Source organism: Pinus tabuliformis, chromosome 7 (assembly GCF_031772625.1).
Source record: "Pinus tabuliformis cultivar Carrire ecotype Pingquan chromosome 7, CPIR1, whole genome shotgun sequence".
NCBI classification, from domain to species: Eukaryota; Viridiplantae; Streptophyta; class Pinopsida; order Pinales; family Pinaceae; genus Pinus; species Pinus tabuliformis.
The window spans coordinates 137,240,004-137,312,092 of record NC_142293.1 but is presented as its reverse complement, the minus strand read 5'-3'; the positions used below and the strand labels follow the sequence as shown (position 1 = coordinate 137,312,092).

The 72,089-nt window shown below is 38.9% G+C and overlaps 2 pseudogenes; both read right to left on the bottom strand.

Annotated features, from left to right (window-relative positions):
* Positions 1–33,047: 33,047 nt before the first annotated feature.
* LOC149246129 (uncharacterized) lies at positions 33,048–34,142 on the bottom strand (annotated as a pseudogene).
* Positions 34,143–38,239: 4,097 nt separating this feature from the next.
* LOC149246128 (putative beta-1,4-xylosyltransferase IRX9H pseudogene) lies at positions 38,240–39,201 on the bottom strand (annotated as a pseudogene).
* Between the last annotated feature and the right edge of the window lie 32,888 nt (positions 39,202–72,089).

Here is a 72,089-nt window from a genome sequence, read left to right as displayed (position 1 = left end):
TTGACATTTATATGGCCTTGGAGAGTTAACTCTCCACTCGCCTAATCCAAGGCCCTAAAATCCTAATCTTGTTGGTGTAACTGACTGAAACAAAAAGTTCTAGTGAATTTTAGTTAGCGCTTGATTTTATTAGGCTGTTCTTTAAGTCACAAGGTAACGGAAGTGAAACTAGTGGTGTTTTTTGATGCAAAAGAAATTAATAAAAACTTAACTACATGCACATGCACTTTTTCGTTTTTCGATGAAGAGCAATTTCTATAGGGTTCAGAGGTACTTCTAATAAAACAAAATTTTCTTTTCTTTTTGTTAATTCACACTTCGCACTCACAAAAGCTAACAAAGCTATGTATGCCTAAAAGGGGATGCAAATCTATCCTAATGCAACAACTATATGTGGATGCAAGATTTAAAACTACTCTAAAAACCAAAAATGAAAGTTGCTTGCTTATCAAACTTTATCTTGCCACTTACGATGCCTAGATGGAATATGAGATGCTACCATTCATTTCGTCTAAACACTAAAAACAAGTTCTAAGACAAACATAAAGCACTTTCACTTCACTAAAAGGAAACCAAATGAAAATCAAGTTCAAGAAAGAAAAACTAAGATTTTCTTCAAAGCAACAAACAAAAAAGTTTAAAAAAAAAATAATGCTCTCAACAACACTGAAACTTGTGATTGAAGAATAGGCAATTAAACACTTTTGCGAATCGACACCACACAGCAGATGAAAACTCAACAAAAATAAATGTGTTTGCAATCGCTCTTAACAATCAAAAGCAGCAATGAAAGCTTTGGCAGTGAAAACCAAAAAGATCAAAAAGACAAATTCCAAGAAAGTGTCAATCAACAACTTTCATGAAACAAAGAAGTGGATGGTCACAAAAAGCGATTTTGTCAAGCAAACAAAAAAGTCACCAAAAGCAAGATTAACACAAAAATTGTGATCAATCTTCCTACCTTGATGAAACAGAGCAGCCAAGATTCCTAGCAAGAAATCTTGCGTGCTTTAGCAAAAAATGATGACACTTGCAATCAACAAAAAAAACAAGACCAATACTCCTTATAATCAGAGAGAATTCAGAACAAGATGCTCGCTGTAAAACAAATGACTGATACTGGAAAATGACTGTTTCAGACTGACTCAAACCACCAGACAAACCTTCAGAGACTAAAAAGATTTATAAATCTTGAAAATTACAATATATACGCGACTGTACTGAAGTACAGATTGCGTGTATACGCGACTGTATCTGAGGAAACCTGCGTATACGCGGGTTCACTCAAAGAAACAAGCGTATATACGCCTCTGTATCTAAGAAAAACAACGTATATGAAAAGCTTCAAGAAAAATAAAAAAAACAAACTGAAGAAACTGGCAAAGCTTAAAGTTCAAGAATAGACCAGACAGTAACAGCAAGCAGACAAGGCAGCTGAGCCCTGATTGGCTTGAAAAACACCCAAACTAGGAACAACAAGAGTGTTGTCCCCAGTGGAGTCGCCAATTCTGATAGAGGGAAAAGTTCCCCTAGGGCTTTTTGGGTTGAAACCCTAGCAAACTGAAAGTTATCTATTCAAAGAAACATGCATTCGTATAGCCATTATGCTATTATAAGCAAATTCTATGATAAGGCTACGTACCTTCGGTCCTACGTTTGAGAAGGCCTTTAGGGTCCAAACCCTTCTTGGAGTTCCCTTCTTCTCTTTTGTCCTGCAAAACAACCAATTCAAAGAACACAGTAGTATATGGACAAAAACTTATAAAGAAACCATCTTCATGTTATAAAGAAAGGTAGTTAGTTATGAAATCCAAACAACCTTTTACATATGAATTCTAAACATGAATATCATTAACATAAAGAAGATTCATTTTGGGAACCAAGACATGTGTTTCTTTTATTATAGACAAATAAAATACATAAAAAGGAATGTTTTCACCTGAGTCACCTTCAACAGGCTCCAAGCAAAGCTTCCTTCCGGATCCATTCCAGCCTCAAGCCTCTAACAAACTCCTTCCATGACTCTCTCCATGATGTCATAAATGGTGGATGAACATCAACACACAAGGAAACAAAGGTTTCCTGTACAAAATGGGGGAAGTGCAGAAGGCACAAGGGACTTCAGACCTGGTCAAGGGAAAAATCTCAGCATAATAACCTTTCTCTCTCTTCTCTCTTCCTTTAGGCCTTCCCTTTGAGGTCTTTTTATACCATCTCCAAAGTAGTTTTTTAGTTAGGAGTTGGTTGGGAACAGTTGTGCCACGGGCACTAACAGGTGATCAGCAGGTAAAACCCGCGATCTCCGCCCGAAAATAAGGAGTCTTATATTTTTTTAAGTGTTTTAATACATACACGCGGGTTGGCTATACACATACCCGCGTATACATGCGTTTAACTCAGGGCAATGTCGCGTATAAGGGATAAAACATTGTTTTTTAAATTTTAGGACCAGGTCTGGAAGGAGGGGTTGCCCTAGGCCATGAGTACAGCATCACAAACCATAAGCATGAGATTCGAAGCTATAACAATGATAGACTGTGGGAAAACTTTGGGTGAGAGTTTATAGATTTGGACTTAGATACAGGAATATCCAAATGTGCAAAAAGTGCAGGAAGACATTCCGAAAAAGCAACATCAACTGGAAGAGATTTAGGCAACTAGGAAGGCATTATTAATCTTACAAAAGCTCGAAAATATTAATCAGGGAAATGCCCTCCAGAATAAGATTAAGGAAGGAAGAGCAGGTTTTGACAGAGAGAACTCAACCATGGCAGGATGAGGCTCTCCAATTGTCCTAAGAATTAGATGATAATATTCAAGAGCTTCAATAGAGGGAGACAACAATGGTGCAGAAGGCTATGAAACATGTGACAAAAGCACTAATGGAGGAAGTGTGTAGCAGAGAGAAGTAGGTCAAAAAGATTTTGCAGTAGTTCAACAATGCCTACAACAGCATCACAACAAATATTAGAGGAAAAACGGTTGAGTGGCTTGGGATGAGTCACATGTGAGTGTTGGGGGCTTGTTGGGTGCAACCCAAATTAGCCTATATTTTGGCCAAGACTCCGCATTTTGTGGATCCAAGCACATAGTGGAGTAGTGGAACGTGAAGTGGACTGCATAATGGGGCAATTGGAGTATACCATGCAGTATAAGGGCTTCAAGGTTGGTCTAATCCCCTCCTTTTTGTATTAGTGTGATTTTGTAAATGGTTTTGGGCCATATATGTTTGTTTTAGGAAGTCCATGGTATTTAGACCATGGTATTGTGATGATGTAATCTTTCAATGTAATAGGATATATAGGGTGAAATAATAAAGAGAGAATCATCAAATTGGTCCAGATCAATGTTATGGATGTGTTATTGTGATCTGTAGTTTTGTAGCAAAGGAGAGGCTTTGCAACTAAGTGCGCATAGACTTGAGTCTGTAGCTGAGTGCGCAAGCTAAGAACTATTTGTTTTACAAGATTTATTATATTAAGCAAGATTTCTTGTGGATTTAGTCCCACATTGAGGTGAACCATGGTAATTTGGTGTCTTAATGTGTATATTTTCTTATTATTTCTTTTAGAGTTGCAGTTATTATAGTTTCTTTTGATTTCAGCACAATGATGGTTTATGGTTTGATATGATATGCTTAAGTGATTCATGTAATGTGGCGAAATGATTTATGAATGTTAAGAATAAAAGAACATAATAATACCTTCAAGGCTACATAAACCTGGTTCTGCATCCTCCTATAGTCACTTCAGGTGAGACTGCGATCTGCTTGCAGGTCATTGCCGAAAGGGCCATTGATTGAGGGTTTTGTTGGTGCACAATATACATCAAAACTAGGTCAACCCAAACCAAACCAAAAACTACACTTAGGTCATTGGACATTTTGTGGTAGAGAAAACAGTGATAGTGTTGCAGAAGTATTTTTATTGGTCAAACCTTCGACAGGATGTTGGAAAGTACAACAGATCCTACACTGTGTGCATCATTACTAAACCTAAAATCAAGAAGAAAGTCTTGTATACTCCTATACTTACTCCTGACTGGCCCTAGAAATCCATCTCCATGGAGTACATTCCGGGCCTTCCTTCTACGAAGCATGGCAATGACTATGTTTTTGTGGCCATCAACAGATTCTCTAAGATGACCATTTTGGTGACCTACAAAAGACTATCACAGTAGAAGCCACTACTGAGAACTTATTTGAACAAGTATGGGTACACTTTGGGATCCCACAATCCATTATCTCATATCAGGACAGTTGGTTCTTATCTACATTTTGGTCAAGCCTCTGGTCATTGTTGAATACCAAGCTGACTAAGTCCACAACCTTTCACCCTCAAACTGATAGCCAAATAGAGGTCTTCAACAGGATGATCGTGTACATCATATGTATTTACAACTTGAAGCACCCACACACATGGGATGAGATCCTCCCATATGTCCAACACAGCTACAATAGGGCTCTCCACAACTAAATTACCCATATCCGCTTTTAGGTGGGATTGTGATTTCAGCCACTATGTCCTATTGATGTGTAGAAATTTCACACCTATAGATCAAACTAATATATGCAATGTACTAAAGAATAATACTTGATCTAGTTCTACAAAACATTAAGTGGAAGCATAATCGATTTCATGAGCAACATCAAGCATAAACACATATAACTGATCAAGAGAAATAATTAACCATAACACAAGATATATCACTGGGGAAAGCACCAGTATAAAACCCCTATCTGTATTATCTGTTATCACTCAGATTTTCCTTGAAGTTGTCAGAAGAAGGAAAGGGGTCTGAGGTAACTACAAACCAACTTTTAAGTACAGAATCTAGCCAATATGTACTTAGAGAGGGCTCTCTCTTTAAGATTTAGCTTTGTTTTATAGGATATTAGGCCAGTTATGAAAGCTTGGGGGTTTTGATTGTGTTTGGTGGTGGAATTCTAGACGAGATGGATAGAACATAGTATCTCAGGCCACTGGGCTATGGAGTCAAATGAAGATGGCTTAACTAGATCAGGTTTTCTCAACAAAAGAGGGCTTCACAGGGCAAGATAGTCAAACACGAAACAAATGGTAACTTGAAAGGGTGAAATGGACTTAAAAGGGAAGAAGGGCAATTAAGAATCCTTCAACAAGTTTTAAGAGGAGGGAAATTGGGTGATCACTAATAAAAAAGCAATTAAGAATTTCTTATTAAATGACCATAATGATAAACTAATAAGAAAGGAGCAGTTAAGAATTCCCTGCCTATAATAGCTTAGAAGAAAACATTTAGAATAAAAACGATTTTAAAGACAGAATGCAATAAAGCACTTTCTGAAATATACTTTTTCATTTATTATTCAGATATGAAACACATGTGAAATATTAAACCAGAAAACAATAACACATAAGATATAGAATACTTATTTGTCCAACGTTGGACACATGAATCCTGTAAAAAGTCCTTTTCTTTATTTCTTCATCCAGCCAACCATACAAGAGTTCAAGGAATTTAGACTTCTGTGATCCATAACATTGTTTAGATAGTCTTCGGCAAAATCACATAACCAATCTTTTGTCGACGCGTTTCGAACCAGCCAGTGTGGTTCATCGTCAGGACAAGTTGAAGAACCAATCCGGCTTAGCTGATTAAATAGAGTGTGCAGAGATCCCAACGGCTATATTGCTAACGGCTAATTTTGACCTAAAGATCTTAGTCAACACTAATTTAAATTAGTGTTGACTAAGATCTTTAGGTCAAAATTAGCCGTTAGCAATATAGCCGTTGGGATCTCTGCACACTCTATTTAATCAGCTAAGCCGGATTGGTTCTTCAACTTGTCCCGACGATGAACCACACTGGCTGGTTCGAAATGCGTCGACAAAAGATTGGTTATGTGATTTTGCCGAAGACTATCTAAACATACAAGAGTTGTTCAACAACACTTTATTCCAATATAATCAGTCTACGGAAATGTCTAAGAATCCACCCTAAGTACTTCGAATGAGGAATTACTTATACAAAAATTTACAATAAAATATCTCATAGCTGAGAGAGAGATATAATCTAGGAATACTAACTATATTTTATATAAAAGTAGAGACAGATGGTCTCGAAGATAAAAGTTAGAGTGAACTGATGGCTTGTTGTCCCTGTTTTTGTGAATGAGCTGGAGTCAGGCCCTATGTTTGAGCATCTTGTTGTCTTGCCCGTAATTCTGTGTTGGCTATTTTTTCATCTTCTTACGGATACTCTTTGACCTATTCTGATACTCTTTACCTACTTTATCCTTGTTCACCTTCTTTTACCAAAATTGACTATGATAAATAGTAAAAATTTTCCTTTTTACCATGGTAAATCATAAAAATTTTGTCATATCTGTCCACCAATCTTCCCTTGGTATCCTAGTCCTTTGAAGCTTCCTGAAGATTTCATAAACCTCAGTGAACTTAACAAAATTGGACTGTACTAGAAACAAATGTTTTAATTCATGCTCAACATAAAACAGGCTCTCTAGACTGTCATAGAGAGCTTTTCCTGTCGGGAGTGCTTTGGGTGCAAATGCACTAGCTGATGAACTGGCCTGGTTATTTGCATACTGACCTAATTTTTCAATATAATCCTCATGCCTCATAAATTTATCATTAATAACTAAAGGACTGGGAAGTCATTTGCTCTTTAAAATGCCAAACTTTTCCATAAATTCATCAATGTCCTCCTGCATGTTCTGACATTTTCTTTCTAAGTTTTGCATCAGAGACCTTTTGGTCAATACCTTCTTGATTTCTAGGATAGTTCCATTCCTATCCTTAATGTTCATCTATTCCAACTGTTACATATTTCTGTTGTTCGAAAAGTTTATTAGCTTGATAGTTTCCTCGGGCTTCCCTCCTAGTTCTTCCTTAGTTTTCTGAATCTCTTGAAGAGCCACTTTCACCAGGTCAATCTGTTCAAAAATTATTTGTATGGATGACCAAACATCATTGATTGATTGAGTGATGTTGGTCCACATAATTTTCCTAATATCTTTTAAAGTTTTTCCGAAAGTGAGATCCTTTTCCAATGTTTTTACCTGTTGAGCCAAGCCTTTATTCTTCCTCACTTCCTCAGCAAAATTAATCTTTGAAACATCATAATTATGCTCTAAAGTGACAAATTTCTCCTTTACCTTTTGTAATTCAGAGACTTGGAGTTTCATCTCCTCCATGGATTTGATTAACTCCTCAGTACTTAGACCTAAAGTTCCTGCGTATGTTGTACTTGTGCTTGTACCTGTAATTGTCTCTGTGTGGCCAAAGGGACATTTGCTGCAAGAGCTATTGCAAGTGTGGATGGGACTGCCGTGGAGACCACTAGTACCACATTTTGAGGTGGAGAGGTCGACTCACTCTATCTTCTCTTTAGTGATTTTTCTAATTCATGGTCAGTCTCCTTCAACTGTTCATTTAGCTTGAGGACTAAGTCCATAAGCTCTTCTTCGGACTTCTTTTTAATATCTTCGGCAGTTTTTGAATGTCTAAGGGGAGGCAACTTTAACTGCTTTCTCAAGGCAGCTATGTCTTCATCTTTCTTCTTTATTAAGGCCTCTGCAGCTTTTACATATTTTGGGTTATGACCCAATCCAATAACCAACTCCTCCAGTGATTTGATTCTGTTGTCCTTAGCATGTGAGGAGGCTCTTTCTAGTTGCAACTGAGCAGTGGTATTATTCAATGAATTTTCTAGTCTGTGTGCCATCATGGCCTTGCTTGTCAAAGTTGAATATACCATTTCCCTTGTCTGCTTATGTAATTCAATCTGATCTAGGGGGTGAATGTCCTTGGCCATGACCTCAAAATCAGTTTTGAAATAGTCTACAATTGACTGAGGCTATTGTACTTTGGGCTAGGAAAAACTCATCTACATTTTGCCTTCGTTGATGCCATAGGTTGACATCAACCTATTTTGATTGGTAGGAGCCATCTTCAAAATATTGATTGTAGACTTGGACCCTTAATAGTTCATTTTAGCCTTTATTTCTTTGAATTTCTCTTTAATGTCTAGGGACCTGTTAGCTAAAGGCCTGAAGGATGATACTTCAGCACTTTGTTGTCTTACCAGCTCCTGTCTTTGTGAGCTAGAAGATGTCCCGCCTGCTAGGAAAGTATGTTGAATGTCTGCACCTTCTTTCCTCTGAATCTCTGTAGTTTCTTCAAAAGATTCCTCTTCTCAATGAGGATTTAGCCTGTTCCTCTTAGCACCAGGTTGATCTGAAGGATCACTGGCAGGGGTAGCTACTTCCTTCTCTCTCGTTAGGCTCTTTTCCTCATTCATAGGAGTCTGCAAAATTGGGGGGTCTCCCATGTTAACTTGAGTCAGGTGGGTGATCTGATAATCACCCTACGGGTGACCTCAGTTAAAGATTTATTAAATGAAGGTATTACAGACTCATGTTCTAGGGTGTATCTATGTTATTTAGGCAACGGATCGACCAGATTGCAAATACACAGACACTTGAAATGGAAAACAGCATAGAAACACAGTAAGCAAATACAAGAACACAAGAAATTAATAAGGAGTTCACCCTATCCTCCAGGGCTACATCTCCAGTCCAGCTCTTAGTGGTTACCTTATTTTATTATGTCTTGAAGCAAAGAATTTCAATGAAGGAGCTCAATATGAGTCTCCTGAAATGGATTGGCTTGGCAGGGTGGTTCTTGGATTCCCCAAGCCACTAGAGTACACAAACTCTTTTCCTTGCCAGCTCTTTGACCTATCCGGTCTGACAGATCCTCTCAAGGATGGCTTGAATCTTTCAAGCTCTATGGTGCTTGACACTGCCTTTGGTCAGCTCGGTCCTTATGTCTTCTTTATGCTTTTTACTTCACTGGTTCTTCTCTTCTCTATCTTCTATATTTTGGTGTTCCTCTCCGGGTGTGTTTTTTGTTCTCTATTCATGGATTTAAAGCCATTTGAGCTCATGGCTGTTCGATTCCTCTTCCACTCCATCGGATTGCCTGCTATAGCTGCGCTTGGAGTGCCCTATCTCAGCATCATCATCAAACTCACAGGGAATGGCCACTTTTCCTCCTGCGAACTATGCCAGATTGCCTCGTCAATTCGTTTCTACAGTTACGTCGTGGAATGAGTCTTCCGCCACCTTGGTGGTCAATTTGGACTTCAAAGTCTTTCATATCACAGCTTAATCCCCCATCAATTCCATCTTCTCCATCAGGTACAATCTTAGCCGCTAGATCTGGAGCCTCCAGATCTAACGCCATCCACTTGTTTCGCGCTATTGACTTGCTCGATCGTCATTGCGCGATGAGCAACGATTTTCTCTCTCCTGCACTTGCCACGCATCAAGCGTTGAGTGGAATCACTCGGTTTTCGCCGATTGCTTACTGCCCATGGATGTCGTTGATGAATACCACCAGTTTTTGGAGCGCGGGACTCGCCTTTGCCTTTAGCCTTTCTCCCCATGGTTTTCCCAGCTCTCATACGACCGGGTGCTCGGGGCTTCTCCATTTTGAGGGTTTTCGCCCAGCAATGAGTGATTAGCGCTAATCGCGCAGCAAAAACTCCCTCTGTTTCCCGATCCAGGCCTCCCAGGGGGATAATTTCACCTCCCGCATCATCTCCATGGGCCTCGGTCAGCGCGCTTTGACTAAGGTCCTCGTCGTTCCATGCTGGCTGCCAACTACCACTAGTTTAGAGGTGTTTTTGATCACTGTTCTAAATTCTTTGAAGTCTGTCCCAACTTGGTACAACCATGGTTCTTTTGATTATTCTTTATGGATCCAATTCAGATCACGACCTTCCCACTGAAAAGCTTTTGGACCACCAAAAGTTGGTTTTCAAGCATCGACTAAGTGAGGGTACTACTGTCTCACTTGTCCAATCTCAATCCATTTTGCACTGCTCGGCTTCAAACCTTTGAGTCCAATTCTGAGGAACTCAACATCTTCTCTACGTGTTGTCCTCACCTTCCTATCCAACATTGTGTCTTCCTACAATTCATTAAGATATTCAAGTAGCAGGTCATCAATAGAAGGCAATTGACTCTACTCTTCAGGACCCTCAATTAGAGAAGGTTAAAACAATCTCAAGTAATCTGCAATTATGACTGAGTAGATGTGCATGTAAGTTGGTAGATCAAGGTGAAAAGCATTTTCACCAATCTTCTCAAGTATTTTGAAGGGTCCATACTTGATAGACTTTAGTTTTTTACCTTCACCTTGCATCCTGTCCTTGCTGATATACAGCCAGACCTGGTCACCAACTTGAAAACTATGCTCCATCCGATGCTTTTCATGCCTAGCCTTGTATCTAGCTTGGCTCTTTTCTAGCTATTCCTGTACTTCCTGGTGGATATCCTGGATCTGTTCAATGAACCTAGTTTCCTTGTCCACATCACTGTGTCCATCAACTGTGGTATCTTTACCAAATACAAAATCCAAAGGAGACCTTGATGTGAAACCAAAGCAGGTCTCAAAATGAGATCTCTGTGTAGAAGAGTGTTTTACTCTATTGTAAGCATGTTGCACATAACACAAATGTTCATCCCAAAGCTTAGGATGTTTGCTGCAATATCCTCTGAGTAACTGGATCACTGTCCTGTTAACTACTTTTGTCTGGCCAGCAGTTTGTGGATTAAAAGTTGTACTTTTCTTCAGTTTGGTGTCCATTAGTTCCCACAGACTTGACCAAAACCTCCCCACGAATCAGGTGTCTTGATCAAATATAATGGAAGTGGGTAACCCAAAATGAACCCATACATGTTCAAAGAACAGTTTTGCAGTGTGTTCAGTTGTAATCTGTTTATTACAAGGTATCAAAACACACATTTTGCTGAACCTATCCACAACCACATACAGATAATCATGACCTTTTCTAGACTTAGGCAGTCCCCCAACAAAATCCATGGAAACACTTTCCCAAGGGTGAGAAGGAACTAGTAATGGATTGTACAAGCCTATTTTTCTATTTCTGGGCTTGCTTTTAGCACACATAGTACACCCTCTTACATATCTAGAAACTGTGTCACTCATTTTCGGCCAATAAAAAAATCTTTGCAGCTGTGCAACTATATACTTACCCCGAAGTGACCCAATATTAGAGAAGTGTGTGTTTCTCTAAGTATCTTTACTCTCTCAGTTTGTGGAATGCAGAGTTTCCCACAATGATATAAGAGTCTGTCCTTTACATGATAATCCAATTCTTCTCCTCTTTTTCCTCGACTCAAAGTTGCATATATACATCTTTAAATTCTATATCTTGAGTTTATTGTTCAATGTAGCTTTCATGTCGTACAGAATTATGCTTAAATATAGTAGATGCATTTATAATGGGTCTAGATAACATGTCTGCAACCTTGTTATGTATGCCCTTTTTATATCTGATGACTAAATGAAACTGTTATAGAAAACCCATCCACCTGTAATGTCTTGATTGCTACAACTTATTTTGGGAGTGTAAATATTGAAGTGGTTGATGATCAGTATGTATTACTGTATCTTTGCCCATTAAGTAATGTTTCCACTTTTTCACACTATAAACTAACACATACAATTCTTTATCATATGTAGGATAGTTGACTAATGCAGAATTAAAAGTCTCAGAATGATAACATATTGGTTTACCGTGCTATGTCAACACTACTCCCATGGCATAGTCACTGGAATCTGTTTGGATCTCAAATGGTCTTTGTAGATCAGGAAGTGCTAGTACAGGTGCTGTACTAATCTTTTCTTTCAAGGTGTTGAAGGCTTTCTGATGTTTGCCTCCCCGCTGAAACACCTTGCTCAATCCTGTCAAACCATGTAACAGAGCTGAGATTGAGGAAAATTTAGAAATGAACTTCATCCAATCTTGTGCTGCTCCTAAGAAGCTTCTCACTTCTGTAGCAGACTTGGGTTTAGGCCAGTTTACAATGACTAACACTTTAGAGGGATCTATTTTCAATTCACCACCCCTACTATATGACCCAAATAATTTAGAGATGTTTTGCCAAATTCACATTTTGATAGTTTAACATAAAGTTTTTCTCTTTTCAAAACATCTAACATCTGCTTAACATGCTTTAAGTGTTCTTCCCACGTTTTACTAAAAATCAGAATGTCATCTAGATATACAATAAAAAAATCATCAAGAAAAGTTCTGAGTACATCATTCACTAATCTCATGAAATTAGCAGGGGCATTGGTCAAGCCAAAAGGCATAACCAGCCACTCATACATTCCCTGCTTTGTTTTGAAAGAAGTCTTCCATGCATCTTGCTCTGCAACTCTGACGTGATGGTATCCACTATGCAAGTCCAGCTTGGTGAAATAAACAGCTTCCTTCAATTGATTTAAAAGATCATCTATGCGAGGAAGGGGATAACAATTTTTGATTGTTATCTTATTCAGTGCTCGGTAGTCAATGCAAATTCTCCACGAGCCATCTTTCTTTCTCACCAAAACGATTGGTGACCCACATGGTGATGTGCTAGGCCTGATGAACCCCTTCTTGAGCAACTCCTGCACCTGCTTTTTGATTTCAGCATTCTCTAAAGCAAACAACCTGTACATTCCAATGTTAGGCAATGGAACATCTTGTTGCAAAACAATATTATGTACTATTTCCTTTTTGGGTGGCAGACCTTTAGGTTCCTGAAATAGGTTTTATCGGGAAATCTAGTGTCTATGCAGAGCTGCTAGTCCCACTAAGGCTGGTAGCTACCTTAGAAACAAACAAACTAAAACCACTTTTATTTTCCTTTATGAGAAGTAGATAAGAGGGGAATAAAGGAGACCAACCTCTGTCTTGCGCTTGGTTCCTTGCTCGATTCCTCTCCCTTCTGATAGATCTTTGCCACTCGCTTCCTCATCTACCCAGCTTCAAAGAGCACCTGTAGGATCAAAGCAGCATAACACTATCCAAGAACATAGATCTACTATCATAAACAATATAGGACCAGATATATATTGACCACAGAAATGCATATATCATCAATCATACAAGAACGTGGAGGAAAACTTGAATAGCTTTATTAATAATCAATAATAGCAAAGAGGATTACAACCAATTTTTCTGACCCATAAGCTTAGATCACCCAACACTATGATGTTACACCAAGAAACCAGTAGCACTTCCTTACAAGATACAAAATTCCAGCCTCTGGATCTCTGGGATGAGGGATCCATATATAGATGTTTGCAAGGGGGGTGAGTTAGCTTTTGAGATTTTGTTAGTTTCCTCTCTCTGATAGTTCTTGATTCCACTTGGAGATTGATGATCTCTTACTCATCCCTGGGCGAATGCAGAGAGGCAAGTGTCACAGGAGAAGTTTCTGGAAGATTCCATGATCCTCCACCTTGAAAATTGACCCTACCATTTGTCCACTCTCACCTATCGCACCCCATAGAAGGGATTTTCAGTATGCATCACACCTCCCGTGTGTATTTAGGTGGGATGCAGTGCACTTTGACCATGGAGTAGGTGAGATGGTCCAATTTTGACCAGTTTTGAGTAGTTTTTCATGGAGAACTTTTGGGAGATGCTGTAATCAGTTGACCTTGTTATTTTAGGGGTTGGAACAACACTTTTAGGGACTTAAGAGCCCTTGTCTTATGGACATTTATGATTTGGGTTGCAGTGCCCAAAAATGTCTATAACAGTTGCCCCCTAAAGCATGAGGTCGTTAATCTTTTTTGATGTCGGGTGAAATGCTTTATCATGAGGATCTGAAGTTTTTTCGAGCTGGAAGGCGACCTGTAATAAGATACAATACAATAAATTATCTTCATAATATTTTCATGATCTAGCTGAGACGGGCATTCCCATGCTTAGCTTTATAAATTCATTTTCATGTACATAAGACAGACAATCGTCTGTGTGCAGACTGATGATTCTGGTAGAGCCATCATCCCTTAGGTTGGATGATTATCTGTGCAGCAATGATGTACATTTGATGTCTTTATTTTCCTGAATATATATCGCAGCCCGGATGGATGAAACTAGATCCGGGGCCTTCAATCTCATTCGATCTTCACTCAAAGTACAAGTCGATCCATGTGAGAGATGTTCTGGAGTCGAACATGGAAAGACATCGCCTGATTACCAGCCAATGATGTAAGTTGTTAACAGGCGCGAGAGGAATCACCGATAATGATGATGACCCTCAAAGTACTACAGTACAATTCACGTGGTGTGAATAAGGGACTTGGCTTCGAACACCACGCAAAATCTTTTGATCGAAGGCCATTGATGTAAACCTGTCGCCGGAAGTGAGAAACTTGCCATTGAGGCATGCAAGCTTCAAAGTACTGAAAGGGTTGTTCCTAGATTGACTTCTTGGATAATGAGCTGATGTCGACAAGAAGCAATCTGTCATAGGAGGGCCTTAGTGAATCCCACATCATGACATGGAACAGAGCAAATGATTTTAATGGAGGTGAAAACGATCATATGATATAAGGTTCAGGGTGGCGGTCATGAAAGGATGGAGTGTAAATGTATTGCAGTGGATGAGACACAGGTGGATTCTCTGAGCGACTTCTCTTGAACATATCGGCGACACTGACATGATGGGTTGGTAGCATTAACCCCAAATATGGATGGTGTGATGGACCCATGGTGATATGACCAATGAACGGAACAACCCAACCTGACTCGGATGCGGAGTGAAAGTGTCATGTTTAAGAGCAACTTGCTACCAATAAAGTTTCTTCAAGTTTTCTTCCCAATTTCTCCCCAGTCATTGCTGACTAGTACCTCTTTATTTTTGTCAAGCTTGAGGAGGATAACATATGATTGTTCTATAATTTTCCCTTCGGGAAAACCCATCGCTTTGTTTTAACGAGCCTAGCGATAGTGAAACTCGTTCTTGTTTGTATGGACAAGTTTGTCGGTATTGAGTTTTAACGAGTTTAACGACAAAGATAACTTGGTCCTTTTCAATTTTAGAGAGTCTAAAAAAGGGACATAAAGAAAACTCCAATAATCCTTTTTCATTATATAATCCCTTGAGTCCGAAAAAGTATAAAACAATACAAAAGGGATGAATTTCTGGTACTTTTAACGAGCCGAACAAAACAAGTGCTCGATCTTTTTGTGTAATAATCCCTCAAGTCCAAAAGTATTAAAATCTAAAGGAGGGATAGCACTTCCGGTCACTTTAACGAGCTAGAGAGGCCAATTGCTCGGCAATATTTTCATATTTTACGAGTCAGATGAAAAGAGCTTAAAGGAGACTCGTTTTTTGAGGAACGAGTGATAAATTCAGGTAGCAGATGATTCTAGGTAAGGTTTGGAATTTTCCAATCACGGCAGTGTCACAAGGATGGCTAACAGGATCAATCTTCGCAGTTGTTCCTCAAAAACGGGTAAACAATCAAATCGAGGTGAATGATCGGCCAATACAGGGTGGAGGTGATGATGAGAACATGACCAAGGCTTCAAAGGCTGATGATAATACATTCACAATGGTTATTTACCACATTGAATCATGCGTAGTAACGATTAAGGTACAACTCGTTACGAGGTTGCACCAGCGGAATCCCGTCATAATCCATTAACTCGTAGGCTCCTTTTGCTAACACACGCTTAACAATATAGGGGCCCATCCACAAAGACTTGAACTTACCTGCCCCCAATTTATCGGATTCCTGGTCGTAAAGTAAGACCAAGTCACCTTTTGAGAAGACACGGGGTTTGACATTCTTGTCGAACTGTGCCTTGACTCGTTTCTTATGGGCTTCATTAGCCAAAGCGGCATCACGACGGGTTTCATCCAATTGGATTAGTTCCAAGAAACAAGCCTCCTCTTCTGAAGTTCCGGGGAGAAGGTCGACTATGAGTTTGAGGGACGAGATTTCACATTGAATTGGGAAGATTGCTTCTAGGCCATACACCAGTTGAAAAGGTGTAAACCCGGTTGCATTCCTTACCGATGTTCGGTATGCCCACAAGGCTAAGTATAGGATCAGGTGCCAACTCCTTTTGTGGACTCCAATCATCCTTTGCAGCATCCGCTTTAGGAGTTTGTTGATTGCTTCAACTTGTCCATTGGCCTGCAGGTAACATGGAGTGGAGCTGTCATGGGACAACCCCAATTTGGCAGCCAATTCGACCATCATGTGATTGCGAAAATGCGATCCATGATCTGTGACTATAGCCTGTGGAACACCGAATCTGGCGACTACATGATTGAAAAAGAAAAGGGTAGCTGTTTCACCAGTGTTATCTAATGTAGGCATCGCCTCGGCCCATTTCGTAAAATAGTCTACTGCGACTATGATATAGCCATGCCCCCCAGTCGAGGTGGGGTTACATGTCATGAAATCAATGCCCATTTGGCGAATGGCCCAACAACAACTATCGGTTGCAGGGGTGCGGGTGGTTTTCTAGTTTTGCTATCGAAAATTTGACATGCATGGAAACTTCTGATTGTAGTTATGCAATCTTTGAACATTGTTGGCGAGAAGTATCTTGCTCATAAAAAATTTTGCGTCGTAGCATAACCAGATTGATGCCCCCCACACGTGCCTGAATGGCAATCATTCAGGACTTTTTCGACCTCCTCATGGGTGAGGCACCTCCTCAGAACTGTATCGACACCACGACGGTAAAGTGTATCACTAAGGATCATGTAGTCTTTTGATTGGTATCGAATACGTTTTTGTTCTGAGCGAGAGGTATTAGACCTATATTTTTGGGTTTGGAGATAGATGATTATATCTCCATACCATGGATTGCTTGAAGATATCAGAAACAAAGATTCATCCACGATGGTTTCTTCGGATGTTTCATCGTTGGACGACGATGGGAGATCGCATAGTAATTCTACGGAAGCCAGGGATTTCTTTGATTTGGATTTTACGAATTCCAGATCAAACTCTCGAAGAATTGCTATCCATTTTGAATATTTTCCCCCCAGCAACTATCGCGGCAATATATAAGTCATGGGGTTGCAATCTGACAAAATGGTAGTTTTTCGAAAGAGGACATAATGTCGAAATCACTGTATCGCTTGAACAGCTGCGAGAGCCAGATTTTCAACATAGGAATACTTGCTTTCTGTATCATTTAAGTTTCTACTCAAATAATATATGGGATGTTCAATTCCATTGTCTTCTTGAACTAAAACCATTGCGATGGTTGTATCTGCTGCAGCCAGATACAGTTAAAGCCTTTTTGATAATCAAGAGCGTACATTAATGATGCTTTCATTAGGGATTCTTTTAAAGCATCAAAGGAAGCTTGCGCGACCTGATCCCAGATGAAGGGTACTTCTTTTTTCAATAGACGTGTATAACCTTTAGCAAGTTCGGCATAATTTGGAATGAACCTCCTCAGAAAGTTTGTTTTCCCTTGGAGTTTCTGAATCTGAAGCAAATTTGAAGGTGGAGGCAAATTGATGATTGCCTGAACCTTACATGGGTCGAGACGGATCCCGTCCTTCGAGACTACAAAGCCATGCAAATGACCAGAACTGACACAGAACACACATTTGTGTGGATTGAGTCGTACCTTATAGTGTCGACAACGTAGAAATATCGCTCTCAAATGCTGCGGATGATCGGTCCGGTTTCGCGAATGAGCCGGAAGGTCGTCAAGATATGTTTGAACGATGTTTTTGATGTCATGGAAGGCATAATTCATTTCCCTCTCAAATCTTGCCCCTGCGTTCTTTAAACCAAAGGGTAATTTTCAATATGCAAATGTGCCCCACGGACAAATAAATGCAGTCTTTGACTGGTCCTGTGGGCGGATATTTATTTGATTATACCCGCAGAATCCATCCATAAATGAAATATTTCACATCCAGTGCATTCATCAATTATCTGGTCAATAAAGGGTGTAGGGTAGTTGTCTTTTGGACAAGCTTGATTTACATTCCTATAATCGATGCACACTCTAATCGTTCCTTCTTTTTTCATCACAGGAACAATGTTTGATACCCAATCGGTTAGAGGAACTGGGTAAATAAAACCAGCATGGAGAAGTTTTTCAACTTCTGCTTTGATGGAAGCGGCTTTCTTGGGGTGCACCTGCCATAGCCGTTGTCGTACTGGTTTGACATCTGGAAACATCTTTATTTCATGTTCACCTATACTCGAGTCAATGCCTAGCATTTCATCATATGACCAAGCAAAGACATCTCTGAATTCACGAAAAAGAGCGTTATATATTTCCAGTTCTGAAGGAGAACAAAATTTGCGAACATAAATATTCTCTACAACATCCATTTTGGTCGAGATATTTATGGCGATAGTCTCTTCAATATTGGACAAGTTTCGCTCGGAATCCACCGTGTTTACAGTATTTGATAGGAAATCAAAAACTAAAGGATGATGAAGGTCATCAGGAGTATCTTCTTGACAATTCGGAAGATGGGAACAATGGTGGTAATTTTCCCATGGCGCCCCATCAATTATCATTGACTGAACAATTCCTTCGTCGGTGTAATGCACTTGCGACCAAGGATCTGAAGGGGTGCCATATTTCTTAGACCTATCTATCCAAACGCTTGATGAGCGCTGATTTGGGTTTGCCTCCCATGCCTGTTGGCATTATGATTCTAGTATGGCTCTATGTTACAGATGTTGTACTTGATGGCAACACCCTCAAGTGGAAAAACTCTGATCAGGCTCTCAAAATGATAAAAATTAAGAGGTACGCATGTGCTCAGTGAAAAGCATGCGTACCCGCAGGTACGCCATGCAGGATCTGCGGCCATACACGCAGGTCACCCGTTCAGAAGGTGCGGACCCCCAGTTCACTTACTTCAAGGCAGAGAAGTGCGCTCACGTGGGGTTTCTTATGTTTGGCCCGTGGTATTTAGCCTACCATTCTTGATTTTATGGTTTTGGCCCGTGGTATAGGATCTAATTTTGCCCCGGTTTGGATCCCTTGTATTGGTTATTGATGGTTTTGTCCCATGGTGTGAATAAGGGCTTGACTATAAATAGGGAAGGAGATCTCTTGGCTAATGTATCTTTACAAATTGAATATCTTAAGATCTGAAATATTGGGTTATCGCTTTAAAAGCTTGATCTATATAAAAGTGAGGTTGAAAGTGAATCTATGAAGTGTGATCTCTCGGGCGCACGATCAAATCTGGGCATTTGACTATCTGTGGCACACTGGGGGGACTGCCATTTCGGCCCTAATCAGAGGTACGCAGGTGATTAATAGTGCAGGTGCGTGGGTACGCAGAGCAGAAGAAGGTGCAGTGCGTAGGTACGTAGAGCAGAAGAAGGCGCAGTGCGTGGGTACGTAGAGCAGAAGAAGGCACAGTGCGTGGGTACGCAGCACGATAAAAGGTTCAGGTGCGGAGGCACAGGAAAGATACGCGGCGTGACAGAAGCCGCAGGTGCGGAGCTACAGTGGAGGTACGCGGCGCGATAGAAGCCACAGGTGCGTAGCTACAGTATATGTACGCGACGCGACAGAAGGTGCAGGTGCGTAGATACGCAGTGCAGCAGAAGGCTCTCTGCGGGTATACGCAGGGGAGCAGAAGGTGAAGTGCGGAGCCACGCAGGCCAGATAAAGAAAAACTGTGGACCTGTCTTAAAAACATTTGTTGATTATCTTTTATCTATTGCTGCAGAGTTCTGGGTTGATATTTTTGGTACTGCCTTTCTGTTTACAGCATTCTGAGAAGTTGTGTGACTCTTGGTTGATTGTATAAGGAGTTTGGGTAAATTGCATGTACTTGATGATTATTTGATATTCTTGGATCCAGTTTGAAAATTTATGAAAAGTGGTCCTTGAATGAAAAATAAGTAGGGGGTTGTAGCTCCCTTCCAGGAGAGACTGGAAAACGAGAGAGAGTTGTAGCTCTCTGCAGGTTGCAGCCTGTGTATTGGTAAAGGACTGCACCAGTACAAAATCATTGTAAAAGGAGTTTCTAATTGAAAGAAGATAGAGACATATTGCAGCAGGTGGTTTTCACCCACATTGGGTTTCCACCTTACATCTGGTGTTCTTTGGTGTGACTATCTATTTTTCTTGTTCATGCTCATTGTTTTATGGTACTGACATACAAGAATAATTCAAAGTATAAATAAGGAAGATTTATTAAAAAGAACTAGATAATACTGATTCACCCCCCCTCTCAGTATTATTTCCAACAATTGGTATCAGAGCAGGTCCTTCAGAGAAGCTTGATCGCTTGAAGGAAGATCATTCATCATGAGCAATTACGAGAGGGAAGCATCAATCAGGCCACCAATTTTTGATGGGACAAACTTCAATTATTGGAAGGTAAGAGTTACTGCCTATCTTCAATCTCTTGGTACAGAAGTTTGGGATATCATAGATACAGGCTACACTTTTCCTTCAGCTACTCCTATAGATTCGGCTGAGAAGAAGAAATATGAAACAAATGCTAAAGCAGTCAATACTCTGTTGGGATGCTTATCTCAAACAGAATTTGTAAAGGTTATGCAATACAAATCTGCAAAGGAAATATGGGACAAGATTGTCTTGAGCTACGAAGGAGATGAACAGGTAAAGCGTGCTAAACTTCAAACCCTCAGGATTCAGTATGAGAATCTCAGAATGTATAATGATGAAAGTGTGGCTAGCTATTTTCTTCGGGTAGATGAGATTGTTAATTGCATGAAAAACTTGGGTGAAGAGATAAAAGAGGCTATTGTGGTTGAAAAAGTTTTAAGATCATTGTCCCCCAAGTTTGAATCTAAAGTGTTTGCAATAGAAGAAAAGGAAAATCTACGAATTCTTACTATGTCTCAGCTACACGGAATTCTAACTGCTTATGAAATGAGAAAGGGAGGTCCATCAGACAGGAGAGAAGCTGCTTTCAAGGCTTCAGGCAAAGGAGACTACTATGAAGCAAGTCACGTGCCAGAAGAAGAAGAAGAATCAAATTTTGTTAGAAATCTTCAACGGGGTACTGGAAGGTTCAGAGGTAAGTTACCTTTTAAATGTTTTGCTTGTGGAAGAGTAGGTCATTATGCTGCGAAATGTCCGCATAAGGATAAGATTGAGAAAGGAAAGGAACCTGCTAGATGGAACAAGAAACAGAATGCAAATAAGAAAAGCTACTACACTCATGAAGATAGTGATGGTCTATCAAATAGTGATGAAGATGAACGAGGTAATGTATATAAACTTTTAATGGCATTTGAAGATTCTGAATGCAGGAGAAGGTTTCAGCAGACAAAGGAACAAGCCTCAAGCACCAAAACATGGAGAATAAAGGAACCACAAACAGAAAGATGTGGGATAGCATTTTATGCAGAGGGACAGGAAAATCTATGGTACATTGATAGTGGATGTTCGAAGCATATGACAGGTGATAAAGAAAAACTTGAATCATATTCTGCTTTAGAAAAGGGAAAGAAAGTTTCTTTTGGAAATGATACTCCTGCAGCTATAAAAGGAAAAGGTACTGCTCAGTTAAAAGAAAAGGTCAAAGCTGGAAATGTTTTGTATGTTGATGGATTGAAGCATAATCTTCTGAGTGTCAGCTAGATGTGTGATCAAGGAACCGAGGTGATATTTAGATCAAATGGATGTCTTGTTTGTGATCTTGATACAGGTAAAACGGTGATCAAAGGTGAAAGAACTCCAAATAATCTATACATATTTGAAGAAGGACAACAACAATGCTATCTAAGCAAGGATGATGAACACTGGTTATGGCACCGGAGGTTGGGGCATCTAAGCTTTTCACAAATAAGGAAAGCATGCAAATATCATGCAGTTCGCGATCTTCCAGATATCAAAATTCCAGACAACACCATATGAAAATCATGTCAATTTGGAAAGAAAACCAGAACTAACTTTCCAGAGAAGGAAGGATCAGCTAGCATGCCTCTTGAGCTTGTACATACAGATGTATGTGGACCATTCAGGAAAAGGACACCTCGAGGAGAAGAATACTTGATATTATTCATTGACGATTTCTCCAGGTTTGTTTGGTTAGGACTTATGGAGCACAAAGATGAAGCATTCGAAAAATTCAAATCCTTTAAAGCCTTGGTTGAAAATGAATCAGGATAGAAAATTAAGTGTCTCAGATCCGACAGAGGTGGGGAGTTTACCTCAAATGAATTTTTCGATTTCTATGAAGAACATGGGATAAGAAGAGAATTCTCTACAGCTAGAACTCCTCAGCAAAATGGAGTAGTGGAAAGAATGAACACAACAGTCCAACAAATGGCTCGTGCTATGCTTGATGAGTCTCGAACTCCCGCAACTTTCTGGGGTGAAGCTGCATATGCTGCGGTTGTTATTCTCAACAAAACAAATGTCCGGGTGAACAGCACTCAAACTCCTCATGAGCTTTGGTATGGTGAGACTCCTTCGGTAAAGCACTTCAAAATCTTTGGGAGCAAATGCTATATTAAGAATACTGATGAGCAACTTGGCAAACTTGAACCTAGAGCAGATGAAGGCATTCTTCTTGGTTATTCTCCACACAGCAAAGCATACAAGTGCTACAATAAAAGACTTGGAAGAATTGTTGACAACATTGATGTAGTGGTTGATGAGAAGGGATACATTCCTAGGCAAGTAAATCATGAAGATATCGAAGAAGATGAAGAATACCCTCAAAGACAGAATGATGAAGAAGAAGAACCTCAAGAAGAACCAGAGGAGCAGATAAGGATAGAAGAGAAGACTCCATCCAGATATGTTCAGAAGAATCATCTAGAATCTCAGATTTTGGGGCAGAAAGAAGCAGGTGTACAAACAAGAAAAACAATTGCAGAAGCTTCAAGCTATTTGGCATTACTCTCTTCCATTGAACCACAAAATGTGAAAGAGGCATGCAAAGATGAATGTTGGGTCAAAGCAATGGATGAATAACTTGAGCAGATTGAAAAGAACAACACTTGGGAGTTGGTTCCTAGACCAAAGGATAAGAATGTTATAGGGACAAAATGGGTCTTCAAAAATAAATTGAATGAAAATGGAGAAGTAATTAGAAACAAGGCCAGACTTGTTTGTAAAGGGTATGCGCAACAAGAAGGAATAGATTTTGAAGAAACTTTTGCTCCTGTTGCAAGATTTGAGGCCATCCGAATGTTCCTTGCTCTCTCAAGCTTTCAAAACTTCAAAGTATTTCAAATGGACGTGAAATCAGCCTTTCTGAATGGAGACTTGGAAGAAGAAGTATACATTGAGCAGCCAGATGGTTTCATTCTTGGAAATGATCCAAATCTTGTATGCAGATTGAAAAAGGCTCTCTATGGTCTCAAACAAGCTCCAAGGGCTTGGTACTATCGTTTGGACAAATATCTTCTTCAACAAGGTTTTTCAAAAGGATCAGCAGATAGCAATCTTTATATAAAAGTTGAAAATGACAAATTGCTAATACTTGTTGTGTATGTAGATGACATTATCTTTGGCAACAATGAAGAAGCCATGAGTCAAAAACTTTGCCTTGGTAATGCAGAAAGAATTCGAAATGTCCTTTCTGGGAGAACTAACATACTTTCTTGGTTTGCAAATCCAGCAAAAAGAAGGAGGGGTCTTTTTGTCTCAAACCAAGTATCTCAAGCAGATTTTGAAGAAATATGGCATGGAAGATGCAAAACCAGTATGTACACCCATGGTCACAGAATGTAGCCTCAGTGCAAATGATGAATCAGCAGCAGTGCATCAACCAACCTACAGATCTATGATTGGAAGTCTACTTTATTTGACAGGTACCCGACCAGACATAATGCATGCAGTAGGAATAGTTGGAAGATTTCAGGCAAATCCAAAGGAAACTCATCTTCAGGCAATAAAGAGAATCTTCAAATATCTTCAAGGAACTCAAAACTATGGCTTATGGTATCCTAGAGATACAAATCTCACACTTCATGCTTATACAGATGCAGATTGGGCCAGAAGCGTGGATGACAGGAATAGCACAAGTGGTGGTGCATTCTTTATGGGTTCCAGATTAGTATCTTGGTTCAGCAAGAAACAGAGTTCGATTGCTTTGTCTACAGTTGAAGCAGAATATGTTGCTGCTGCATCTTGCTGCACTCAACTCCTTTGGATGATGCAGACCTTGCAAGATTTTCAAATCACTTGTATTCCACCCATCTCCATCCTATGTGATAATACAAGTGCAATCAGCATTTCAAAGAACCGAGTCATGCATTCAAAGACCAAGCACATACCAATCAAGTATCACTTTCTCCGGGAACAAGTACTTGAACAAAAGGTCAAGTTGGAATATGTTCCTTCTAAGGAACAAGTTGCTGATATACTCACCAAACCATTGCCCAGGGAGACTTTTGAATACCTCAGGCAAAAGCTGGGGGTTGTTGATGCATTATCATATTGTTGAATCTCTTCTGATTGTTGGTTGTACGCAAGGCTCATCTGGGGTATATGCGTACATGTGCTGGGTTGCGGACTAGCCGAAGATCGAATGGCACAGGTTCAGGGGAAGCATATAATGCATTTTTGGCATTATGGAGGAAGTACAGAAGGAGATCATGGATGCTGGTCTGAATATTGCTGCAATATGCCTCTATCTCTTTCATGGTCATTTATGGTGTTTAGTGGATTATGGTTCTTCCTTGCAGATCTGGTTTACAGTTAGGGGGGGCATGTTCTCAGGGGGAGCATAACCCTTTGCCCTTGATGTCAAAGGGGGAGAATAACGTTGAGGATCTTGAGGTTGCCATCAAGTCCAAAGGGGGAGATTGTTGGCATTATGATTCTGGTATGGCTCTATGTTACAGATGTTGTACTTGATGGCAACACCCTCAAGTGGCAAAACTCTGATCAGGCTCTCAAAATGATAAAAATTAAGAGGTACGCATGTGCTCAGTGAAAAGCGTGCGTACCCGCAGGTACGCCGTGCAGGATCTGCAGCCATACATGCAGGTCACCCGTTCAGAAGGTGCGGACCCCCAGTTCACTTACTTCAAGGCAAAGAAGCGCGCTCACGTCGGGTTTCTTATGTTTGGCCCATGGTATTTAGCCCGCCATTCTTGATTCTATGGTTTTGGCCCGTGGTATAGGATCTAATTTTGCCCCGGTTTGGATCCCTTGTATTGGTTATTGATGGTTTTCTCCCATGGTGTGAATAAGGGCTTGACTATAAATAGGGAAGGAGATCTCTTGGCTAATGTATCTTTACAAATTGAATATCTTAAGATCTGAAATATTGGGTTATCGCTTTAAAAGCTTGATCTATATAAAAGTGAGGTTGAAAGTGAATCTATGAAGTGTGATCTCTCGGGCGCACGATCAGATCTGGGCATCTGACTATCTGTGGCACACTGGGGGGACTACCATTTTGGCCCTAATCAGAGGTACGTAGGTGATTAACAGTGCAGGTGCGTGGGTACGCAGAGCAGAAGAAGGCGCAATGCGTAGGTACGCAGAGCAGAAGAAGGCGCAGTGCATGGGTACGTAGAGCAGAAGAAGGCGCAGTGCGTGGGTACGCAGCGCGATAAAAGGTTCAGGTGCAGAGGCACAGGAAAGATACGCGGCGTGATAGAAGCCGCAGGTGTGGAGCTACAGTGGAGGTACGCGGCACGATAGAAGCCGCAGGTGCGTAGCTACAGTATATGTACGCGGCGCGACAGAAGGTGCAGTGCATAGATACGCAGTGTAGCAGAAGGCTCTCTGCGGGTATACGCAGGGGAGCAGAAGGTGAAGTGCGAAGCCACGCAGGCCAGATAAAGAAAAACTACGGACCTGTCTTAAAAACATTTGTTCATTATCTTTTATCTATTGCTGCAGAGTTCTGGGTTGATATTTCTGGTACTACCTTTCTATTTACAGCATTCTGAGAAGTTGTGTGACTCTTGGTTGATTGTATAAGGAGTTTGGGTAAATTGCATGTACTTGATGATTATTTGATATTCTTGGATCCAGTTTGAAAATTTATGAAAAGTGGTCCTTGAAAGAAAAAGAAGTAGGGGGTTGTAGCTCCCTTCCAGGAGAGACTGGAAAACGAGAGAGAGTTGTAGCTCTCTGCAGGTTGCAGCCTGCATATTGGTAAAGGACTGCACCAGTACAAAATCATTGTAAAAGGAGTTTCTAATTGAAAGAAGATAGAGACATATTGCAGCAGGTGGCTTTCACCCACATTGGGTTTCCACCTTACATCTGGTGTTCTTTGGTGTGACTATCTATTTTTCTTGTTCATGCTCATTGTTTTATGGTACTGACATACAAGAATAATTCAAAGTATAAATAAGGAAAATTTATTAAAAAGAACTAGATAATACTGATTCACCCCCCCTCTCAGTATTATTTCCAACAATGCCAAAAACATTGATTGCTACAATATTTCTATTGAACTTGGAGGCAATACCTGCAGATGATCCATGTTAATATCGTTTTCTGAGATCTTTTGAATCGAAGATATCATATTGCAGGTTCCTACCATCGCCGCTTCCGCCAGATTGATTGGAGGCAGAAGAGTAAAGGTTCCCATTAATATAAGGTCTTTTGGTAGGCCTACTCTGATATTTTGAAGCGAATGGGGGCTTCCATGGATCATCAGAATGCTTCCCGTAACTTGGGAACTATTGGGGAGAAATGTTTGTTGGTCGACGATTCTAATTCCTCCTTGAAAAGGAAATGCAATCTTCCTAAAGTAGGTCGACACAACCGTAGCCATAACATATATCCAGGGCCTTCCCAATAGGATGTTGTAATCGAGGTTTCTGTCAATTACTTCAACATCTATTTCTACTGTTTTCCCCCCAGTTCAACTTGCAAGTTACTTAGAATCCCATATGGGGTATATGTTCGTCCATCAAATGCTTCTAATGTCGTCGAAGATCGCGACAAGGTTGGAGATGCTAAAGTTTTCCAACAACTCATTGACATAATACATGTAGATGCCCCCTCATCAATAATTGTTTGATGAACAGTTTTGTTGAGGGCTTTCACTTGAATGAGGAAAGCTAGTTGAGCTGGTAACTGAGGATCATATCCTTTGTGATTAAAGGACACAAGATTAGAATCCTTTGGGTCAATCCCACCTATTGCTGATAATAAAGCCTGCTTTTGGGAGGGGCAATTTTGTAGTACCTCAAGTGTTGACATAGAGGGTGGTGATTGGGCGAGATCTTCCACTATATTATAATGTTGTGTTGCTCTGGCATGAGGATTAAATGTCGACTTGTGTACTACTCCCTTTGGCGGTTTTATTGTTAGCTCTGGAATGATGGGTGGCGCAACTTCTGTCGAAGTTGTTGTCGAACTACTAGGTTGATCTTTATCCTTGTTGTTCAACAGCTGTGGATTCTCGTAATCTTTATTCCTTGTCATTATCAAAGCATCATTTTTCTGTTTTGAAACCGACAACATCAGCACTTGGGACGAGGAAGCATTGTCACTAGCAACCAGATTTGTTCCTAGATTTGGAAATGGATCAGTCAATACCGCCGAGGTTTTTGAATTCTTGAAGAATTTTCTAAGCTCAGCTTTATATGGACAATCTCTTGTCCAATGATCCTCATCACATATAAGACATGGACGATTTGGTTTCTTATCTCCAAAAGGGTTTGCAGAAGATTTTTCAGGTGATGATTCCTCCTATTTCTTCTTCTTCCCTTTGTTTTTCTTCTTGCCTCCTCATTGCTTGGTTTCTTTGCCTTTATCAGTTGAGATGGAATTTACTTTTGAGGCGAGAAGTTCTTCTTTCGCATTTTGACTAGAAATCTTACGGGCCTTTTTAGATGTAGCCTTTGTTGATTTCATGTCTGTTGTACCAATCACGCCATCGCCGACATGAGAGTCATTGTTCGATTTAGGAGGAGGAGGAACGGAAAATTCCGGTTTGGGAGTGTCAGGGATTTTATCATATAGCGTGCCACACTGAGTATAAATAAAGTCTAAATACTGCGCACGAGCAATAACTTTCTCTTCAGTGACGACTCCTCCTTTTGCCACATCTTCTGTAATGGAAGGTAATAATGACTTAATAAACCATTCAGCTAAAAGCTGATCAGGAACATACATTTTTACCATTCTACGATGACGTTGCCACTCATGAATATGATCAGATATGTGAGTGGCCGTTGTTTGCTTGAGATTGGTAAGAAGTTTTGTTCCCATTTCATACCTTATGGGTAGCTGAAAATGGGTTAAAAAGGTTGTGGCTAGGGCACTAAAGTTTTCAAACAAAGCTCTAGGTAATTCGATATACCATTTTGTTGCCAGACCAGTTAACATCCTATGAAAAAGGCAAAGCCTGATCGAATCATCATTTAGGCTGTTTGATGAACACCACAGATGAAATGTCATCACATGATTCAAAGGGTCTTCACTCGGATTTCCATTAAATTTAGAAATATCTGACGGAATTTTATGCAGAATTGTTGGCCACCAAGGAGCGTAAGCAATTGGATCGTTCATTAGCCGATTTGGATCTGGTAACTCTAAAGTTGCCACTAAGGGTAATTGTTGATTCAGGTTTGGCGAAGCATACCCAGGAAAGGATGGAATTGCCTGAGCAGTTGGTCTTTGCATACCAGCATAATGCATTTGATGCTGGTAACTTTGGTAAGGTTGATGGGCATAAACATTGTAGAATGGTTGATTTTGACCATTTTGAATATACGGCTGCCCATTATTCGCAAAGATTTGTTGCTCAGATCCTTGGTATACTTGTTGGAATTGCGGTTGTTGGTATTGCACCAACCATGGTTGTGAAGCCATGTGTTGTTGTCCAATACTGGCCGTTTGACCAAGATGAGGGGTAATTGTACCCATTTGGGCCTGTGTCATTCCACTAGTTGGCGATTGTGGTTGAGTCGCAGGGACAAGAGGTTGTTGCATTACAACCTAAGAAACCTGATGTTGGCATACAACAGGAAACACTTGTACTTGCGACATCGTCACAATAGCCGGCGTAGTTGGTATATTTGACATAAGTAAACATTGTTGCATCAAATATTCAACTCTTGGTTGTTGAGGTAGTATTGGTACCCAACCGCTAGATGTATTTCCAGCATAACCTAAATTTTGTTGTGAACTCTCGTATGGTTGTCCTCCTGGAGGAGACAATGAAAGGGTATATTTCCTCCCATACGACGGTAATCTGGTACTCAAAAGAATTGTTTGTCCTTGAGGACCGGACTGCCCAAATTGACACCCTGAAGGATCAATTTGCTGAGACTCAACATAAGAGTTCCTGGATATTATTCCGGATGAAAAAACGGGAACGGACCATACTGTCGAAATAGCCCCTGAGTGGGCCCCATCTAGCGATTGAGAGCTAGTTGGGACAGATGGTATGGCGGTGAACATTGTTGGAGTGACAACAGGAAGTTCTGTTGTTGCTGTGTCGGATGACACAGTCCTAGATGTCGACGGTTGTTCAGACATTTCTAGTCTATCCAAAAGATTCCCTAGCGATTCTACAGGAGCTTCCGATAATGGTAGAATAATTTATGATGAAGAAGGATATAGAGTGAACCCGACTCCAAACTGTGATGGAGTACTAGATGGAGGATCCTCCACAATCTCTTCTATAGCAATCAGACCAGGTGGAAGAGGTAGACTGCCAGGTCCGTAAAATATTTCTGGTGGCGAAGAAGGTATAGAATCTGCAGCGACAGAGTTTGGGGAATAACACCTTCCGAATCAGTTGTAGATGGAGGTGGTTCAGTAATACAGGTGTTTACCTTCACACTAGGATCAGTTCTACAATCCTTTGGTGGCTAAGGAACTTCTTTCATAAAGGAAGGGATCCCAGAAATGGTTGGAGTAACCGAAGTTTCCGATGGTGTTGGAACACTTGTTTTAACTTTACCAGGGGATTTGGAACCGGTTAAACGAGTTCACTTTGTCCGTAACAGTTTTGATTCTGGAGACAAAGACGGTTGACTTGTAAGTCTCTGCGAACGATGAGGTTTCAATTAACTTTCTTCCACGATTGCGGATTACTCGATCAACTAAAAATCAAGGGGAAATATGTTTCCGAATTAAATGAATTTTAGACACTTTGACACAACTGTTTTTTCAATTTTTAAGAGTCGAGAAAAAACAAAAGATGACTCTAGTTGCCTTCGATTTTTAATGAGCCTGAAGTGACCAGTGCTCAGATGGACCTTTTCCTTTAACGAGTCAAAAAAGGAATGAAAGAGACTGCTCTGGAAATCTAGACATAGGGATTACCAAACCAGTCGCAAAACTGCAAAATACTTTTTACGGTACGGCAGTCAATCTTCCCAAATGTTGTGTTCAGTGCATTGCGATTGATAGGGTGGCAGACACGGCTTCCTATGGATAAAGGATAAAGCCTATTGTGTTCTCCCAATATATACTCGATGATACGTGGGAGCACAAGTCCGTACTGGCACTTATCGTTTCAAAGTGGAGGAATCACCCAACCAACAATGAAAACAACAGTTACCAGGCTTTACAATGCCAGAACACGTCTCTAGCCTAGACTTCTAAATGTTGCGCGTTAGGTTCCAAAGCGTTTTTAGATTCATTAAATTTATTTTACAGTTGATCTTGCTTAAGAAATTTGCCTTTCAGGTTCACCGTGTGATGTAGATGTACAATTCCTAAAATGCAATCTAAGATGATAAACAATCGTTTAATCTTCTTTTTTGCAATGAAAATCCTAGCTACTAAGGAAAGAGAGACAATATTCTTTCAACATAGAGGAGAGAGCACACACTATATGCACTGTCCTAAATCAAACCAACAAACAGTCTAAATGCAAATGCACATGCATGCATTTTTTTCAGCCTTCTTAATGTGTGAATGATAAAAAGAAAGCTAAGCGCAAATCTGAATTATTTTTCAAAGCGACATTACTAACAAGTTTCTTTTCAAGACAAAATGAAGGAAATGACGACACTTTGTGATTTGGAATTGAAAACTTGCTTTAGACACTTAAAAAACTACTAATTCAAATCAAATACAAGAGTAACAGTGTAATCGACTATCAAGAACAATCGGATTCTCTTCTATGACTGAAAACGACACTTGCGACACTTCCAAATCAAGAAACGACAGTTCAATTACGCTACTTCTTTGTAAAAGAGAACTGAAAATGGATCACAATACATAAAAAAATTTACAGTTCATTGCATAATGGAGGCAGAATAATAGCAAGGAAGGGGGTTTCAACAGAGGTATACTGACTACAGATAGCAAAACTCCTGTGTTATCTCAAAATCAGACCCTGATGGGCTGCTAGTCAGGTTGACTCTAAGTAACTATTTCAAACCTACTTTAGGCTGAGGCTTAGCCTCCTCAACCTGATAGGGCTCTCTCTAGATGAGTTAATGATTTTGATTAAGATAAGATGGCTAACTCTTTGTGAAATAACTGTGACAAATATGGATGCTGGAAGAACATTAAACAAGTTTCCATTGGGCCTATGGAGTCAACAACACCTCAATAAACAATGATCTTGACTTTACATAGAAGTCAGGGCATTCAACATTTGAATATTCAGAACATAACTCATATGGAACCACAGTTTATAAATGCACACAGGAAATCAGAGCACAATCAGTGAATTCTGAGTGATTATACATCTATACAACTGTAAAAATTAAGGAAAGGACAAGATCACACATTCTAAACATAGAAATCCTTCATGAATCCTGAGAAGTAAAGCCAAATTATATTACTAAAACTGTGTCTTCACATAAGCCAAATACAATGCTCTTTCATAAAGTTTTCCAACCCCCTTTACATTGCTGTTTCAGCTATATATAGAATTCTTATTCTAACTGTTCGAGATTCCTCCTCCAGCATGAGGGGAATTCGAAAACTACTTCTATTGACACCTATTAACCTTTAACTAACTAATAAATACAACTGACTGTTGACTGGAGTTTTTAGAGATCTAAATCAAGTAGGATTCTAACACCGTGTTATGCTAATAATAGCCTTGATTACAATGGTTCTTGTTCTTTGACATCTGGTTCCCTTCTGGCGGTGGCTGTGATGGATGTTTGTGGCTGCTTGCTGGCCTTTAATGTCGTATACTTTTACCTCTGCTGAAAAACAGGAAATTGTCCCTGTTTTTATGCCTTTGTTTTCCTCAAAGATATTCGGAAGTAATTGGCCATGTTCATTTTCTTGAATTAGTAATGAGTGCCACATACTTCGTGTGTTGTAAGCCTTTCCATGTACATGTGTGCTGACTGGCATTGAATTCTGCTTCAATGAAAGCTTTGCGGCTTCTACCATTATTTCCAATATTTGTTCAAGTTTAGCAAGGTTTCCCTCATGAACCACAGGGAGATATCTTAATAGTCCATCATATAATAGAATGGGTCTTGTAATTTCAAAATGACTCTGAAATTCAATGTCAATGATCAGGCGTTCAGTGGCTCTGTCATCACCTTCCAGTATAACATCTATGTACTCATATTCACCCCCTGGAACTTTATCAGTTCCCTTCCACTCTGACTTACAAACTGCAGAGTTGTATCCAATAGATCTCAAATGCTTCACAATTGAATTGAGCAAACCAATTCCAGATTATTGATGTGAACAATTTATTGAAAATACCTGGGGCACTTCATCAGTTGAAAGTTGCACCATACTAATTGCTAAGCCTAACCTATTTTATATCAGAAATACTGGTGTATTTAATAAGGATTGTGCAGGCCACTAAACCAAATGAATTTCAGGTTAAATACCAACTGCACTCTTATCAAAATTGCACTAAGGTCGCTTCTTCAAGCTCAGCCACAAAACCCGTCTTAGATAGCTTCCCTAACACATTATTGCCAAAGTCACTCCCACATTTTATCAATTGCAATTCGCTCACCAGTACTGAATCTTGCCAAGTACCTTTCAGCAGTATCTTAACAGAAGTTGTTTACTGTTGAATATGTCACAGCTTTGATGGAAACCTTTATTAAGATTCATGCAATAGTCTCTCGACCTCTTCCGGTGTGTGATCCTTGCACAATTTATCCATGAGGGTGTTATATGGAATCATATCAGGGACATGACCACTACCTATCATCTGTTTAAATAAGTTAATTGCCTCACTGGAAAAACCCGCTTTGCAGAGTCCATCCATCAATGTGCTGTATGTAATAACATCAGCGCTCAAACCCCATTTTGGTATCTCATAGAGGATTTGTTGAGCTTCGTCCATTCTGTGATGCTTACAGAGTCCATTTATTAGTGTTCTTGATACAAATAGCCTTGCAAATCCCTTCCCTTGAGCAATGAAAATCAATTTTATTGGATAGAATGAGAGCTTGTATCATAGAGAGCAAATCCTTCTCGAATGGCGTCATCGAAGTCTTTTGTTTTTTTTCATTTGTGTGCCATCCAATAACTTGGCTCCTATTGCAAACTGGACCTTCTAGGATTGCCTTACTTTTGCTATGTTGTAGCATGCCAACTGGCCAGGTACCGAAGTGCCTAATTTTTCTCAACTGCTCAAACAACTACAGTGTGTACACATTATCATTATCTGCGAAATTTACAATGCCGTCAAGCTGATGTTGCTCTATGTGGGCAAAAGCAGTGTTCCGTTGATGAATGCCACGATCTTTAATATCAGTGACATTCTTCTCACAAACAAGGTGCCTGCACATTACCCCTGTTTTCCTCAACAATTCTGCTGTTTCCATGGTCTGAGCGGTCATCTCAACAACAATCCAAAGAAGAGGTGGTGGAACAAGCCTTAGAGTATGAGCCAAACGATTCAAGTAAAAAACCTAAAAGGCACGGTTATATGTTGGAGTCACAACAACAAGAAGTTTGCAAGGCACAAAATCTTAAGACCTTAACCGGAGATAACCCAACCAAGGGATCCATCTTCTCACCACGAACAACTAATACTTCAGCTTCTTTCTCCTGCTGATCCTTTAATCCCAAATTCTTTGTTCTATCTGTCCTTATAGTTTCAATCGTTCTTCCTCTGTTTCCAACTTGACTGAAATCTTGCTCAGCATTTGTCGGTGTCGATTTTAGCTCAACTGCAGTTTTGTCTTGGATCTCTCTGATGAGCGCAAAGCTTTTGATGGGTAAACTGCAATTAAAAAGGCACGAACCGATGTCATCACAACAAAAATAGGCAGAACGCTGATTGAAGAGATAACAGAAGATGCCTGTGGTGCAGCTGAAGAGGAATAACTCAATGGAGACGAAAATTTGTGCGAAGGCGATGAAGCAGGAACAGAAAAAACATTTCCATTTGGGATGGATCGATCATGGATCGAAGGAGACAGTGTTCTCCGAAATTGCGCCATCGACCACTAAACTATTCAAACCAACTTCTTTTCTGATGCTTCCAGCATATGCCTCTTGTGCTTCTTTTAAACCATTCAGGTTGTTCATCAAGTTTACGCAAACTTGCTTTGCCTTTCTTTCTTTGGGCATCAACCGTCTTTCAGCTGGGCGTAAAATCTCAGAAAACAGAATATCCAGTACCAAGACACCTAACGACCTAATGATGAGGATAAGCGGTCGGATATGATAGACAAAGTATATAGGCTGACAACTGTTGATGGATTTTGCTGGATATGACAGCTGTGAAATATTTGCTATGGATTCAAACAAATCCCCAATTTCGTAGCGCAGCCAGTGCAAAATATGAATTATGCGCTACGAAATCACCTAAAAGATGTTGCGCTGCGAAACTGATAAAGGGATTTATGCGCTGCGGAAACACTTCAAAATTATTACATGAGCTACGAAATAACCTAAAGAGCTTTGTGACACATAGTAACTTTTGAACAAAACTGACACATGGCTATGAGACGGGGATGAATGAGAATGACCGGTGATGAATGAGAATACATAGTTGACTCAAGACTCTAAAAACAAAAATCAAACTTAGACTAGCACCGAATTTTTTACCATCAAACTAATGTGAGCGGTTTTGAAATTAGAATTCTTAAGTGATAACAGTGGCTCCACTTGGGATAGTGTGCTCCTGTAGTACACTAAGAATTCGCAGGTCCAGTGCCTTATCCATTTATGACAAACAGAGATTTGCTTGACAAGCATCCCCTTCAAGATTCTGGGGCGTTCACTTCGGGCTTAAGTTTGATGATGACTGTAGGAGAAGGAAATCTACATCTACTGAAACAAAAATGCTCAGTCAACCTTGAGCTTATTTGCATTTTCCTACCTACCTACCCTATCAATTCACACTTCTTTCAGCTCAATCAATGTGAAATTTCCAATGAAGCCAATCATTTGTCTTATCTGACGTTTGATTTCTTTGACTGTATCGGAGTTCAGAGCCAATATGATATTGTGATGACCACTGCCACTGAAATTGCCTCTGATCTTCATAGAAAAACTGAAACACTGGAAAGTAAAACTCTTCCATATATTTGGCTATAGGATCCTAGAATACATGATCAGCTTGATGATTCTTGTAACTTTCTGGTTGTGCAAACTCATCTTCAACAACAGTGTTCAGTTCCTCAATCGTGAAAGAGAAAGGAAGCAACACTCTCTCCTTGTGTTCTGCCATAGAAAGCTTCTGAAAATAATGATCATGATTATGAAGACTATATGCCTGAATTTGACCTTGTAAACCTTCAATGTCTTTCTCAATGTCATTAGCAACTTCATTCAAAAATTTCATCTTATCCTCTGCCTTACACTCAAATGATTTTAGATACGAGGACAAGGACAAAGAAAAATTTTCATCTGTTTCTCCATTACTATGATCATTATTCCATTGTTTGAAACCTTGAATTGAAGGAGATTTTGCCACCAACTCTGATCTATCTATCCATTCCTCCAAAAACATAAACCAAAAGTCTTCAAATGACTTAATGGATTTGGCAGGAAAGCTTTCAATCCACTGTTTGCATTTCCCTTGAAATGAATCATAGAACAACATAATGCAAACATCTTCATTTTTAACTCTAAGAAGCTCGATAAAATCACAGAACTCAGATAGATGCTTCAAAGTTAAACTCAAATCTTCTCCGTTGAATTTTGGACCATTCCTTAGAAAATATGCATCCTTGGGAAAATGATTTGGGAAACCATGAATTCCTAAAAAAATTATGCATGCATACCTTGAAATAAGAATGGTAGCATCTGGGTCCTTCATAACTCCAGTGGAATCACCATGAATGTATGAATTTCGAATTCTTCAACAATGGAGTCGCCAAGGTAGATTTGCAGCCTCAAAAACCTTCTGAGCTCCTGCTACCTTCAGAAGTTCAGCTTCATGATTTCGGGAATGAATAATCTTCAGACTCCCGGCAGACGCACCAAAATGTTATCTCAAAATCAGACCCTGATGGGCTGCTAGTCAGGTTGACTCTAAGTAACTATTTCAAACCTACTTTAGGCTGAGGCTTAGCCTCCTCAACCTGAGAGGGCTCTCTCTAGATGAGTTAATGATTTTGATTAAGATAAGATGGCTAACTCTTTGTGAAATAACTGTGACAAATATGGATGCTGGAAAAACATTAAACAAGTTTCCATTGGGCCTATGGAGTCAACAACACCTCAATAAACAATGATCTTGACTTTACATAGAAGTCAGGGCATTCAACATTTGAATATTCAGAACATAACTCATATGGAACCACAGTTTATAAATGCACACAGGAAATCAGAGCACAATCAGTGAATTCTGAGTGATTATACATCTATACAACTGTAAAAATTAAGGAAAGGACAAGATCACACATTCTAAACATAGAAATCCTTCATGAATCCTGAGAAGTAAAGCCAAATTATATTACTGAAACTGTGTCTTGACATAAGCCAAATACAATGCTCTGTCATAAAGTTTTCCAACCCCCTTTACATTGCTGTTTCAGCTATATATAGAATTCTTATTCTAACTGTTCGAGATTCCTCCTCCAGCATGAGGGGAATTCGAAAACTACTTCTATTGACACCTATTAACCTTTAACTAACTAATAAATACAACTGACTGTTGACTGGAGTTTTTAGAGATCTAAATCAAGTAGGATTCTAACACCGTGTTATGCTAATAATAGCCTTGATTACAATGGTTCTTGTTCTTTGACATCTGGTTCCCTTCTGGTGGTGGCTATGATGGATGTTTGTGGCTGCTTGCTGGCCTTTAATGTCGTATCCTTTTACCTCTGCTGAAAAACAGGAAACTGTCCCTGTTTTTATGCCTTTGTTTTCCTCAAAGATATTCGGAAGTAATTGGCCATGTTCATTTTCTTGAATTAGTAATGAGTGCCACATACTTCGTGTGTTGTAAGCCTTTCCGTGTACATGTGTGCTGACTGGCATTGAATTCTGCTTCAATGAAAGCTTTGCGGCTTCTACCATTATTTCCAATATTTGTTCAAGTTTAGCAAGGTTGCCCTCATGAACCACAGGGAGATATCTTAATAGTCCATCATATAATAGAATGGGTCTTGTAATTTCAAAATGACTCTGAAAGTCAATGTCAATGATCAGGCGTTCAATGGCTCTGTCATCACCTTCCAGTATAACATCTATGTACTCATATTCACCCCCTGGAACTTTATCAGTTCCCTTCCACTCTGACTTACAAACTGCAGAGTTGTATCCAATAGATCTCAGATGCTTCACAATTGACTTGAGAAAACCAATTCCAGATTATTGATGTGAACAATTTATTGAAAATACCTGGGGCACTTCATCATTTGAAAGTTGCACCATACTAATTGCTAAGCCTAACCTATTTTATATCAGAAATACTGGTGCATTTAATAAGGATTGTGCAGGCCACTAAACCAAATGAATTTCAGGTTAAATACCAACTGCACTCTTATCAAAATTGCACTAAGGTCACTTCTTCAAGCTCAGCCACAAAACCCGTCTTAGATAGCTTCCCTGACACATTATTGCCAAAGTCACTCCCACATTTTATCAATTGCAATTCGCTCACCAGTACTGAATCTTGCCATGTACCTTTCAGCAGTATCTTAACAGAAGTTGTTTACTGTTGAATATGTCACAGCTTTGATGGAAACCTTTATTAAGATTCATGCAATAGTCTCTCGACCTCTTCCGGTGTGTGATCCTTGCACAATTTATCCATGAGGGTGTTATATGGAATCATATCAGGGACATGACCACTACCTATCATCTGTTTAAATAAGTTAATTGCCTCACTGGAAAAACCCGCTTTGCAGAGTCCATCCATCAATGTGCTGTATGTAATAACATCAAGGCTCAAACCCCACTTTGGTATCTCATAGAGGATTTGTTGAGCTTCGTCCATTCTGTGATGCTTACAGAGTCCATTTATTAGTGTTGTTGATACAAATAGCCTTGCAAATCCCTTCCCTTGAGCAATGAAAATCAATTTTATTGGATAGAATGAGAGCTTGTATCATAGAGAGCAAATCCTTCTCGAATGGTGTCACCAAAGTCTTTTGTTTTTTTCATTTGTGTGCCATCCAATAACTTGGCTCCTATTGCAAACTGGACCTTCTAGGATTGCCTTACTTTTGCTATGTTGTAGCATGCCAACTGGCCAGGTACCGAAGCGCCTAATTTTTCTCAACTGCTCAAACAACTCCAGTGTGTACACATTATCATTATCTGCGAAATTTACAATGCCGTCAAGCTAATGTTGCTCTATGTGGGCAAAAGCAGTGTTCCGTTGATGAATGCCACGATCTTTAATATCAGTGACATTCTTCTCACAAACAAGGTGCCTGCACATTACCCCTGTTTTCCTCAACAATTCTGCTGTTTCCATGGTCTGAGCGGTCATCTCAACAACAATCCAAAGAAGAGGTGGTGGAACAAGCCTTAGAGTATGAGCCAAACGATTCAAGTAAAAAGCCTGAAAGGCACGGTTATATGTTGGAGTCACAACAATAAGAAGTTTGCGAGGCACAAAATCTAAGATCTTAACCGGAGATAACCCAACCAAGGGATCCATCTTCTCACCACGAACACCTAATACTTCAGCTTCTTTCTCCTGCTGATCCTTTAATCCCAAATTCTTTGTTCTATCTGTCCTTATAGTTTCAATCGTTCTTCCTCTGTTTCCAACTTGACTGAAATCTTGCTCAGCATTTGTCGGTGTCGATTTTAGCTCAACTGCAGTTTTGTCTTGGATCTCTCTGATGAGCGCAAAGCTTTTGATGGGTAAACTGCAATTAAAAAGGCACGAACCGATGTCATCACAACCGAAATAGGCAGAACGCTGATTGAAGAGATAACAGAAGACGCCTGTGGTGCAGCTGAAGAGGAATAACTCAATGGAGACGAAAATTTGTGCGAAGGCGATGAAGCAGGAACAGAAAAAACATTTCCATTTGGGATGGATCGATCATGGATCGAAGGAGACATTGTTCTCCGAAATTGCGCCATCGACCACTAAACTATTCAAACCAACTTCTTTTCTGATGCTTCCAGCATATGCCTCGTGTGCTTCTTTTAAACCATTTAGGTTGTTCATCAAGTTTACGCAAACTTGCTTTGCCTTTCTTTCTTTGGGCATCAACCGTCTTTCAGCTGGGCGTAAAATCTCAGAAAACAGAATATCCAGTACCAAGACACCTAATGACCTAATGATGAGGATAAGCGGTCAGATATGATAGAAAAAGTATATAGGCTGACAACTGTTGATGGATTTTGCTGGATATGACAGCTGTGAAATATTTTCTATGGATTCAAACAAATCCCCAATTTCGTAGTGCAGCCAGTGCAAAATATGAATTATGCGCTACGAAATCACCTAAAAGATGTTGCGCTGCGAAACTGATAAAGGGATTTATGCGCTGCAGAAACACTTCAAAATTATTACATGAGCTACGAAATAACCTAAAGAGCTTTGTGACACATAGTAACTTTTGAACAAAACTGACACATGGCTATGAGACGGGGATGAATGAGAATGACCGGTGATGAATGAGAATACATAGTTGACTCAAGACACTAAAAACAAAAATCAAACTTAGACTAGCACCGAATTTTTTACCATCAAACTAATGTGAGCGGTTTTGAAATTAGAATTCTTAAGTGATAACATCCTGAACAGAGCTGAAAAGAGTGAACACAGAAACCAAAATCTAAGAGTAGAAGAGGTCTGTCTGATCAGCGCACCTGTAACACAAGGAAAGTGAGATGCAGTGCACCTACTACACATGGGAAGTTTGATGCATCCAGCTTCCAAAGAAGAGACAGTGCGATGGTCCAGTGACGAGACTTCAACTGGGTTCCAGGTCACAGTTTGCAGCTCAGTTCAGGGATTTAGGCCGAGCAAGTGGTAATCAGTAAATAAATCATAGGGATAGATCTAAGGAGGTTACTAGAGCCACCACAAGGGCAATTAGAGAGCTTGTAAATCGATTATTCAATTCATAAACAAAACCTGGAGATAGAATGAAGCAGCATTGATCTACTTTGCACTTGCATAGCAAATGCAGTTCGAAGGCTAGCTGGCTTGACTTCAGGCTTCATCTGTAAGTTTATAAAGCAAACAAATGTAGACAAACAAACAATCTATTTGCTCCCCAGTGGAGTCGCCATTTTGTTATCACGAAATCTAGTGTCTACGTAGCGCTGCTAGTCCCACTAATGTTGGTAGCTACCTTAGAAACAAACAAACTAAAACCACTTTCATTTTCCTTTATGAGAAATAGATAAGAGGGGAATAAAGGAGACCAACCTATGTCTTGCGCTTGGTTCCTTGCTTGATTCCTCTCCCTTCTGATAGATCTTTGCCACTCGCTTCCCCATCTACCCAGCTTCAAAGAGCACCTGTAGGATCAAAGCAGCATAACACTATCCAAGAACATAGATCTACTATCATAAACAATATAGGACCAGATATATATTGACCACACAAATGCATATATCATCAATCATACAAGAATGTGGAGGAAAACTTGAATAGCTTTATTAATAATCAAGAATAGCAAAGAGGATTACAACCAATTGTTCTGACCGAGCATCATCCTCTCAGCAAGAAAGCCCTTCTTCACCTCATGAAAAGCTTATATCACCCAACACTATGATGTTACACCAAGAAACCAGTAGCACTTCCTCACAAGATACAAAATTCCAACCTCTGGCTCTGGGATGAGGGATCCATATATAGATGTTTGCAAGGGGGTGAGTCAGCTTTTGAGATTTCATTAGTGTCCTCTCTCTGATAGTTCTTGATTCCACTTGGAGATTGATGATCTCTTACTCATCCCTGGGCGAATGCAGAGAGGCAAGTGTCACAAGAGAAGTTTCTGGAAGATTCGATGATCCTCCACCTTGCAGATTGACCCTGCCATTTGTCCACTCTCACCCATCGCACCCCATAGAAGGGCTTTTCAGTATGCATCATACCTCCTGTGTGTATTTAGGTGGGATGCAGTGCACTTTGATCATGGAGCAGGTGAGATGGTCCAATTTTGACCAGTTCTGAGTAGTTTTTCATGGAGAACTTTTGGGAGATGCTATAATCAGTTGACCTTGTTCTTTTAGGGGTTGGAACAACACTTTTAGGGACTTAAGAGCCCTTGTCTTATGGACATTTATGATTGGGGTTGTAGTGCCCAAAAATGTCTATAACAACAAGACATCATACTCTGAAACAATTTTTTCTATATCAGCTTGCTGCTTAGCATTACAACCCTCAAATACAGTGGTTTGATTAGGTTTCTTTTCCTTTACAACCATTAGTAAGAATTGTTTGCATGAATTTATCATTCTTTTCATCTACCCTAAGTTTATGAGAGTATAATTATTCTTGAGCTTATGAGCTCTTACAAAGTATTCGATTCCATCTTTGACAAGTAGATACTTTTTCTCAGCTCTATAGAAAATAACCTTTCTATCATACAAGTAAGGACTCCCTAAAACAATTCCACATATATCCAAAGGAATTATGTCTAACTCAACCTCGTCCCTTGTAGTTGTGCTTTATCATTCAACCATCCTAATGGGTATGGTTTCTTGTGAGGTGTAGTTGCTAATCCCAATTTCTTTACAATTGCTTCAGAAATCAAATTTTCTTGTGAGCCACTATCAAACAAAGTATCAATCTTTTGATGTTTGGAAACAACTCGAATATGGAACAGCTCATGTCTTTTTCTCTCATGTTCTTCATCAATAATAGATTGAGCAGAATTACTAGTAGATGCTTTAGAATCCTTACCTTTTATAGTTGTGGCTGCAATGATTGTTTTATCTCCCGAGTCTGACCCCAAATATTTCTGAATAGCTGCAGCAGTCTTCTTCTTCTTTCCCTCGGACTTCTTAGGTCTCAGCCCTAGATGCAGAATCCAACAATGCTCATCGTCATGCCCATTCTTTTTACAGTGAGTGCATGAAGCTTTGCTTTTCTATGCTGTGTTAGCATTCCTTGCTTTCCACTTCTGCTTTCTTTTCTCCTTTCTCTTGTTTGTAGTGGGTTGGGATGGTCCCCCAACTTCTAGATTTCCATTCTTTCCTCTAGCTTCTAGATGAGTAGCTTGTATAGATACCTCATCTATACTAGTGGGATTAAACATGAGGATGGTATGCCTCATGTAGCTGTGAAGACCACCAATGTACTTTAAAAGAGTCTCTAGTGAGTCTAATGAGATCCCTAGAATCAATGCTCTCTTTCTCAATTCTTGAGTGTACCCTTGCACACTTTGCCCTTTCAACTGCCGAAGAGTTTGCCAACTCATCATGGCTTGTTGCATGTAGGCCAATGGATAAAACTGCTTCTTGATTGTAGAAACAAAGTCACTCCAGATAGAGATATTCTTACCATGTCTTTTCATGTCAGCTTGGGTTCTTCCTTCCTACCAAACCAAGGTAGTACCTCCTAGGCGTAGGCTTTCCAGCTGAATTTTGCTCTTGTTTGAGTCGATGTTCTGCACTCTGCAATACACATCAATTTGTCTAATCCAATTGTCCAAATTTTCAGGATTTAGCTCTCCATCATATATAGGCAAGTCAAATTTAACATCTAGCTTGATCAAAGATGCTTTCTTATTATGCACAGGGCTATTAGGAAGTGTGAGGAAGCTTTCCTCTTTCCCTTTTCCTTTTGAGTGGTCATGGGAATGCGACTCATCTTCTTCTCTGTCTTGTTTATAACCTGATGAATCTTCATCTTTATGCTTTCTAAAGTCCCTATACATTTCTTCTACCATAGAATTTATAGCTAGGAAACTTTCTAAGAATTGAGGGTCTGGCCCCATAGAACCTTCCTATGACATTGTCTTCCGAGGATAGACTCTCCCAATCTCAGGATTAGTTTTGACCAACTCTCCTTCTCCTAATTTGAACGTTGATCTAGTGAGCATTCAACAGCTAAACCAACACAAGCTTTTCTAACCTTACAACCTAAAGCTCTGATACCACTTGATCTGATAATCACCCTATGGGTGACCTCAGTTAAAGATTTATTAAATGAAGGTATTACAGACTCATATGCTGGGGTGTGTCTATGTCATTTAGGCAACGAATTGATCGAATTGCGAATACATAGACACTTGAAATGGAAAACAGTAGAGAAACACAGCAAGCAAATATAAGAACACAAGAAATTAATAAGGAGTTCACCCTATCCTCCAAGGCTACATCTCCGGTCCAGTTCTCAGTGGTGACCTTATTTTATTGTGTCTTGAAGCAAAGAATTACAATGAAGTAGCTCAATATGAGTCTCCTGAAACATATTGGCTTGGTAGGGTGGTTCTTGGATTCCCCAAGACACAAGAGTACACAGACTCTTTTCCTTGCCAGCTCTTTGACCTCTCTGGTCTGACAGATCTTCTCAAGGATGGATTGAATCTGTCAAGCTCTCTGGTGCTCGACGCTACCTTTGGTCAACTCGGCCCTTCTGTCTTCTTTCTGATTTTTGCTTCACTAGTTCTTCTCTTCTCTGTCTTCTGTCTTTCGGTGTTCCTCTCCAGGTGTGTTTTCTGTTCTCTATTCATGGCTTTCAAGCCATTCGAGCTCATGGCTATTTGATTCCTATTCCACTCCGTCCAATCGCCTACTACAGTTGCACTTAGAGTTCCCTGTCTCAGCATCATCATCAAACTCACAGGGAGCGGCCACTTGTCCTCCTGCAAACTGCGCCAGCTTGCCTCGTCGGTTTATTTCTTCAGTTACGTCGTAGAATGAGTCTTATGCCACCTTGGCGGTCAATTCTAACTTCAAATTCTTTTATATCGCAGCTTAATCCCCCATCAATTCCATCTTCTCCATCGGGGGAGATCTCAGCCATTAGATCTGGAGCCCCCAGATCCAATGCCATCCACTCGTTTCGCGCGATTGACTTGCTCGATCGTTAGCATGCGATGAGCGGCGGTTTTCTCTTTCCTCCGCTTGCCACGCATTGGGCGCTGAGTGGAATCGCTCTATTTTCACCGACTGCTTAGTGCCCATGGATGCCTCCGATCAATACCACTAGTTTTTGGAGTGCGGGTCCTGCCTTTGCCTTTAGCCTTTCTCCCCACAGTTTTCCTGGCTCTCATGCAACCGAGCGCTCAGGGCTTCTCCATTTTGAGGATTTTTTCCCAGCGATGCACAATATCACGCATTAAAAGCTCCTTGTGTTTCTAGATCCGGGCCTCCCAGGGACTAATTTCACCTCCCGCTTAGTCTCCATGGGCCTCGGTCGGCATGCTTTGATCGAGGTCCTCGTCGTTCCACGCTGGCTGCCAACTGCCACTGGTTTAGATGTGTTTTTGTTCGTTGTTCTAATTCTTTGAAGTCTATCCCAACCTGGTACAACCATGGTTCTTCTGATTATTCTTTATGGATCTAATTCAGATCAGTGGGTCTGTGTTTGAGCTTATTCTTGAGAGGTTTCAGGCTGCTTTGACATGCTTGATTGCCCTGATACTGGAGTGTTGGTTTCTTGTTCTCTTCCCTGTGATGGTTCTCCAAGTGGTGCACTAGTCTCTTGTGAGTGCCTTTGAGAGGTATCAACTATTGAGGCACTAGTATCTGATGTTGGCTTGTGAAATGTCTCAACTAACACCTGTTGAAAAGAATCCAGGTCAAATGTCTTTTCTAGATCTTTCATTACATTTTCTACATTGACCTGATCACTATCCATTTCTACAAGAGTCCCTTCCCTCCATTCATCCATGTTAGCATATTTCTCAATTTCTGGGATTCTGTGATGAAAATATGGTGATAGTCTATTTTTCATTCTCCTATCACAGATGAAACTGTGGGGGTCATATGGAGTCCAACCAAAGCTTTTGCGTAATCTCATGTGGCTTTCTAGGATTTTTTCTACTGCTTTGCCTGCTTCTCTATTGTTGCAGACAAATGGGCCTAGGTGATCCTTGATTCTCAGTTGTGCTTTCTTCTTATCCTTGGTAAAATGAACCTGATCTGAGTTGATCAATTTTCTATAATATTCCAAAGCAAACAGTGTCATTGGAACATATCTTAGTAGCTTGAATGGGGGAAGCTCACAACCATATACCCTGATATCTGTGTGATTCTGGTATAAGTACCAGTCGCCTACTCTGTACTGTTTTGATAGCTGAAGGATACTTTTTATTTCATCACTAATCCTAGGAGGAGGATTTCCTATCAGCAAGGTGGTTGCTGGGTGGACAAACTGGCCAATGAACTCATTATAAGCAAAATATTTGTGGAAGATAGAAGTCCAAAAAATGACTGACCTTGGATTACTTTTTGTATCAAGTTTCTTGACAGAAAACGGGAACTTGTCAGACTGATAGTAGAGGATGAGGTGATATATGAATGTGGAATACTTGAAAACCTTTTCATTTTCCAGTCTCAATAACTGGTCATGGATTTTCTCAGCAATAAATGAAGCATAATTATACTTGACAGCAGGGAGTTGACCAGGGGTAAATATGGACATCAACACTAAGCTCAACTCATCTACATACTAACTAGTTTTGAATCCCATGACTGCAGCTATCTTATCAACTATGATTTTTCCTGTATTTGTAAAGAAAACTAACATATAAGGAGGGGGGTCTTTAGGTTGATGCTATTTTAATATGAAAGTCTGGCAGAGGCGACTGAGTTCAGATTGGGATAAATTAGTTGATTTCTCAAGCAAATCTCCAAGGGAAATGGGGGTGAGGATTTGATTAGGATGAAATTGCAGCATCTCATTGATTGAGTCTGCAGCTATTGTGAAGAGGACTATTTGATTGGGAGACATCACTACTCTGAAGTTGGATTCATAATTTGCATGGCACTGATGGATTATGTCAGGGAAAACGTGCACAAAAGGGATAAAGTACATTGGGAGATTGGATTCCCACAGTTCTATGGCATCATAGCCATTCAAGTGATTATCTCGGCATTGGAAAAACACTTTTAGATGGTCTTTATCAGTGGTTAGGTCTTTTATTTGAAAATCCTTATCGGCCAGGGGCAGATAGTCTAAATCATGGTGAGGGGTGGTAATGGGTGCAATATTTAGGGCTACCGGGGTTTCCATTCTGGTTCTTGTGGATTCAGATAGGAAACTCGGGTTTTTTAAGTGAAATTGATGAAACAGAGGGTCTAGGGAACTTGAATTTCAAGTGTGGTAACTGAATTATGGTGAATTGGGATTCTTTTCAATTAATTTGCAGCGAAAGCAAGTATTCATAGGGTTTCTTGATGGGAATTTGGTAAATACCTACTTTTAGGGACGGGCAACAGAATGCAGGTGCACTAGGTGTGAATGGAGGACTCTGAGCAGCATTGACTCCAAATTTTGAAGTTGGTTGGCGACTACGAGCAGACACTAGTTGACCTCATCGTTAAGTTTGCATGGATGTATGTGTTCACAGAATAGAACGACAAAATAATTTTTTTTGTTTTATATACCAAGTCAAGGATTTGGCGGGTTTTGGGATTCGGATAGGTGGCATCAGTGAGAAAATTATCTGATGTTTTTTTGTTTAGTGGGAGGTGGTAACTGGTTTTTATCACTCCGCTCATGGAGGGGGGGGAAGTATTTGGGCTTAACCGAGCGATTCCATAGGATGAGCGATGCGTGGCGAGGGCCCTGTTCACAAACATGCTTCATGATCACGTGCTAACGTTTGGTCGCGGAGGGCCATGCGATATGCACGAAATCTGTTGGATGTGGGAGCTTGATCGAACAGCTATCGGGGAGGTGATGGTGATGGGAGTTTAATAAGGGAAAGCCCAATGCAATTAAAGATTTTTTAATCATATCGAGAGCAACGGGATTGGTCAGGAAAGTTATTAATTAACCGTGGGGGTTAATTAATCCTTATTTAATATGGCAGGGTTCAAGGTTCTTAATTAGTTACATATTAACTAGTTAATCCCCATTAATGATGTATTATAGTTATACTTAATCAAGGGGCGGGATATATAAGTATTTGGGATTTTTACACAATTAAAATAATACAGGAGCGGGTGAATTTTTATAGGGGAATTACTTAATAACATAAATTATTAGTTAATATGACATTGAACAGAAAAGGTGCTAAGTCTAAAACATTTTCATGCATATATTTGAAACTTAGGCCAAGTGAAAAATGAGGGTTTTTGTGGAAATATTTTAATTTCCCTAAGTAAAATACAATTTTACTTAGGAAAAACTTTATGAAGGGAATGAATGAATTATAAAGGGGTATGATGATTGATGAATGGACTTAAGTACTTAGGCATTTATAAATTATTGGGCCGAGGGTCCAGTCCCTCCAAAAGTCAGAGAAATGCTCTGAGCCCCTCTAATTTGATAGATACCTTGGCACCTAGGGGAAATTAGTGAAAATTTAGGGGAAATGAGTAGGGGAGTTAATTATTTTGACTTTGCTTGCTTGATGTGCCTTCCATGTGATACATGCCATTTGCCTTATGATGAAAGTAAAAAGATTTGCACATTTTAGACATATCATTCATCACATATTATTTCTGCAACCATCATCTACTTACCCTACCTACTTAACCTAGCATTTTTACTTCTTTATTAGGGTGCACTTAGACTGGCAAACCCTTATCAAACTTTCTTTTCTTTTACATGGTAATGCCTATCTAAGTCTACACTTATTACATCCAAGGGCTTAGATTAAACTGTTGAGCTCCTTTTTCACTCTACCTATCTACTTATCTGCCAAGATTAAACTGTTTGGTCAAATCTCTATTCTATATTTCTACAACATGAAATTAAAATATGAACTAGCCAAGTTTACACTGTTTGAGTATTCATGAATTGTGGCATAGGTGACAAACTGCACACAATTGTTTATTATACAAAAGTGAAAAAGTAGTGGCATTTAGACTTGCAGACTTTCCTGGTATTTTCTTTTTGGTGGGGTTCATTTTTTTCATTTTTTGACCATCTTTTTATTTATTTTCACCCTTTGATTTTTCTTTTAGGGCATACCCTCTTTACATTTTTAAATTTTTTATTTTTTTTATTTTTTACAAATATGGAAAAGCTTTGCAACAAGTAAAGGTATGAACATATTACATAGCTCATCAAATCAATCTTGATATATGACACCTATTGGTATAGGGGCATAACAGTGGCTCCACTTGGGGATGGCTTTTCCCTGGTGGAAAGTCAAGAACAGTAGATCAAAGGCCTCTGAATGACTTTGACTATGCTCTACAATCTTCTTTTGCTTGTTGCTTTATTGTATGCATGAAAGTGATACTTCTGAAGCTTAGGGCCTTTCCTTTGGGCTTCAACTCCAAAAGGTTACCGTCCAATCAAAACTATGACATTACAAAGGATATAATATGTACATGAAGAACATGGTAACATTAGTAAGTAGGATCAAAGTAATGCTTCAACATCTGACCATTCATTGGTCCTTCTTCTGCTTCTATACCTTTTAACTCTTTAAGAAAATATGCATTATTTCCCTTGAAAGCATAGATGATGTATGGTCCTTTCCATAGGAAGTCAAACTTCCCATGTTTCCCCTTATCTTCTCTTCTGGAATCCCATCATAACACTTTGTCTCCAAGGTAGAAATCTTCTACCTTGGTTCTTCTGTCAAATATATTTTTAAGCTTCTCTTGCAACACTTAGGATCTTTGGTACACCTCCTCTCTGGTCTGTTGTAAATTGATGGTCTAGTTTGTCCTTCTTTGAATATCATTAGGTTCTACTTGAGCTTCTTGGAGTATTTTCATGACAGGAACTCCTAATGATGAAGTAAAAATAGCTTCCATGCCATATACTAACTCATAAGGATTGGTTCCAATGGATTTTTTAGTTGTAAGCCTATCAACCCATAATGCATTTATCAGTTTCTTGTTCCAAGTTTTCTTGTTTTCTTCTAACAATTTTTTTATGATGTTAATGAGACTCTTGTTGGAAGATTCAACCAGTCCATTCCCTTGCGGGTAGTAGGTTGTGGAATGGCCCAGTGTAATGTGATACTTGTTACAGAAACTGATCATTTTCTTTGATTTGAAAGCTGCTGCATTATCAGTAATGATTTTAGTGGGGCAACCAAACCTTGACAATATATTGGTTTCTAGGAAACCTATAATCACTATGTCATTGGCCTGTCTAGAGGGGATACCCTTTATCCATTTAGTAAAATAGTCAGTGGCAGTGAGTATCCATTTGTGTTGGCCAGAAGAGGGTGAATGGATTTCTCCAATGAAGTCAAGACCCCATTGTTGAAAAGGTTTCTCGGTGGAAATAGGTTTTAGGGGTAAAGGTAACAACTTTCTCTTGCCTTCAAAAATTTGACATTTATGGCAAGAAGCCACAAATTTCTTCACATCTACAAACAATGTTGGCCAATAGCATCCATCCCTTAGGATTTTATCTGAAATTGACTTCCAATAGAGATGTCCACCACAGTCTCCTGCATGAAATTCTTGGAGAGCCTTGTCAGCTTCATCTTTTAATAAACAATTCAATAAAATTCCTTCATGATTTTTCCAAAAAAGAGTATTATCTAAGAAACAAAACATTGAGGCTTTCATTTTTAAAAACCTATTCTTTATTCTGGATAACCTTGGAGGAGTCTGCAAGTTTTGTAAGACATAAATTACATCAGCATACCAAGGTGAGTCTGAAAAGGCCTGGTTGATTTGTGGAGTCGCCATCTCCTACTCATTATCTAGTTCATTTATGTCCAGGGCTTGACAATTAGTTTCTGCCGTGAGTTTGGCCAATCCTTGCCCTTTTATCAGTTTTGTAGGTTTTATCTTTATATCATACTCTAATATGGTAGCAATCCACTTACCTCTTTTGCCCTCAATTCCATCCTGGGTTAGGATGTCTTTGACAACTGCATTAGGCACATAAGCTATCACATGAGAGTATAATATGTAGACTCTGAAGTCTTTAATGGCTTTTACCAATGAAAAAGCTTGTTTCTCCATTATTTTGTATTTTAATGATGCATCTCTGAGTGCTTTACTAAAAAAGGCTATAGGTTTCTCACATCGTTGATCATCCTTTTGTAATAAAACAGTTACTATAGTGTGTTCTAATGCAAAAGAAAAAATGATGAAGTCCCTATCAAATTGTTAGCTGGTGAGCACTGGTGTTTTGGTTAAGGCCATTTTGATTTCTTCAAATGATTGCTTGGCCTTTACTGTCCATTTGATACTTGAATCCTTTTTGAGCATGTTATTTAGTAATCTAATGAGTTCTACTAAGTTAGATATGAATCTTCTTAAAAATTTTATCTTCCCTAGGAAAGCTTGAAGTTCTTTAATACTTGTTGGATGATGTATCTGTAGAATAGCTTCGATTCTGGAAGGGTCAATTCGAATGCCATCCTTGAATATGATATGACTTAAAAGTTTACCCTCCTCTAGACCGAACAAGGACTTCTTTGGATTCAAAGAAATACCATATTTTCTGCATTTTAAAAGACTTGCCTAAGATGGTCCAAGTGCTGCTGATCTGATTTAGAAAAAACAGTTAGATCATCTAGATATATAATAAGAAAATCATGAATTTCTTTGGCAAATGCAATTTCCATTGCCCTTTGGAAGGTTTCTCCAGCATTTTTTAGTCCAAATGGCATTTTGATGTACATAAATGTGCCCCTTGGTGTTGTAAATGCAGTTTTCTCTTGGTCATTAGGATGAACCAAGATCTAGTTATATCCTAAAAACCCATCTAAAAGTGAAATTCTAGAAGAACACACTACCCTTTGAAAAATATGATCCATATTGGGTAAAGGGTAGTTATCTTCAACAGAGACTTTATTCACATTTCTCAGATCAACACATAACCTTATTTCCCCAGTTTTCTTCCTAGTAGGTACCAAGTTAGACACCCACTCTAAAAATCTAATAGGGGCAATAATCCCTGCTTCATACATCCATTTAATTTCTTTTTCAAACAATGGCAATAATACAGGGTTGTTTCTTCTGAGTTTTTGTTTAAAGGGCTTTTGATTTTCTTTTAGAGGTATAGTGTGTTGAATAATGGAGGTATCATGACTTCAAATCTTCATAACTCCAGGCAAAGACATCTTCGAATTCTCTCATGAGTTCAACATACTTTAACTTCTGGTCAAGAGGTAAAGATTTTGATAGTTTTATCCTTTTTGGATTATCCTGAGTTCCTAAGTTGTACTCTTCAATATCTACTTTTAATGGTTCCATTTTAGGTTTCTTAGAAATGTCATTGGAATCAAACAGATCTTCTAGAGGAGTTAATCCTTTGGGTAGGTGATTGTCCTTTTGGTTGATAACCTCTGTTTCATCATCAATTATTTCATCTAGGTCCATTTGTTTCAGGTCTTGAACTTCTTTTTGTGTGAATTTTGTGGGATGAAGCATATTAATTGAACTTTCCTTTAAAATGTTTGTTTCTACCTCATCTATCTGATTAGAATTAATAACTGTATCAACATCTATGTAATTGTTAGAAAACTCTTCATTTAAAGTTAAAATGTTATTGATCTACTCATCACTATCAAAAACATTACCAGGCTGTGGGCTTGCAAGTTGTGTTTGCTAGGGATTATAGCAAGTCGAGTTTTCAAAAAAGTGTTGAGAATTTCTATGATTGTTCCTCTGTAATATCCTAATCTAGGATCCCTAGTTAAGTATTTTCCTTTGATCTCTTTAATTATTAATTCTGAATCTCCTAGGAAAGACACCTTAATTGCTCCTAATATTTTGACAAGTTTAAGACCCAGCAAGAAAGCTTCATACTCTGCCATATTATTGGTGCACTTAAAATTTAATCTGTAGGCATGGCCTTCAGCATGATCGTTTTCTAAATTGTACACCCAAACTCCTGCTCCTGCCCCTAATTTATTGACTAAGCCATCAAATTCTAAATGCCAAATAATTTCATGCTCATAATTGGTGTCAAGGGTGGTAGGAATTTGTTTAACAATGGGATTTGGTTTTTCATTCTCATCTGGTTTTTCTTTCGTATCTGATATTTCCTAAATCTGAACACTTAATTTTTCTTTTTTAATTTCTTTTGGTTCTATTGCTAAAAATTCTAAGGTATTGGAAGGATTGGTTTCTGCATTATAAATAGTGAATGAGTCCATATCATAGTGTACTATGTAGATGGAGAAATTTTGTGGTTTTTCCTAACTACTTACTACATATTTCATCAATGTTTCTCTGTATAATTTCTTTGGTTGGCCGAAAATCAAGATAGTAGCATATGACATATCTAATTGAAGAGATCCCTGAAGTTTAGCACCCCAGGATCTAGACAATAACATGCCATATTTTGGTGGTATATCTACTACCACTATATCCATTAAGATTGTTTTCGTAGGGTATTGAACCAATGAGACACACAAGTCTTTTATCAATCCTAAACATCTCACCTGACTAGAATCAAAAGAAAAGAGATCTTTGTATGGTCTAGTGATGTGTAGCTCTAGCTTTTCCATTACAGATTTGGGCATGAGATTATGAGATGCCCCAGAGTCAAACATGGCATTGTGAAGAATCTTATCATGTATGTTTAAGCTCACATAGAAAGGAGGAATTCCTCATTCCAATGATTTTCCATTCACTTCTGGACCAAAAGTTAATTTGGGCTGGTCATCAAAAACATTAACTGAGTCTTCAATTCCAGTAATTTTCAGTGATCTATTGATTTGAGTTCGGTAGGCATCATGTTTAGCTAATTCAGATAATGGAACAACAATTTTTAGCTTACCTACTTCAGTTTCCAAATTAAAGGGTTTTTCTACTTGGACTTTTGGATTTTGAACGACAATATTCTCTCCGTTTTCTATATTTTCTGTGTTTTTCTCCTTTTCAGGAGTGGAATCATTGTTTGTTGGTTCTCCTAAATCAACTTCTGGAGGTTCTTCCACATTTCCCTTGGAAGGAAGAGAAGTGGAGGGTTTTTTATTATTTGGTTGATTATGAGAGACATCTTCAATTATGCGGTTAGAAGGATTAGTGTTTAATCTAGAAAGAATATGTACAAGTGTGGTGACTTTCTTAACTTTTATGGGTTGTTTTGGAACCTTATGCTTGTTTGTTTCAGGAACACCAATTCTCCTACTTCTTAGGTTGTATTGCTTATGCACTTCAAAGATGGATGTGTCATATCCTTCCCTAAAGTCGAATGATTCATTGGACTGAGTTTGAAACTGTTTAAAGATGTGGGCCTCTTGATCTTCTTGGGTCAAGAAAACTTCTCTTTCATTACTAAGTCCCATCAAATTTATTTGAGTATCTTCTACTGGATCTTCAGAGTTGGAAAATTCTGCATAATTCTCTTGGAAATGGGGTCTAATGTTTTGGTTTGGACCAGTCTTCCCAGTGTTCTGGTTTTGATTTTTTTCTGAAATTAGGATTTCTCCCTGTGTTGGTTGGTTGACCATCCCAAGGAGCTTTCCTTTCAATTGTTTCCACTCTGTCTCCTAGTCTATCCATCCCTTTAATTATGGCATCTAGCTTTTTTTCAAAGTGTGAGGCTTCTTCCTTTAATGGTATTCTCCTTTCACTCCTAGCCTTGGATCTTTTAGACATCTGGTTGGCTTCAATAGTGACAGCTGTGCTTTGCATATCTTCCAAAGTACGCGGGCTCGTTCTCTCAGTTGGAAAACCATGTTAGAATCAAATCCATCTAGGAATTTGATTAAGGCTAAATCAGTTTGGGGTCTAAGGTTTTGAAGGATGGCTTTATAGACATTTTTGAATCTAGTGCAGTAATCCTACACAGTTTCTTGTGTCCCTGTCTTTAGGTTTTCATACTCAGATAGAATCTGAAGAGGATCCTTCTTTTTCTCCCATCAGTTCAGGATTGTCTATAGAGAGTTTCTAGGCTGTCTATACTATTTGTTGCTAAACCTTTGAACCAAGTTCTGACTTCCCTAGTTAAACTCTGAACGAATATTCTCATTTTCACATCATCAACATCTATTTCATAAATTTCAAAGTAATCAGTCATCTTCTTGGTGTGTTGTTGGGTTGTATAGGTACCAGTACCATCAAACTGAGTGATCTTACTTTGGTAATCCTAGGGCATGGCACCTAAGTTTCCTGGTAGTACCAGGGGGGTATACCTATTTTCCATTGTTGTAGGTAATGTTGAAACAATGGCTGGGGTTGGAATAACAGTGGGTGTTTGGGTTGTGGATGGAGGGCTAGAAGGGGTGGTCTGATGTGGAGTGGTTTGAGGTTGAGATGTATGAGGAAATAGTGATGAGCTTGCAGAGGCAGAAGTAATTACAGAGGGATTAGGTGTTCCTTCAATGGTAAGATCAGATTGTAGTGAGTTCTGTAAATGTCTATCAATTGACAAATTGACAGCTTGAAGTTGTAATTCTTCGATGAACACTGGGTCTGGGATTCGGTCAATTAATTCAGAATCAGATGAAGTTATAAACAAAGAGGTCTCAAATTATTCATCAAAGGGTTGGTCTTCAAGGTAAATCCACCTAACAGGACAGGATGATGATCTGAAGGTGGGTTGAGGACTAACAGAGCTTCCTTGACTTTCTTGTCTCCTAAAAATTCTGGGGATCAAATTGGGGTTCTCAAACACTTGTGGTGGATTGGGATCAGGATTAGCTCTAGTGTAACGAGTCCTTTCTAAAGCCAGGTTTTTAGGTTTTGTTTTTAGTTTTTCTTAACTGATATCAAAACAACTTCTATTATTTCTTTAAGATGCTTTAGATTTATGGTTTTAAACTTTCTTAAAGATTTGTTATGATTGAGGATTTGGTCTCCCCAGTGGAGTTTCCACTATGTTATCACTTAGATTTTCCTTGAAGTTGTCAAAAGAAGGAAAGGGGTCCAGGGTAACCACAAACCAACTTTTAAGTACAGAATCTATCCAATTTGTACTCAGAGAGGGCTCTCTCTTTATGATTTAGTTTTTTTTTGTAGGATATTAGGCAAGTTATGAAAGCTTGGGGATTTTGATTGTGTTTGGTGGTGGAATTCTGGAGCAGATGGATAAAACAGAGTATCTCAAGCCATTGGGGTATGGAGTCAACTGAAGATGGCTTAATTGGATTAGGTTTTTTCAACAAAAGAGGGCTTCACAGGGCAAGATAGTCAAACACGAGACAAATGGTAACTTGAAAGTGTGAAATGGACATAAAAGGGAAGAAGGTCAATTAAGAATCCTTCAACAAGTTTTAAGAGGAGGGAAATTGGGTGATCACTAATAAAAATCAATTAAGAATTTCTTATTAAATGACCACAATGATAAACTAAGAAGCAAGGAGCAGTTAAAAATTCCTTGCCTATGATAGCTTAGAAGAAAACATTTAGAATAAAAACGATTTTAAAGACAGAATGCAGTAAAGCACTTTCTGAAATATAATTTTTCATTTGTTATTCAGATATGAAACACATGTGAAATATTAAACCAAAAAACAGTAACACATAAGATATAGAATACTTATTTTTCCAACGTTTGACACATGAATCCTATAAAAAGTCCTTTGCTTTATTTCTTCATCCAGCCAGCCATACAAGAGTTGTTCAACAACACTTTATTCCAAAATAATAAGTCTACATAAATGTCTAAGAATCCACCCTAAGTACTTCGAATGAGGAAGTACTTATACAAAATTTTACAATAAAATATCTCATAACTGAGAGAGATATAATCTAGGAAGACTAACTATATTTTACATAAAAGTAGAGACAGATGGTCTCGAAGAAAGAAGCTAGAGTGAACTGATGGCTTGTTATCCCTGTTTTTGTGAATGAGCTAGAGTCAGGCCCTATGTTTGAGAATCTTGCTATCTTGCCCGTAATTCTATGTTGGCTGTTTGTTTTTCATATTCTTACTGATACTCTTTGACCTGTTCTGATACTATTTACCTGCTTTATCCTTTTTCACCTTCTTTTACCAAAATTGACTATGGTAAATACTGAAAATTTACTTTTTTACCAAGGTAAATCATAAATTTTATGTCATATTTGTCCACCAATCTTCCCTTGGTATCCTGGACCTTTGAAGCTTCCTAAATATTTCATCAACCTCAGTGTATTTAACAAAATTGGGCTGTACTGGAAACAAATGTTTTAATTCATGCTCAACATAAAACAGTTTCTCTAGACTGTCATAGAGAACTCTGCCTGTAGGGAGTGCCTTGGGTGCAGATGCACTCGCTAATGAACTAGCTTGGTTATTTGCATACTGACCCAATTTTTCAATATAATCCTCATGCCTCATCAATTTATCATTAATAACTAAAGGACTGGGAAGTCCTTTGCTTTGTAAAATGCCAAACTTTTCCATAAATTCATCAATGTCCTCCTGCATGTTCTGACATTTTCTTTCTAAGCTTTGCATCGGAGACCTTTTGGTCAATACCTTCTTGATTTCTAGGATAGTTCTAGTCCTATCCTCAATGTTTAGCTGTTCCAACTGGTACTTATTTCTGTTGTTCAAAAATTTTATTAGCCTGATAGCTTCCTCGGGCTTCCCTCCTAACTCTTCCTTAGTTTTCTGAATCTCTTGAAGAGCCACTTTCACCAGGTCAATCTGTTCAAAAATGATTTGTATGGATGACCAAACATCATTTATTGATTGAGTGATGTTGGTCCATAGAATTTTCCTAATATCTGTTAAAGGCTTTTCAAAAGTGAGATCCTTTTCCAATGTTTTTACCTACTGAGCCAAGCCTTTATTCTTCCTCACTTCCTCAGCAAAATTAATCTTTGAAACATCATACTTCTGCTCTAAAGTGACAAATTTCTCCTTTACCTTCTGCAATTCAGAGACTTGGATTTTCATCTCCTCCATGGATTTGATTAACTCCTCAGTACATAGACTTGAAGTTCCTGCCTGTGCTGTACTTGTGCTTGTACCTGTAATTGTCTCTATTGTGGCCAAAGGGACATTTGGTGCAAGAGTTGTTGCAAGTGTGGATGGGACTGTCATGGAGACCACTGGTACCACATTTTGTGGCGGAGAGGTCGACTCACTCTGTCTGCTCTTTAGTGATTTTTCTAATTCTTGCTCAGTCTCCTTCAAATGTTCATTTAGCTTAAGGACTAAGTCCATAAGCTATTCTTCAGACTTCTTTTGAATAACTTCGGCAGTTTGTGGGTGTCTTAGTGAGACAACTTCAACTACTTTCTCAAGGCAACTATGTCTTCATCTTTCTTCTTTATTAAGGCCTCTGCAGCTTTCACATCTTTTGGGTTATGACCCAATCCAATAACCAACTCCTCTAGTGATTTGATTCTGTTGTTATTAGCCTGTGAGGAGGCTCTTTCTAGCAGCAACTGAGTAGTGGTATTATTCAATGAATTTTCTAGTCTATGTTCCATCATGGCCTTGCTTGTCAAAGTTGAATATACCATTTCCCCTATCTTCTCATGTAATCCAATCTGATCTAGGGGGTGAATGTCCTAAGCCATGACCTCAAAATCAGTTTTGAGGTAGTCTGCAACTGACTGAAGCTGTTGTACTTTGGGCTTAAAAAAACTCATCTGCATTTTGCTTCCTTGATGTCATAGGCTGACATCAACCTATTCTGACTGGTAGGAGGCATCTTCAAATATTGATTGTAGACTTGGACCCTTAACGGTTCATTTCTAGCCTTTATTTCTTTGAATTTTTCTTTAATATCTAGGGACTTATTAGCTGAAGGCTTGAAGGATGGTACTTCAGAACTTTGTTGTCTTTCCAGCTCCTGCCTTTGTGAGCTAGAAGGTGTCCCACCTGTTGGGAAAGTGTGCTGACTCTCTGTAGTTTCTTCAAAAAATTCCTCTTCTGAATGAGGATTTAGCCTGTGCCTCTTAGCACCAAGCTGATCTGAAGGACCACTGGCAAGGGTAACTACTTCCCTATCTCTCTTTAAGCTATTTTCCTCATTCAGAGTATTATGTAAAATTGGAGGGTCTCCCCTGTTAACTTGAGTCGGCTGGGTCTGTGTTTGAGCCTCTTCTTGAGAGGTTTTAGGCTGCTTTGACATGCTTGATTGCCCTGATACTAGAGTGTTGGTTTCTTGTTCTCTTCCCTATGATGGTTTTGTAAGTGGTGCACTAGTCTCCTATGAGTGCCTTTGAGAGGTATCAACTGTTGAGGCACTAGTCTCTGATGCTGGCTTGTGAGAAGTCTCAACTAGCACCTGTTCAAAAGAATCTAGGTCAAGTATATTTTCCAGATCTTTCATTACATTTTCTACATTGACCTGATCACTATCCATTTCTACAAGATTCCTTTCCATACATTCATCCACGTTAGCATATTGCTCAATTTTTGGGATTCTGTGATGAAAATATGTTGATAGTCTATTTTTCATTCTCCTATCACAGATGAAACTGTGGGGGTCATATGGAGTCCAACCAAAGCTTTTGCTTAATCTCATGTGGTTTTCTAGGATTTTTTCTGCTGCTTTGCCTGCTTCTCTATTGTTGCAGACAAATGGGCCTAGGTGATCCTTGATTCTCAATTGTGCTTTCTTCTTGGCCTTGGTAAAATGAACCTGATCTGAGTTGATCATTTGTCTATAATATTCCAAAGCAAATAGTCTCATTGGAACATATCTTGGTAGCTTGAATGGGAGAAGCTCACAACCATATACCATGATCTCTGTGTGATTCTGGTATAAGTACCAGTCACCTACTCTATACTTTTTTGATAGCTCAAGGATCCTTTTGATTTCATCACTAATCCTAGGAGGAGGATTTCCAGTCAGCAAGGTGGTTGCTGGGTGGACAAACTGGTCAATGAACTCATTATAAGCAAAAGATTCATGGAAGATAGAAGTCCAAAAAATAACTGACCTTGGATTACTTTTTGTATTAAGTTTCTTGACAGAAAATGGGAACTTGTCAGACTGATAATAGAGGATGAGGTGATATATGAATGTGGAATACTTGAAAACCTTTTAATTTTCCAGTCTCATGAACTGGTCATAGATTTTCTCAGCAATAAATGAGGCATAATTATACCTGATAGCAGGGAGTTGACTAGGGGTAAAGATGGACATCAACACTAAGGTCAACTCATCTAGATACTCACTAGTGTTGAGTCCAATGACTGCAGCTATGATATCAACTATGATTTTTCTTGTATCTGTGAAGAAAGCTGACATATAAGGAGGGGGATCTTTAGGTTGATGTTCTTTTAGTATGAAAGTCTGGCAAAGGCAACTGAGTTCAGATTGGGATAACTTATTTTATTTCTCAAGAAAATCTCCAAGGGAAATGGGGGTAAGGTTTTGACTAGGATGAAATTGCAGCATCTCATTGATTGAGTCTGCAGTTATTGTGAAGAGGGATGTTTGATTGGGAGACATCATTGCTCTGAGGTTGGGGTGATAATTTGCATGGCACTAACGGATTATGTAAGAGAAAACATGCACAGAAGGGAGAAAGTACATTGGGAGATTGGATTCCCACAGTCCTATGGCATCATAGCCATTCAAGTGATTATCTCGGCGTTGGAAAAACACTTTCAGATGGTCTTTATCAGTGGCTAGGTCTTTTATTTGAAAATCCTTATCTATCAGGGGCAGATAGTCTAAATCATAGTGAGGGGTGGTAATGAGTGCAATATTTAGGGCTACTGGGGTTTCCATTCTAGTTCTTGTGGATTCAGAGAGGAAACTAGGGTTTTTTAAGTGAAATTGATGAAACAAAGGATCTGGGGAACTTGAATTTCAAGTGTGGTAACTGAATTATGGTGAATTGGGATTCTTTTCAATTAATTTGCAACGAAAGAAAGTATTTAGAGGGTTTCTTGACGAGAATTTGGTAAATACCTTCTTTTAGGGATGGGCAAAGGAATGCAGGTGCATTGGGTGTGAATGGAGGACTTTGAGCGGCGTCGACTACAAATTTTGAAGTTGGTTGGTGGCTGGGAGTACGAGCTGGTTGACCTTGCCGTTAAGTTTGCATGGATGTATGCGTTCACAGAATAGAACGAAAAAATGATTTCTTTTGTTTTATATACAAAGTCAAGGATTTGGCGAGTTTTGGGATTTGAAAAGGTGGCGTCAACGGGCGAATGATCTGATGTTTTATTGTTTAGTGGGAGGCGGTAAGTGGTTTTTATCGCACTGCTCATGGAGGGGAGGCGATATTTGGGTTTAATAGAGTGATTCCATACAATGAGCGACGCGTGGCGAGGGCACTGTTCACAAAACCACTTTGTGATCACATGCTAACGTTCGACTGCAGAGGGTCGTGCGATATGCACGATAGCTGTTGGATGTGGGGGGATTGATCGGATGGCTATCTAGGAGGTGATGGTGATGAGAGTTTAATAAGGGTGGGCCCAATGCAATTAAAGATTTTCTAATCATATCGAGAGCAACGGGATTGGTCAGGAAAGTTATTAATTAACTGTGGGGGTTAATTAATCCTTATTTAATATGGCGGGGGTCAGGGTTCTTAATTAGTTATAGATTAACTAATTAATCCCCATTAATGATGTATTATGGTTATATTTAACTGAGGGGCAGGATATATAAGTATTTGGGATTTTTACATAGTTAAAATAATACGGGAGTAGGTGAATTTTTATAAGGGAATTACTTAATAACATAAATTAGTAGTTAATATGAAATTGAACAGAAAAAGCGCTAAGTCTAAAACATTTTCATGTGTGTATTTGAAACTTAGGCTAAGTGAATAATGAGGGTTTTTGTGAAAATATTTTAATTTCCCTAAGTAAAATAGGATTTTACTTAGGGAAAACTTTATGAAGGGGATGAATGACTTATAAAGGGATATGATGATTGATAAATGGGCTTAAGTAATTAGGCATTTATAAATTATTGGGCTGAGGGTCCGGTCCCTCCAGAAGTCAGAGAAATGCTCTGAGCCCCTCTAATTTGATAGATACCTTGGCACTTAGGGGAAATTAGTGAAAATTTAGGGGAAATGAGTAGGGGAGTTAATTATTTTGACTTTGCTTGCTTGATGTGCCTTCCATGTGATACATGCCATTTTCCTTATGATGAAAGTAAAAATATTTGCACATTTTAGACATATCATTCATCACATATTATTTCTGCAACCATCATCTACTTACCCTACCTACTTAACCTAGCATTTTTACTTCTTTATTAGGGTGCACTTAGACTGGCAAACCCTTATCAAAATTTCTTTTCTTTTACATGGTAATGCCTATCTAAGTCTACACTTATTACATCCAAGGGCTCAGATAAACTGTTGAGCTCCTTTTTCACTCTACCTATCTACTTATCTGCCAAGATTACACTATTTGGTTAGATCTTGTTGGAGATAATATTGAGAGGGGGGGGGGGGGGGGGGGTGAATCAGTATTATCAAGTCAAGTAATTTTTAATTTTCAAACTTAGATATACGCTACTTCAGATATGGAAACCAGCGTATACACGTAACTATGTCTACAACAACTAGCGTATAACCTGTAAACATAAGATTTAATTAATCCATTTGATCTTTAATCAGTGCATTAGAACTTCATTAACCATAAGAACAGTAAACAGGTGCAGTAAACAGAACATATCATCACACATATGAACACAAGATATAAGGTGGAAACCCAATGTGGGTGAAAACCACCTGCTACAATGCTTCTCTATCTTCTTGTTAATAAGACACTTCTTTTTACAATATTTCTATACTGGTGTAGTCTTATACCAGTACACAGGCTTCTACCTGCAGAAGGCTACAACCTTCTCTTGTTCTCCAGCTTCTCCTGGAAGGAATCTACAACCCCCTTAGCTCTTGTACTAGTTGATGTACTAGTACATAAGTGCTGACCTACAGAAGGCTACAACCTTCTCTTTTCTTCCAGGGACCACGTTTCATAAATGTTCAAATTGGATCCATAAATAGAATCAATCAAACATCAAATGTATCTGCATCAACCAATCCCCTTTGCACCTACTAAAACTGAATCAAATAATCATTAGGCAAAGGTACTCAATACCTTACCTGGGTCCAAATATCTGGGTTCAACACTTTGGATGAGATACCATGGTCCAAATACCAAGGACCAAATACCATGGACTAAAAAATGTACACGCTTTTCCATGCATGAAAGTGCATACACACGCATACACGACTTTTGATTGGCGATCCCGCATGTCTACATGCCTTGGTTAAGTGGAAACTGCGTCTATCTCTTTTTCCTTTATTTTGAGAGCCTGAACTGTGATCTGTCATCTGAGTGAGTTTCCATCAAGGACAACACCTGTGTCATAGTGCCAAACCTGAGTCATAATTCCAACAGATCTTTATTCTCTATTTCTACAACATGAAATTGAAATATGAACTAGCCAAGTTTACATTGTTTGACTATTCATGAATTGTGGCACAGGTGACAAACTGTACACAATTGTTTATTATACAAAAGTGAAAAAGTAGTGGCATTTAGATTTGCACACTTTCCTGGTCTTTTCTTTTTGGTAGGGTTCATTTTTTTTCATTTTTTGACTATCTTTTTATTTCTTTTCACCCTTTTATTTTTCTTTAAGGGTATACACTCTTTAAATTTTTAAATTTTTTACAAATATGGAAAACCTTTGCAACAAGTAAAAGTATGAACATATCACATAGCTCATTAAGTCAATCATTATATATGACACCTATTGGTATAGGGGCATAACATTATCAATCAAGTGGAAATCCTCTTCTGTTTACAAAAAGAATCAGCTCAATAGCTATCTTGTACTCTCTGCAATCAAAAGATGAAGATCATAGACTACCTAGGCCTCAATATATAGGCCACAAATCCTCCAATCTCCTATATTACATATTTCTCTTGGAAATAGATCCTTCTCCATGCAAGGAATACTTACTAGAAATATCCAAGAATCTGATAGTACATTGTCCCTCATCTGATCTCAACTGGGTCTCTGTCTGAATTGACATGCATCAGTTATCCATGAGGGAATGATCAGTTATCTGAAATAATAGTTGTCACATGCATGCAAGCATTAACAAACTATATCTCATTAATTTAACAACTTGTTAAATTAAGGTAACTGGACTTGACTAAGTAAAACCAAGTCAATTGATCCTCTCATTATAGAACTCATACTTGATTCCTCAATCAATGGAGAAAATCAAGGATAAATTCCTCAATCAGTGGGACAACTAATTGCATGTTCTCACAAAGAATTCAAGTTTAATTTTCCGTAATTAATTAACTCATGGAGATTAATTAATTAATATTTTAAACTGTTGTTAAGACCAAATTTGTTTTTACTTCCTATAGTTAGACCAGGGACTGCAAAAAATAGGAAGGGACCCAGAAATGCTATTTTTATAAGATTCTATTTTTAGCATTTTCACCTCTCACCCAAGGTGGCCAAAATGCTCATTGGCCAAATTGCTATTTTTAGAAGTGCTATTTTTAGGAGTTTTATTTTTAGCACATTCTAAATTTAGAATTTCTTGTTGCACACTTTTCAACACTCCCTCTCAACAAAAAAGGGATTATCAACAACCCCGATCTTGTCTCTATGGAACTCAAACTTGCCCTTTGACAATGCCTTTGTCAAAATATCTGCATCCTGTTCCTCGGTCGAAATGTATAGCAACATCATGATCCTCTTGACCACACAATCCCGTAGATGATGATAGTGGATATCTATATGCTTGGACCTGTCATGAAACACTGGATTCTCAGAGAGTTTAATGCAACTCTAATTATCACAATATATCATGGTAGGATCCGTCATCTGACCAAACAATCCCACTAGAATCTTACACATCCAGATGGCCTCACATGCAGCCTGACTAGCATCCATGTATTCAGCCTCCGCTGAGCTAAGTGCAATTGATCTCTGTTTCCTGGTATACCAAGCAACCATAGCTGACCCAAGGTTGAAGATTCCTCTAGAAGTGCTCTTCCTATCTGATGGAATACCCGCCCAATCTGCATCCGTGAAGCCTTGGAGCTTCACTCCCTTTTTCCACTTGTACCATAATCCATACTGTGTAGTACCTCTGAGATATCTCAGCACATGCTTGCCACCTTCCAAAATAACTTGGTTAGTTGAACCATAGCTTGACTTAGCTGGTTCACCGCAAAGCACAAATTTGGTTGTGTGTTCACTAGATACATAAGTGAACCCATAAGCTATTGATAAACAATAGCAAATACTACCTCACTTGAAGTAGCATCCTCCTTCCTCTAGTTCCCTACTAGAGGAGTCTCCATGGGCTTGCACATTTCCATGTGGAAGCGCCTAAGTATCTCATTGGCATACTTTCCTTGAGACACAAATGCTTCCCCATCTCTCTGCCATACCTCCATGCCTAGAAAGTAGTGCATGAGGCCCATGTCCTTCATCTCAAACTCTCTTGCAAGGCCCTCCTTGTAAGACTTGATCAACTGATCATCACCTATCAAAATCAGATCATCGACATAAAGTACAATAATCAATAGCTTACCTTCTACCATGATGTGATAGAGGTTCACATCCACTTCACTCTTGGTGAAGCCCAACCCGGTGAAATAGATGTCGATCCTAGTATACCAAGCACGGCGTGCTTTCTTCAACCCATACAATGCTCGCTTGAGCTGGCACACATGCAACTCATGATCGAAGGTCTTAAACCCCTCAAACTGCTCTGTGTATAACTCTTCCTCAATTTCCCCATTGAGGAAAGTTGCCTTCACATCCATCTGATGGATCTTCCAACTCATCTATGCTGATAGCGCTAAAATCAATCTGATCGATGAGTACCTTGCAATAGGAGCAGAGGTCTCATCATAGTCAATCTCCTGAACCTGTGAGAAACCACAGGCAACAAACCTTGCCTTATGTTTCTCAATACTACCATCAGCTACATGCTTTACCTTGTAAAGCCATCAGGAAGTAACCACTGTTGGAAATAATACTGAGAGGGGAGGTGAATCAGTATTATCAAATAAAACACTTTTTCATTTCCATACTCAGATTCATATACGCTACTTCAGTTAAGGTAACCTGCGTGTACACACAACTGTGTCTAATGCAACTAGCGTATATCCAGTAAACTTATGATTCAGTTAATCCATTAAATGTTGATATTTAGTTAGTGCATCAGAACTTTATTAACCATATGAACAGTAAACAGGTGCAGTAAAACATAACAGATCATCACACACAAGAAGCACACATGAACACCATGATATAAGGTGGAAACCCAATGTGGGTCAAAACCACCTGCTGTAATTCGTCTCTATCTTCTTTTCATAAGAAATTTCCTTTTACAATATTTCTATACTGGTGCAGTCTTATACCAGTACACAGGCTTCTACCTGCAGAAGGCTACTACCTTCTCTTGTTCTCCAGCTTCTCCTGGAAGGGAGCTACAACCCCCTTAGCTCTTGTACTAGTTGATGTACTAGTACATAGGTGCTGACCTACAGAAGGCTACAACCTTCTCTTTTCTTCTAGGGACCACGTTTCATAAATTTTTAGACTAGATACTCCTGAAGCACAACACCATAATTTGAAGGCCATGTTTCATCTAGTTTTCATACTGGACCCGTCAATATCATTGAAGCAGATAATCAATCAACACTAGCATCATCAATCTCTGAATCACCCAATACTAATTCACTAAAACCCTATCAACAAACTGTAGTCACCAGAACACAGAGCAGAGCACAGAACTCTGTAATAATGTTCAGATCTAACTGTATCATCAAAAATCATGCATCAAAGTGCATACGCTACTTAGAAGAGCCAAACCATCATGTATACGCAACTTCACCAAAGCGAACTAGCGTATATGTCATTAATTACTTATAACTTCGCTGCACTTCCTGACTTCAGACATACCTAGATCTTTACATATATAAAGATAATATGTGTGTTAGCAACTAGATCTAGTCCATCAGATCACATAAATATAAGTCATTGTGATCCTGATCCATTATTAGATCTCATCCATTAACATTGAATCTAAACACAATCAACCAAACTGAATATGCAGAATACTGACACCAGTAAACAGTCATCAGAACTCATCAACAATGAAAACCACCTGTAACATCAAACATCATAGCTCATATGGCATACGCTACTTAGATGTATCTAACCTGCGTATGTATGCGCTTTTATCGTAGTCCACCAGCATATACATCTGTAAATATTCATTCATGATTTGCAGCTATTCCAAACTTGAGTTATACCCAGATCATAATATTTATAGAACATTACATGCGTCAGTATACAAATCTAGACTAAACAAGATCAAACCGTATATAGATGATTCATTCCAAGCCATTAGATCCCGATCTATCCTTTGATCTTGTTCTCCATCAACCGCTGAGATTCCTCCTTAGCTCAGATCAAGTAAGGCATCATGAACCCATAACCTGCATACTGGATCTCATACTTCATCAGATATTCGAGACTTCCTTGATGTCTTTGCTTAATGATCTTCTCCTCGTTTTATAGTATTTGGCCTTTACTCAATACCATGGTCCAAAACCACTTAGAACCAATACCTTGGACCAAATACCTCGGATCAACACATCAGACAAGATACCTTGGACCAATACCATGGATCACAATACCATGGTCCAAATACCATGGACCAAAGCCAATTGTATGTACTTTTCCTTGCATTAAAGTGCGTGTATACATATATGCACCTTTTGGTCGACTAACCTGTGTGTATACGCGTATTTATCCAGAGTAACCTGCGTATATCTCTTTGTCTTCATTCTGTGAGCCTGAGTTGTGATCTAACATCTTAGTGAGTTGCCATCAAGGACAACTCCTGTATCATAATGCCAACAATCTCCCCCTTTGGACTTGATGGCAAAGCTAACTTGCCATATTGAGAATTGTCATCTTAATGAGTTGTCATTGTACATTAAATCTGAAATGATTTCTTTGAGCTACCATACATCCCATGTATTATGTCACATCTGATATCTCTTTTGTAGATTCATCTAGTTATATATTAGTGAGTTGTTCTGCTACAAGTGGGTTGCCATCAAGTACAACACATGCTTCATAATGCCAACAATCTCCCCCTTTGGACTTGATGGCAACAACCATACCAAGTCACTCTCCCCCTTTGACATCAAGGGAAAAGGGCGAACCAAGATATTCTCTTCCTTGATATGCATTCCATTGTCCATACTCCCCCTGAGTACTTGCTGAAATCTTTGATTGAGCTCCCACTTTGTATATGCCAAGGTGTACCAATCTATCCATGCTCCCTCTGAGTACATGTTGAAATCTCTGCTCTGCTGAAGTGTGTTGTTCATGCTCCCCCTGACTGTAAGCAAGGTCTGCAAAAAGAATTTCTACAAGAAGAACATGACTCTATCATAAATGACCTTCCTATCACCAAAGACTCATACATACATCCATCTTCCAACCAAGTGGCATTATACCAATGTTGACTCATCCACCCAACCATGTGGGGATACACTAGATACCAATTGTTTATACATGACTGAAATATTACATCATCCTTCCCATGCATAGTGGGGGTACAAATTACATCATATGACCAAAAGGGATTCATCAAATGACTACAATAGATAGAGACATATTATTACATCATGAATCTTGATATGACCTTTACATGACATTTATAACAAAGACCAAACATTTAAATAAGACCATGATAGTCATCAGAAACTATCATACACAATGTATGATTTGCTCCATAAGCATCTGTCAACATCATCTAGACCAGCAACCTGTATATGTCCATTAGTGTATAAGTCATCAACCTATAACAAGGTATGTCTGCATATAGATATCAACTCATCGTTTTGAACATAATTTTGCATATACAGAATCATTCACATTATATCATATGTGAAAAAACACCATAGCCATATCATCAACATCAAGAACTGCATGATCTTATATATCATCCAAGTATCATCACTTGGGAACAACTGCATCAATCAACATATGTAAGTATCAACCTATCATCATATAGGTAAGAAATCATCATCATCATGTCTCCAACAATGCAACTTTAAGTAATCATCCACGTATCCAGCATACTGTATATAGCACTATGTATCTTGAGCTCAAGATGTTTTGTCAAGACTTCTTGATATCATCAATAACAACTATCCTCATCCATGCGAGCGCCAAGAACTATAGGAATCCTGCATCATAACTGTATTATATGTCGACATCAGCATATGAGTGACTCATCATCAAGTAATGAAATTGTGTATTCAAGCTTTGTACTTCTCCTTATCCTTATGAAGATCACCATGTAAGCACCATATATGCATCATCAGAGAATCCATCACAAATCTGATCTAAACACCAACTATGTAACCCCAAGAATCATATGAGATTTTGTCATGGACAGCTCATAACCATATCATAGCAAGATGTATCATTTAGCCATATAAGCATCATCACCAAGGACTACTAACCATAATGCCAACAATGCATTACTAAAAGCATATTCTCCCCTTGAACCTGTGCCATCTTGTCAGATCTGATCATGCATATATTAGCAAGAAGTATCAAGGCATCATAATCATCAAGTTAGGATCAAAACACTTCTAAACATCTTACAAGTATCAAGACATTTCCACACATTATCAGTAGATTGTAACCATTATCAAACATAGCAAATAATGAACTGAATCATATCAGACCCTTTTCCTGAGCCTGTCCCACTACTTTTCTCAAACTGACATATACACGACTATGCAGAGTCTAACTCGCATATATACGTGACTTCTCTTTATGAAACTTGCGTATGATATTGAGAACTCTGAAGGTTTACACTTTCAGCTTCCTCTGAGTCTGTTATGCCTGTGCATTGTGTTATGCCACATCTTTCAAACTGTGCTTCCTTCTTCTTCCATATCTTCAAGTGTGATGATGTTTTCTCCTTTTGGTACGGTGCCCGTACTTTGTTCCTGCATTCCTTTGCTATATGTCCCAGCTTGTTACATGCATAACATCTTACATTTTCATATTCCCTCTGTAGCAATAAACAGCTTTGTGACCAAACATATTGCAAGAAAAATAATATCCCTTAAAGTACCTGGAACATGATGATCTTTCTGTGTGATGGTCTTGAACCATTCTACTTTTGCATCTGGCTGCAACATGCCCAAGATTATGACATACATAACATTCAACATTTTTCATCGGAACAGTAAAAGATTTTCTTTGAAGAATTCTTTCCTTGGTTGTTGATGGGATTGACCTCTCATCTCCTTGTTGAGTATTTTAGATTGTGCATTAGAGTTCCTTGTCTTATTTTGTGAACTAGATTCACCTTCAACAAACTCATGAAAACCAAGACCAGTTTTGATAGCAGGAGACCTTTGACTACTAAGAATATTATCCAAGATCTTAGTACTATCTTGAAATTGTAAGAGATTATCCTTTTCTTCTAAGTTATCTTTTAGAATATTTACTTCAACCTGATGTTGCTCCTCCTTTTCACGATACTACTTCCTCATGTTTTCTTCACCTTTTCTTCCTTCTTCCAACTGATTTCTTAATTCAAGAACTCCGTTTTCTTGTTTTTCAAGAGCTTGGAGTAGTTCTTTATTATGCTTATTTTATTCTTCACGATCTTCTTTTAGTGAGAGGATCGTAGCTTCAAGCCTTTCATAGTAACTGGATCTTTCTCTGAGTTTCTTGATTGTTGTTCTCCTTTCATTTACTTCATTTCTTAATGATGTTACTTCATCCTGCAACTTTTGACATTGATCTTCCTTTTCCTTGAATAGCTTCCTCACCTTGTTTCCTTCCTCTACTTGAACTTTTAGATTGGTAACTTCTTCTTTGGACACACATTCCCTTTTGTGCAATAGATCTTGTTGATCTCTAATTTTGTCTGTAAGCCTTTTAAATTCTGCCTCTATTTGATATCTTTCTTTCTCACCCATAAGAGCAAATTCAGTTGTTTCGCTATCACTTTCATCATATTCAAATGGATGGAGAAATGTAACACCAGAGGATAACAAATTCATACCTGATAGTTCTTTTGCTTGTTCATCCTCATTCTGAAGTGATTCTGAATCTGAAGTTTTTATTCCACATATTCCCCAATTGATTCTCCCACTGTCATAGTTCCTTTGAGATGTCTTCTTCTTTTGAGGCACTTTCTTCTTAAGCTTCTTTCCCATTGTTCTACGGATCTCCTGCAAGTGATCAAGCTTCTACCAAAGGACCTGCTCTAAAACCAATTGTTGGAAATAATACTGAGAGGGGGGGTGAATCAATATTATCAAATCAAACACTTTTTCATTTCCATACTCAAATTCATATACGCTACTTTAGTTAAGGGAACCTGCATGTACACGCAACTGTGTCTAATGCAACTAGCGTATATCCAATAAACTTATGATTTAGTTAATCAATTAAATGTTGATCTTTAGTTAGTGAATCAGAACTTTATTAACCATATGAACAATAAACATGTGCAGTAAAACAGAACATATCATCACACACAAGAAGCACACATGAACACCATGATGTAGGGTGGAAACCCAATGTGGGTGAAAACCACCTGCTGCAATTCGTCTCTATCTTCTTTTAATAAGAAAATTCCTTTTACAATATTTCTGTACTGGTGCAGTCTTATACTAGTATGAAGGCTTCTACCTGTAGAAGGCTACTACCTCCTCTCGTTCTCCAGCTTCTCCTGGAAGGGAGCTACAACCACCTTAGCTCTTGTACTAGTTTATCTACTAGTACGTAGGTGCTGGCCTACAGAAGGCTACAGCCTTCTCTTTTCTCCTAGGGACCACGTTTCATAAATTTTTAGACTGGATACTCCTGAAGCACAACATCATAATATGAAGGCCACGTTTTATCCAATTTTCATACTGGACCCATCAATATCATTGAAGAACACAATCAATCAACACTAGCATCATCAATATCTGAATCACCCAATACTAATCCACTAAAACCCTGTCAACAAATTGCAGTCACCAGAACACAGAGCAGAGCACAGAACTCTGCAACAATGTTTAGATCTAACTGTATCATCAAAAATTATGCATCAAAGTGCACACGCTACTTAGAAGAGCCGAACCAGCGTGTATACGCAACTTCACCAAAGCGAACTAGCGTATATGTCATTAATTACTTATAACTTTGCTGCACTTCCTGACTTTAGAAATACCCAGATCTTTACATATACAAAGATAATATGTGTGTTAGAGACCAGATCTAGTCCATCGGATCACATAAAAATAAGATCCTAATCCATTATTAGATCTCATCCGTCAACACTAAAGCTAAACATAATGAACCAAACTGAATATGTAGAATACTAATGCCAGTAAACAGTCATCAGAACTCATCAACAATTAGAACCACCTGTAACTTCAAAAATCATAGCTCATATGGTATACGCTACTTAGATATATCTACCCTGCATATGTACGTGATTTTATCATAGTCAACCAACGTATACATATGTAAATATTCATTCATGATTTGCAGCTATTCCAAACTTGAGTTATACCCAAATCATAATATTTACAGAACATTACATGCGTTAGTATACAGATCTAGACTAAACAAGATCAAATCGTATAGAGATGATTCATTCCAAGCCATTAGATCCTGATCTACCCTTAGATCCTCTTCTCCATCAACCGTTGAGATTCCTCCTTAGCTCAGATCAAGCAAGGCATCATGAACCCATAACCTGCATATTGGATCTCATACTTCATCAGATATTCGAGACTTCCTTGATGTCTTTGCCTAATGATCTTCTCCTCCTTTTATAGTCTTAGGCCTTTACTCAATACCATGGTCCAAAACTACTTAGAACCAATACCTTTGACCAAATACTTGGGATCAACACGTCGAACAAGATACCTTGGACCAATACCATGGTCCAAATACCACAGACCAAAGCCAATTGTACACGCCTTTCCTTGCATGAAAGTGCATGTATACGTATATGCACCTTTTGGTTGGCTAACCTGCATGTATACGCATCTT